Below are 72,089 nucleotides of genomic sequence, written 5' to 3'. Positions count from 1 at the left end.
TGAGCGCTTAAATGAATTTATAAGCCATAAAAATGGCATTGGCATGGCATAAATTTGAAGATGTGCCTGAACCTATCTACTACCCAATCATGGTGCACATGGTATATTGCTCGGGCCAAGGATACCTGTATGTGGTGTAGCGCCTAAGATGTGCTAATGGTGTTTAAGTGAACTACCCAATAAAAGGGCTAGCAGCATCTGCCATTAGTGGTTAAAACTTGTGTCAATACCAAGGGCATGTGAATGTGTCATGGTCCGTAAGCTAGTCTTGGCTCGAGGGTTCTTTTGGAGTTAAAGAATAGCTCCAGTTCTAATAGGACAGGTCCGATAGCCAAGGGGACCAATTCTTAAAGCCTACTAGAGGCCCAGGTTATGAAAAACTTGCCAGAATAATGGTCTAGGTAGTGATCAAGACTCAATAGGCTCAAGCACAATGTTTATGTTCAACAACATTGAGCCAAGCCCAGGTGCAGGCACTAGTAACTGCTTATATGAATTTATATGCCATAAAAATGGCACCAGCATGGTAAAAATATAAAAATGTGTTTAAACCCACCTACTACCTAATCGTGGTATATGGCTCAAGGCTAGGATACTCATATGGGGTGTACGGATCAGCATGTGCCAATGGTGGTTGAAACATGTGTCAGACCAAGGGTTAACATATCCCAAAGGTGGTCAGGGCATATACATGTGTTATAGTTCGTAAGCTAGTCTAGGCCCAAGTGTTCTCTTCGAGTTGAGGAGCATTTCCAGTTCTAGTGAGAGCAGAATTGAGCCAAGCTTAGGTGCAGGCATTGTTGAGTGCTTATATGAATTTACAAGCCATAAAAATGGCATTGGAATAGCAGAAATATGAAGGTGTATATGAGCCCCCTATTGCCTAGTCATGGTGTGCATGGTGTATAGCCCGAGCCTAGGAAACCAGTGCACAGTGTGCAACCTAGCATGTGCTGATGGTGTTAGAGGAAACTAACCACAGAAAAGGCTAGCATGGCTAATGATGGTTGAAGCATGTGCAGAGACCAAGGGCCAACATGTCTCAATGGTGGTTGAGGCATGTGCTTATGTCATGGTCCACACATTGGCCCTGGCCCAATTGTTCTCTTTGAGTCAAGGTGTAGGTCTAGTTCTAGCAAAACATGGTTCGATAGCTAGGGGAATAAGGCCTTGAGGCCTATTAAGGGCCTAGATCATGGGTAACTAGCATAAAATAGTGGTATGGGCAGTGATCAAGACTCTAGAGGCTTAAGCACGATGTTCAGTTTGGAAGAATTGAGCTAGGCCTAGGTGTAGGTGATGGTGAGTGATGTGAGGGCACATAATTAGTCCTAGGCAAGGGCATTGATGATCATGGTACAAACACATTGTCAAACTTAGGTGCAGGCACACCTAAACACAACCTTGGAAGGAATAGATTTAAGGGCTACTAGAAGGCTAAGTGCTGTAATGTAATTTTGAGAAGTTGGTATTATGCTGAACATTCAAGTTTTGTAGGTTAACTTAGGCATATGGAGTCAATTTTCTATTTAAGGTTGCATAGAGTTTGGCTTAAAACCAGTGCTCGTGACATATGTTTGAGCATCATTTGGTGCTCATGGCACTTGATGGGTAAATAAGTGCCTTAGGAGGGACAGTAGAGTGGTGGAAGGGTCACAGTAGACATGCCACACCAAGTGCCAGCATCTGGTTATGGTGTATAAGGCGACAACCCACACCTAGGGCCAACATGTGCCAATGATGGTTAAGGCATGTACTTGCACTGAGGGTCATTAGGTCTAGATGGTAGTCAATGCATGTGCATGTGTCTTGGTCTACAAGCTGGTCCAGACTTGAGGTTCTCTTTGAGTTAAAGAGTAGTTCGAGTTCTAATAAGATAGGGTCTGATAGCCGTAAGAACCTAGCCTTAAGGCATTTTGGAGGCCAAATTTGTGGGGAACTACCTAGAATAGTGGTTTGGGCAGTGATCAAGACTCCAAAGGCTTAAGCATAGTGTTCAAGTTTAGTAGAATTGAGTTGGGCCTAGGTGCGAGCGTTGGTGAGTGCTTATATAAATTTATAAGCCATAAAAGTGGCATTGGCATAGCAAAAATCTAAAGATATGTTTGAACCCACCTAATGCCCAGTCATGGTGTACATGGTGCATGGCCCGAGCCTGGCATACCCATGTGGAGTGCATGCCTAACATGTGACGGTGGTGGTCAAAGCATGTGCCAAGACCAATGGCCAACAAGTTGGTCCAAGCCCAGGGGTACTCTTTGCATTAAGGAGCAGTTCTAGTTTTATCAGGATAGAGTCCCATAGCTAAAGGGACCAGGCCTTAAGACCTACTAAAGGTTGAGTTCATGGGGAACTAGCCCAAAACAATGGTTTAGACAGTGATCAAGACTCTAAAGGCTCAGGCATAGTGTTCATATTTAGCAAACTTGAGCTTGGCCTAAGTGTGAGCACTGATGAATGCTTATACGAATTTATAAGTCACAAATATGGCATTGGCATGGCAAAAATATGAAGATGTGCCTAAACCCACCTACTGCCCGATAGTGGTGTGCATGGTGCTTGACCCAAGCCCAAAATACCCATACAGGGTATGTGGCCTAGATGTGCCCTATAGTGTTTGAGGGAACTACTCACCCAAACGGTCAGTAAGTGCCAACACTAAGTGCCAACATGTCCTAATGGTGGTCGAGGCATATACAGGTGTCATAGTCTGCAAGTTGGTCCTAGCCTAAAGATACTTATCGAGTTAAGGAGCAATTCTAGTTCTAACAGGACAGGGTTCAACAACCAGGTGGACTAGGCCTTAAGGCCAACTAGAGGCCCAAGTTACAGGAAGTAGCCCAAAATAGTGGTATAGGTAGCGATCAAGACTCTAGAAGCTCAAGCATAGTATTTAGGTTTGACAGAATTGAGTCAAGCCTAGGTCTAAGCACTGGTGAGTGATGCATGGGCATACAGTCAGACAAAAGTGTGGGCACTGATGATCGAGGTGTGGGCACACAATCAAACTTAAGTGTGGGCATGTTTGAACACAATCTTGGGAGGATCAAATTTATAGGCTTCTAGAAGGCCCAGTATTGAAAAAGATGATGGGTCGATAGTTTGATGCATCGAGCATGGAGCTTATCGACACGCATAATCATAGCACCACTTTTATGCCCATTGCATAGAAGTAGTAACATCCATGCACATTGGTCCACAACCCATCCAATTAATTACTCAACAAACAAGCCAAGCCCTTATGCCATGCCACAATTGCTTGGCATGGGAAAAACATAAGCAAAGGCCATGCAGCTAACTTTGCCATCCAATAGGTAACAATGGCATGACACCACCAATGCTTTGTCTAGCTAGGGTCACAAATGAAAACTCCACCATCACTACCCTACTGGGACATTGCCTAATTCTAAGACTTATTCTTAGGGTTTTAGGTAAGCAAAGGCATTTTTATGGTCGATGAGAAAGGACCATAAGACTGCCAATACCTAATAGGCTTGGCTTAACAAAGCGCACAATTCTAGCATTTACTTGCCCCACCTTAGGGAGCTATTACCCAATTTAGGGACTTGATTTGGGGTATAGGGCAATATCAACCATAGGCATGAGCTCGAGCCCCTTTCTTACATCATGCCAACCAGTGAAGGCCATGGGTGCTTATGTCATGGTCTATGCACAAGTCTAAAGCTAAAAGGGTCAAGAGACATAGCTTGTTCGAGTTGGTATAGATGAAAGACTAGGAAAAATTGAGACCAAGGTCCTAAAGGCATAAAAGAGGCCCAAGTGTGTAGACCAGGGCTTAGACTAAGGTGCGAGAGCATGGTGAGGTGAGCAACCAAGTGCCGAGAATAGAGACTACTTATTGGAAGGACTTAGAATACTCTAAAAGAGTGGCACAAGCAAATAGGCATAAAAGGCTCTAGATTAGCCTAGAGATAGGCCAAGTGTGCGGGCATAAAAGAGTCTAGAGAAGCTCAGAGGCCAGCTAGGTGCATGACACCAAAGGTTCCAAAAGGGTTTGGCACAAGAATAGTAGCAAGTACTATAATTTTTAGACAAGGCTTTGGACGGCCCTAGCTACTGGTAGAGTAATAACCAAATGAGGAAGCTTTTAGAACTCACTAGGCAAAGGCACTTAGTAGGAGTGCCTGGACTATTCCAAACTCAAGGCTTACCAGAGTGCCTTTAATAAGCTAGATTCTACAAAGGCCTTAGCCAACCTAGGAAGTGTCTAAGAGCAATGGAAGGGTCTAGAAGGCCTATAAAGGCCACACACTTGGATCTGTAAGGGCTATATGTGTTAGAGAGGCTCAGGTATAAATAAAGGCCCTCCCTTTCATTTATAGTTAACAAGAGAAGCAATAAGAGAAAAGTAAGAGGAACTAAGTCATAGACTTAGTGTTATTAGAGACTTAGTGATAGACATAAGAGTAATTAGAAGGTTATTAAGCAATTGTACATAGCATCAAGTAATTATAAATACAATTGCTTTAACTCTCCTTCTTAGCTTTCTCTCAAGCTCCTAAGGAGTCAATAGAATGCAAGACATAATTATTTAGCATAGAGTCAGAAAAAAAGCTGACTTAGGCATATGGATAGTAGTTTCTAGCTTAAGGCCGCATGGGTGCTAGGTTTAAGCCTTAGGCTCGAGACATTTGTGGGTCAACCGGTCACCAAACAACACGACCAGAAAGCATGCATGGCTTGGATTTTGTTCCAGGGATGTTGCCATAGATGTAGCAATGATAAGTCCATCACACACATCCACTTCCCCCATAGGAGGGAAAAGGGGCCTAAAAACCACCCCTAAAAAGGCATAAGAGATTTTATAGATATACTAGTAGTAGACATTAAAGTGTCTGAAATGGGGACATTTTTTCAAGTAGGCATATCCTGCACCAAGGGTCTATAAGTGTCGATGGTGGTCGAGGCATGTGCCCACACTGAGGCTCAGTGTCATGGTTAGACCCTGATGTGTCTCAATCATGCCATGACTGGCTTTGAGATAAGCAGTGGATGAGGCCTTGTTATTAAGATAGTGGTCCTAGAGCTGTGCATGGGTAATGTGAGCCCGAGAACATATTGTTGGTAGTGTATGTCGATGGTGTGAGATCTATGCCCTAAGATGCATAAGCAAGTGCAAGCCAATAAGCAAGCATCATAGACTAAAGTAGTCAGTCAGGTGCTATTAGTCGAAGTCATGCACAAGCATGCTTAAATGGCTTAGTGGAGTAATGATTGGAAGGCCAGAATTATGGTGGCTAAGAGATAGGTTATTAGGCAATGAGTTGGTTTAAGAAAGACCTTAGGGTGACTAGGGAGAAAAGTATCACCTTCTTAGACATTCTTAGGGTTCTTGGTAGGATGGCTAGGAAAGCTCTTACATTCTTTATAGGGGGACGACTGGTGTTAGCTCTCCACCACTCTCTTAGCTAGTGGGTAAATGGGAGCTTGACTAGTATGAAATGAGCTACTCTGAGGCACATGTAGTGTCTAGAAGGGTAGGATCATTAGGTCATGAGTGTGGCATGGCATTTGCTCGTATCATGCCATTGTATTAAATTATAGGGTTAGACACTAGCATTTACAAAAGAGGGGCACCATCAAACTTGAGGGATGAACAGGCTAGCAGGTAGGTATCTACTAGACCCTTGTGTCCAATCGATAGAGGTATGCTGTGGCTGGGGTAACACACCTGAGTCTCTTAAGGTGGGATCGAAATGATGTAAGGTGTACATCATGCGTGCGTGTAACCTAGAATGAGGCTAAGAATGACACCTTGAGATATGAGTTTCATGGGAAGAGATGAGCCTAGTACAGCTTTAGACTAGTTATTGACTAGCATCTATGTTATGCCTTCAAGTTTTATGCACGAGAGCTTACGGATGACCCAAGTGGGCATGGTGTTGGGTTCTCACCATGCTAGAATGAAATAATAGTATGAGAACTAAGGGTGTGTGCCCTTATAAACAAGGTGGGTCTGTGCTTGGGACCTTAATGCCTATGGGCAAAGATAGGTGCTCAGGGTCACCTTGAGAATCATAGGCTATTAAGTTGATGGGAGTTGGGTTCTTCACTATTGAGTTTGGGAATGTACAACCCTACAAGGTTAGAACCAAGAAAGGCTTATGAGTATGTGGCTTGAAGGATTGATATCGAGCTATCTATGGGAAAATAAACTTGCAAAAGTCTAACCATGACTATGGTAGTCTTGGTGCCACATAGATGCATGGTTTTAGTTTAAGAAAGATGTAGCATGTGACAACGTGGTATCAGAGCCATGTTTGGCTCCGTAGTGGGACTAAAGTAGCCCTATGTGTAGGCATGAGATTGATAAATTAAAGCGACGCTATGCTTTGAGAAAGCTATCAAGGCTAGATAGTGATATATTGGCTTTGTGTGTTTGAAAATGAGCCATCAATGCATGTTGTGGGAAAAATTGGTCGAGTTGGAAAGCCTTCGAGAAAGCTCTTGGATGCCAAGTGAAAGGGCATAGGAGTCTAGCCTACCTTGTGAATGGTGTTGGCATGTGTAGACTTGTGATGCCCTTCGTATGGAAAAATCCATGTTATTAACACGTGTTCACTTGTTGAGTGGTGTAGATGCCTTAGCGGGGGTACAAGCCGAGTATTCGGGATCCAAACATAGAGACATTTTATAAAGGTAAATGAGTTTGAGTTGGCTAAGGATTGAAGTCATGAGTTTGTGATGGTCAGTGGACCATGAGTTCTTGCAGTTAGAGGTTCACGAGATTTTGCCAATTAGTGGACCATACTTGTGTTGCCTAAGAGAGAAGGCCTTAAGAGATGTGGTGGTCAACAAACCATGATAGTGTGCAATTAAGTGAAATGAGTAAGCAAGAATTGGCCAGTTGACAAGGCCTTGAGTTGTGTAGGTCAAAAGATTGATTCAATTAAGCAAAGCCAATGGTATTGACATTCAAGTTTGCATCTAGTTAGCAAACTAGATGAGTTTGAGTAAGGTAGAGAAAAGTCGATCAAGTTGAGCCAAATATGGAGTCTTTTAGTAGATGTGGCCATTGTAATGGCCATGAATTCAAGTAGGTTAATTGACCTTGAGTACCAAATAGGTTGGTGAACCCTGAGATTGAGCTAGTCAGGAGACCTTGTGTTTAAAGTTAGATCAATGGATCCTTAAGCATTGAGTGAGCTTTGAGATGCCTTATGAGCTATGCTAGAGTGAAGTCTGATGAGTTTGTGGAACCATCATGGAGAAATGGTTGCAAGCAAAGCTAAGTTCAGTTCAAGTAAAAATAAAAGAGACTTGTGATTTTTGGCAGTACTTAGCCAAGGTTGTGTAGCCTATAAGTTATCTAAGCATTGAGTTTAAGTCCGAGATAGTGAGCATTAAGGTGCTACCATGAAAAGTGATTAGCCAGAGGGCCACACCTATAGAGGTTACCTCGAAGGGGCGGAGAGGACCTAAGTTGTAAGATGACAAAAATGTTTGAATGCCATTATGTTAAGGTCTATTGTGGGTGGTGTTGTATGAGTGTGGTTAACCTAAACACCATGTCCAGAGGGGGGTATCGAAGAGTAGGAGCTACAAGCATGCAATTGGTGTGATGGTCATGTCCAGAAGGGTGCATCGAAGAGTAGGAGCTATAAACGTGCAGTTGATGTGATGGTTATGTCTAGTAGGGGCATACAAATGTATGGCAAAGTAGGTGGTCATTCATTCGACTAAGGGTCATGATCAATAAGGGTGCCTTGAGGTCACAACATTATGAGATCATAAAGAAAGCCACGTAATGGCACATATTAAGTAACCTAGATAGAGTTTGATGGTTCAAAACGAAAACTGCATAGAGGTGTAGTAGAGCTAGGATAATATCCCTCTATTTCGCCGATGAATGAATACTACGTACAGTGCCTCATCTGATGGGATCTTAACCCAATCCTTAAGAGCACAAGTGTGAAACATATAAGAAAATGTCAAATATGGGCAACAAGAGAGTTGGGTGTGGTCTTGGCCTCGATGAGGGCATCAACATAGTAAGTGAGGGAAAGTGTCATAGCTAGGCCTTAGTATGCCTCGATCCTACCATGACAAACCTTGAGTTGAGTAGTGGACGAGGCCTTGTTGTCAGGGTAGTGGTCTTGGAGCTATGTACGGGTGGTGTGAGCTCAGGAACATGTTGCTAATAATTTATGCAAGTAGTGTGAGCCTAAGGCCCTAAAATGCATGGGCAAGTGCAAGTGAGTGAACAAGTAACCTGGAGCTGGGTAGCCAATCAAGTTGTTCATCGAAGCCATGTGCGAGCACTTTCAAGTGGGTTGGTGGAGCAATAAGTGGAATGCCAAAATTATGGTGGCCAAGAGATAGGTCACTTGGCCTTGAGTTGGTTGAAGAAAAGCCTTGAGGTGGCTAGGGAGAAAAGTGTCCCCATTTCAGTCATTCTTATGGTTCCTGGTAGGATGGCTAGGAAAGCTCTTACACTCTTTATTGGGGGAATACTAGTGTTAGCTCTACACCACCCCATTGGTTAGTGAGCAAGTAGGGGCCTAACTAGTTTGAAGTGAGCTACTCCTAGGCAAATGTGGTGTTTAGGTAGGTGGGCATCGTTGTGTCATGAGTGTGGCATGGTGTCTCCTTGGGTCATGGTAAACTCAGGGACGGTCAGAGTTAGTGGGCCTTGTATCCTATCGTTGCATTAAACCATAGGGTTAGATGTTAGCATTCACTGTGCCCTTTAGTTTCCCCTTCTTCAAATGGATCAATGAGTATCCAAGGATCATAAGATGGTGTTTGCATAGGAAGGGCACCATCGAGCCTGAAGAATGAGTGGACTAGTAGGCAAGCATGCTGCAAGACCTTTATGGCCAATCAGTAGAGGTTTATTGCTACTAGGGTAACACACCTGAGTCCCTTTAGATGGGATTGGCATGATATAAGGTGACCCATCATGCATGTGGGTAGCTTAGAATGAGGTTAAGGGATGAAGCCCTGAGATATGAGCTTTATAGGATGAGATAAGCCTAGTGTGGCCTTGGGCTAGCTTTTGAGTAGCATATGTGTTATGCCTTTGCATTCTAGGCACAAGAGCTTGCAAATGATTTAAGCAGGCATGGTGTTGGGTTCCCACCATGCTAGAATGAGATAATAGTATGAGAACCGAGGTTGTCTACCTTTATGAGCAAGGTAGGTCGGTGCTTGGGACCTTAATGCCTATGGACAGAGATGGGTGCTCGAGGCCACCCTAAGAATCATGGGCTTATGATTTGATAATAGTTGTATTCCTCCATATTGAGCTTGGGAATGTGTAGCCTTATGGCTTGAAGGATCAATATCGAGCTATCCATTGGAAAATGGACTTGCAAAAGGCTGAGCTAGACTATGAGTAGTCTTAGTGCCATATGGACATGTGGTTTTAGTTTAATGAATACATGACCCATAACACTCAACATATTCCGATGGTGTTTGAGGCAAGTGCCATAGTAAGGGCCAGGATGTGCCAATGGTGTTCAAGGAAACTGCCCACTCTAAGGGCCATCTTGTGCCTATGTTGATCAAGGCATGTGTCTACACCAAGTCTAGATTATGCCAATACTAATCAAGGCATGTGCCTATACCAATGGCCAGCTTGTGCCAATGATGGTTGAGGCATGTGCCGACCCCACCGCCAGCATATGCCATTGATGCTCGAGGCCTTGGCTGAAGTTTTATTTTAGGCCATGGTGCACATGATAGGCTTTGACATGTGCTGGTGCTACATTTTTTTTTTGCCAAGGACACCATCATCGAAGCATCACTGAAGAACTTGACTGGTAGCATTGGGGGTTCTGGTGATTGGGGATTAGAGTTAGGGTGTGTGCACACATGATGTGCAATGAGTGATGGTTTTGCCCCTTATTTTGGCCCCCTATTCCCTAAGGAACCTTGACAACTCACACCCCCTTAAAGAGTACAAGAGTTTTACAGGTTCACAGCCAGTAGCCATTAAAGTGTCTAAAATAAGGATGCTTTTTCGAATGGCCCCAAAATCTTTTACAGTTTGATTTTTTAGTTGAATATTTTTTTGGATGCCAAGGATAATTCAAGGATCACGTATACCAAATTTAGGGTCAAAACTCCTAAAAAAATTTTTGCAAATCCCAAACAACGAAAAATTTTGAAAATTTTGAAAAATAGAAAATGAGTCATCTTGCCATGAACTTCACATCAAGGCTTAAGGGACCATTATATGAATTTAGAAGCTATAAAAATGGCTTTGGCATGGCAGAAATATGAAGATGTATTGGATCTAACCTACTACTCGATCATCATACGGATGGTGTGTGACCTGGGCTTAGGATACCCATACATGGTGTGTGGCCCACCATATACCAAGACCAAGGGCCAACATGTCCCGATGGTAGTTGAGGCATTTGCATGTGTCATATTTTGTAAGCTAGTCCAAGCCTAGGGGTTCTCTTCAAGTCAAGGAATAGTTCCAATGCTAGTGGGATAGGTCAACAACTAGGGGGATAAGACTTTGAGGCCTACTGAAGGCCAAGGTTATAGGGAACTAACCCAGAATAGTGGTATGGGTAGCCATCAAGACTCTAGAGGCTTATGCATGATGTTCATTTTTGGCAGAATTGAGCTAGGCATGGTACAAGCATTGGTGAGTGCTTATATGAATTTGCAAGCCATAATAATGATAGTGGCAAGGCAAAAATATAAAGATGTGCCTGAGCCCACCTACTGCCTAATCTTGGTGCAAATGGTGCATGACCAAAGACCAAGATACCCATGCATAGTGCATAGCCCAATATCTACCACTAGAGTTCAAGGAACTGCCTAAACAAAGGGCCAGTATGTGCCAATGGTGGTCAAAGCATATGTCAAGACCAAGGGCCAACATGTCTCGATAGTGGTCGAAGCATGTTTATGTGTCATGGTCCATAAGTTGGTCATGGCCCAGAGGTTCTCTCTTAGTCATGAAGCAATTCTAGTTCTAGTAGGATAGGGTCTGATAGATAGGGGGACCAAGCCTTGAGGCCTACTGAAGACCCAGGTCATGGGGAACTAGCCTAGAACAGTGGTATGGGCAATGCTCAAGACTCAAGCGGCTTAGGCATAGCATTTAGGTTTGGCAAAATTAAGCTAGGCCTAGGTGTAAGTGCTAGTGAATGATGCACAAGCAGATAGTCAGACCCAAGTGAAAGCACTGATGGTCAAGGTGTGGGCATATAGTTAGACCCAGGTGCAGGCATGCCTAAACATAGTCCTCAAATGATCAAATTTATAGGCTTATAGAACGCCAATACTGTAGCATAATCTTTGACAAGTTAGAATTATGCTAAGCACTTGTGTTTGTAGGTTGACTTAGGTAGATGGAGTCAATTCTTTATCCAAAACCACACGTAGTTTGGCTTACTGGAGCTTGTGACCCATGCACCGAGTATCATTTGGTGTCGATGGCGATTAAGGGGTAGACAAATACCTTGGGTGGGAGGTTTATGTTGCACATGATGCACCATGTGCCAACATCTAGGGCCTGTTTGCACCAATGATGGTCAAGGCAAGTGCCTACACCAAGTTCCAGTGTCACAATTCACAAGCTGGTTCTTTTTTAGTTGGGTAAAAGTTCAAGTTCTAGCAAGATAGAGTCTAACAGCTAAGGGGACCAAGCCTTGAGGAGCACTAGAGAGCCAGGTCAAGCCTTGAGGAGCACTAGAGAGCCAGGTCATAGGGAACTAGCCCAAAACAATGGGGTAAGTAGTGATCAAGACTATAGAGGCTCAGGGAAGCTAGTCAGGTTCAACAAGTTTGAGCTAAGGCCAGGGGTAGGTGTGATGTGCGATACACAAGAACCTAGTCAGACCCAGGCAAGAGCACAAATGATTGAGGTGTAGGTGCATGGTCAGGCCTAGGTTTGGGCATGCCTGGACATAGTCCTAAGAGGATCAAATTTGGAGGCTTCTAGAAGGCCTAGTGCTCAGCATGATTTCAGCATATCAAAGATTATGCAGCAACACCAAATCCCCTAGAGTCAAGAATTGTAACTTAGCTCCTAGAATCAAGGGATTCAAACCAATGTAATCCTTAGAGTTTAGGCATGTATCTTAACATTGATTGTAAGAGGACTTAGCTATAAATAGAAAGTCCCCCACCCTCATTGTACACACATTGGAACCATTGAGTAATAACATCCTCACTCTTGCCTTAAACTTTTTTATATTCTTTTAGCCTTTCTTCTAGCACTTGTTGTGCCTTTTCATTTTGCAATGTATTAGGCACCAAGCCCTGTAGTCTAGAGTGTTTATGCATGGTTTCCTATGTTAGGTTGATTTGGGATACAGAAGACTCCATTCTCATGTCCTAAAGCTATGCAAACCTAGAGTTTATGTCTTAGCCAATGACACTAGCTTCTGCTGAAGGTGTCTAAGGCAACAATGGGCTAGCATCTGCTGGTGGTGTCTGAGGCAACAATAAGCTAGCATTTTTTGATGGTGTGGATGTGATTGCCAACACCAATAAAGGGCCAAATGTTGTCAATGGTGTTCAAGGCATCAGTCTACACTAGGGGCCAGTGTGTGCTGATGGAGCTCAAGGCAAGTGCCTACACCAAGGGCAAGCCTATTGTTGTAACAAATACCAATGGCATTCAATTCTTATTTACTTGGATGCTTGAGGGATGGATGTCATCACTTGGCTAAATCGGTTGCAAACCCCAACCTCAGAGGGGTGTAGTGTAAAAAAATAAAGTAAGAGGACTTTAGTGGGTGAGGTGGGAGGGAGGGATGAATCGAAGTGACAAAGGGCTAAATCTTGGTGGATCATGGTAGCAAGGCCACCCTACTATTTACAATACACTGCCACATATTTAAGTTCTCTAAAAAGAATTTTACCCATTACTCAATGGGAATTGAGCTCTAAGCAAGCTCGCGTGGCTTGTCTACGACAAGGGCTACACTTATTACACGTGCCTTTAGGGGACATGGCCACTATTCTAGGTCAGCAATCAAGCGATGGGTGCATTCATCACTTTTAGCCCAGATTCTGACTTATTGGCATTCAATCATAATCCAGCACACGATAGCTTCATGCCACTAGCTTTTCAGCCAAGCATAATTGTCATGCCTTAGGTGGGCACACTAGGCTCTTAGTCTTTCAAGCTCGAGCACTAGGGACCGAGGTTCGAGCACCAGGATAGTTGTGGGGGTTGGTGCAATAAGCATGGGAGATAAGTCTAGACCACTTGCACAGCATGCAGGCCTACTCGAATAGCCAGGACTAGACTTGAAACATGCTCGTACCACACTTAGATGGACCTAAAGGAGCTTGGATGATCTAGAATCTTCCAAAGGCCTCTAGGATCGATAGCATTTAGCAAGAGGATCTGGTTAACTTTGAAAATTAGGAAGAGCCTTATAACCTATGCAATAATTTGTAATCCCTAATTTTAAAGAATCTTGTAAATCCCCTTATTTTAGGAGTTAGCCATAGGTAGAGCTAGGGGCTTCAACTATAAAAAGAAGGTTGCCCCACCCTTAGTTGTACATCATTACATCTTTCAACACATTCTGTCTTTAGTAATATATAGCATATTTCAGCATTCTTTATTATGTTTTTTAACTTATGTATTCCACCCTTTCTTATTCTTGTTTGTCTACATGCTAGTTGTATAGGCTGAACTTGGGCATAAGAAGTTAATTCTAATCCCAAATGTTGCACAGATTCAAGCTTAAGTTAAGAGCTTGTGATAGTTAGCATCAAAGTAGGTTCCAACCTAATTTGGTATCTGAGCAGGTGTTGTTTGCATGTTTTGTGTGTCGATTGCTAGATTATAGTCGAGGAGATGGCATCCCAAAGTGATGTTGCTAGCCAACAACCAAAGGCCCAAGTGCAAGGCCATGGAAGAGGGAAGAAAGCTAGTTTGAGAGACATCTGGTCTACCATGGATGGGAGGTTGGCCAAGGTGGAGGTGATAGTGGCCAATGTGAGAGACAAGTTTGATGAGGTGGAGGCTTGCTTTGAGGATATAGACTCCAAGGAAGAGAAGCTCGAAGATGAGATGTAGGCTACCTTAAGATAATCAACATCCTTACCCAGAAGAATAAAGCCTTATAGGCCATGATGGAGACCAAGCTTAAGGAGTTTGAGTAGCTCAAAGGGGAGCTCACTGCTTGTAAGACAACCATTGGGAATGGCATGATTGCTGGTGTGCCAAAGTCTCATATGGAGATTTCCAAGCACAAAGGAGTTCAAGGGAACTAGGGCTACAAAGAAAGTGGACAACTTTCTATGGGGGATGGAATAGTACTTTCAAGCTACAGGCATGTAGGATAATGCCAGTAAAGTAAGTAGTATTTCCACGTATCTTAATAATGTCAGCTTATTATAGTCAAGGTACACATGTAAAGATGTGAGGCATGGGGGCACCATGATTAGAACCTAGGATGCATTCCAAAAGTAGTTCAGAGAGCAGTTTTACCTATAGTGTGCCAATAATGAGGCACGAGCAAAGTTACATCGACTTACTTAGTAAGGGGACATAAGGGAGCATGTCCAAAAGTTTTCTGAATTGATGCTTTAGATTTTAGATCTGAGTGAGGTTGAAGGTCATTTTGCCTTCACGGATGAGCTCAAGCCATGGGTGAAGCATGAGCTACAAAGGCCAAGAGTTTGTGATCTAGCCAAAACCATGACTACAATTGAGTCCTTGGTAGAGTTTAGGCCATAGAACAAGTATGAGTCTTCCAAGCCTAAGGGGAAGGGTAGGGATAAAGGGATTGGAAGAAGCAGTCGAAGAGAAAGGACTATGATCGACATCTCAAAGATAGAGACTAAGATCATTTGGAGAAGGTGGCCAAAAGAAGCCACCAATAGGGAAGTAGAAGGCTAAAAGGGACCGAGAGTCAATCTCATGCTACCTATGTGGAAAGGCCACATAGCGTGACACTACCCATAGAGGTGCAAGCTGGCTATCATAGACAAGGTGTCAAATGAGGAGCTAGAAAAACAAGTAGCAAAGCTTGGCCCGATAGTGCTCAATGCTATCTAAAGCAAGGGTAGCCATGAGCCAAAGGGCTTGATAGATACAGATCTATTGGTTGTGGGATAAAAAGTGAATGCTCTAGTGGACACAAAAGCATCACATTTGTTCATTTTAGGTGATAGAGCCTACAAGCTCAGACTGAAGGTGCAAAAGGGGATTGGTACCATCAAGATGGTGAATTCCAAAGAGGTGCCAACCATTGGAGTAGCTCATAAGGTAAAGCTACAACTTGAAAACTGAAAGGGCAAAGAAACCATCGAGGTAATACCCTTGGATAACTATGAGTTTGTGATTGGTTTAGATTTCCTTGTTCAGATTTACACCCTTCTTGTGCCTTTTACCGATTGTATTTGTATTATGGATGAGTGGTGCCAATTATTTGTACTATTAAGGTGAGGGTTTGATATTGGAACCAAGGTGCTATCAGCTATACAGTTTGCTTCTTGGCTAACCTAAAGTATGATAGGCTGAAGAAGAAAGAGATTGACACCCTTTTGAAGGTGCTAAAGGTACCAAAAACCTTTAGCGATGTGATACCCACATAGCTACCTAACAGGCTACCACCAAAAAGAGAGGTGGACTATAGGATTAAACTGGTGCTTGAGGCAAAGCCATCAGCTAAGGCTTCTTACAGAATATCATCCTTAAAGTTGGAGGAGCTAAAGAAGTAGCTCAAGGAGTTGATTAAGATGGCTATATTAGGCCATCAAAGAGCCTATACGGTGCTTCAGTTTTGTTCCATCACAAGCATGATGGATCCTTACGGATGTGTGTGGATTATAAGGCACTGAACAAGTTGACCATGAAGAACAAGTATCTTATCTCACTCATTACGGACTTGTTAGACCAACTTAAAGGTGAAAGGTGGTTCACCATGCTAGATTTGAGGTCAAGTTATTACCGGGTTAGGATCGCATAAGAAGATGAGCCCATGATAATGTGTATCACCTGTTATGGTTTTTATGAGTTCTTAATTATGCCATTCAGACTCACTAATGCTCTGGCCACATTTTGCACTTTTATGAACAAGGTACTTCAATCGTTCCTTCATGGCATGTGCCTTTAGGACCTTAGTCTATCTTTCCTAATGATTTACCTACACCAACTCTAACAACCTACATCTCTCAACCTATTTGATTAGGACTTGTGCATGAACTATGACACTAACATCTACCAAATAGGTGTTTGAGGCAATAACCCCCACCAAAGGCCTACTTGCACTGATGGTGGTCTAGGCAAGTGTCCTCACCAAATGCCAACATCAAGCAATGGCATCCAAGGCAATATCTTATACCAAAGGGCCAGCATTTGCTAATGATGTCTGAGGCAACAATGGGCCAACATTTGTAAATGGTGTTGGATGCAATTGCTTGCACCAACCAAGGCCTAGATGCTATTGGTGGTGTTCGATGCAACAACCTATACTAGGGGCCAGTGTGTGCTAATGGAGTTTAATGCAAGTGCCCACACCAAGGGTCCCATCTTTATAACAAATACTAAAGGTATTCGATTGTTATTTATTTGGACGCTTGAGGGAGGGATGTCATCAACCTACTGATCAATTGAATAGAGAAAACTATTTATCCTTAACCCTAAAAGGGTGTAAGGTAAAAAAATGAAGTGAAGAGACTTTGGTGGCTATGGGGGGAGGGATGAATTGAAGTGACAAAGGGCTGAATCTCAGTAGATCATGGTAGCAAGGCCACTCTACCATTTACAATACCCCATCAAATATTTAAGTCATCTATAAAGGATCTACCCACCATTTGGTGGGAATTGAGCTCCAAGGATGCCTACGTAGCTTGTCCACCATGAGGGCTACACCTATGACACATGCCTTTAGGGGCTATAAGCCTCTACTATGGGTTGACAACAAGGTGATAGATGCGTGCATCACTTCTAGCTCAGATTATGACTTAGAGGTGTTCAGTCATAATCTAGCACATAGTAGCTTCATGCCACTGGCTTTTCAACCAAGCATGATAACCAATTGTACAAATCAATGATTCTTCTTGTACTAGGTTGAATTACTATTACGATGCTACCATCAATAGTGTAAGACTAACCTATCTCATGATGGTCTAAAACCAATTCATAATCTCTATTGGTGGGTGAACAATCCAACACTTGGTGAATTATGCTTCACAATGATAGGAATAGCCAACATTAAAGAATCAAAAAGCAACATTGCTATGAATGCTTGGTTTCCACAAGCCAGTTATTCTTGTGGTAACTTTTCTGACATCTCTAGCTTTAAATTTTGAAGGTCTAAAGGATTCATATGCCATGCTTTCATGGTTTGTATTCATACTACAACTCAAAATCAAACAAGTTTTTACCTTTTTATTTGACATGAGATTTTTGTTCTCATTGAGATTATTTTAGGACACCTGTGTTATCTTTTAACAAATGCGCTACCATAGCCAAACTCCACATTTGACAATGTTTTCCACCCAGATTGATCGACTGAGGTTGGCCTTGGGCCAAAAGAAGGGATCATGCCCTACGTTTAATTCATGGAATAAGTAAAATAACATTAAAAGTAATGGTATTTCAATTTTGCCCGAGGGTTCCTATCATCGTACACCTCTAAAGTCATTTCACAAAGTCAAACTAGAGTCAAGCTAATCTGGGTCTTCTCTCCTTGCTAATTTTGTTGAACCCATTCCCTTGGCTATGGCTTTGCTGGATAGTAGATAGGGATAGTGGGAATCTCGTTAATCCAGTCATGCATGTTACCCATGCATCTAGCCTATGTCTATGCTTATCTAGAGCCTTTGCACCTATAGTGCCTACATCATCTTTTTAGAGCTTTCTAGAAGCTTCTCCCAATTGGTCCTTAGGCTCAGCAACAAGTAACTCACATAGGGACCATTCTTATAAACTAGTGCTTTATTGATGGTCTAGCCTTTAAACATTGGTGCTCAAGCCTTGGTTCTAATAATGCTGATACAGGGTGTGACATTCTCCCCTATCTGTTCTATTGATGGCCTCATCATGTCTTCTTTATGGAACTTGTCAATCTGATCTTGGAACTATCATAATGCCTCAATTGGCTCTTAGTTTATCTCACTATCCGACTAGCCTTTCCATTATACTAAGTACTCATGCTTAGGCATGTGTTACCTCATGGTTGGCTAAGTTATGCTCAACCTTTCAATCATAAGAGGCCTTAATCCCTATTGGTGCTCTCTTTGATTGGCTTGAAGAGGGATCATCCAAGTCATTGTGGTAGGGCTTGAGCATACTTATGCCAAACCCTAGATATACCATGAGCCTTGGAGGAAGCTCAAGCTTGTATGCATCCTCGTCTATTCACTTTAGAACTTTGAAAAAACCTTTGTACCTATAAGTAAGCCTCTTCTACATCCTTGGATACCATAGCACTAAATGCAGCTTGACTAGTTCCAAGTCCTCTACTTGATATTGCATGTCCCGTCACTTTCAATCATCCCACTACTTTAATCACTTTGCTACCTTATCTAGACATATTTAGGCTAGATCGACTTGTTCTCGCCATGCCTTGCCAGATTTGTAAGTGGTTGGGTTCGATCTTGTGTACCCTGAGGTAATAGCACTAGATATACATGGCTACTATTTGATCACAGTCTCAAAAAGACTTTGATTCATAGCCTCGCTTCACTGAAGATTGTATGAGAACTGAGCTACATCTAACAGGTTAGGCCAATCTCGTTGGGAGGCACTAACATAGTGTTTTAGGTAAACTTCTAATAAGGCATTAACTTTCTTGATTTTCTGATCCATTTGAGGGTGTATAATGGTGGAGAACCTCAAGTCTGACCCTAGGAGCCTGACCAATTCACTTTAGAACTTACACATAAATTGACCATCTTGATCACTAATGATGGATTGAGGAACACCCCAATACTTGACCAGGTTCTTAAGGAATAATAGGGTTACTTCCTCCACTGGGCATTCTTTAGTTGTTGGAATGAAGGTTCCATTCTTGGAGAACTAGTCCACCACTACAAAGATGTTACCACACTAATCCAGCTTAGGTAGTCCAATAATGAAGTCTACGAAAACACTTTCCCATGGGTGCTTAAGAACCAACAATGGTTCTAGAAGGTCAGTGGGGGACTTTTGTTGTATCTTGTCTTCTTGGCACATAAGACAAGTTCTGACATAGGCCTCCACATCGTCCCTTATCCTAGGCCAATAGTATTGATCCTTAACAAGGGCTAAAGTGTAGTGCATACCTAGATGGCTTGTTCATCATGAGTCATGACACTCTTTCATGACTTCCTTTTGTAGCTTGTCGAATGGTAGGACAAAGAGTTAGTTTCCCATGGTGTAGAGTAGATCACCTTTAAGCTAGAACTATCTAGTCTTCACTTGCTTCATGTACTTGATCAAGGTTTAGGCTGTGGGGTCTTTGGTTAGCCCCTCTTTGATATATGCCACTAAAGAACCATCTAGCCTATTGATTGCTACTAGTTTGACCTTGCAACTGAGTGCATTAGCCATGACATTGGCCTTTCCTAGCTTGTTCTCTATAGTAAAAACAAACTTAGCTAAGAAGTCTTGCAAATGTGCTTATTTATGAGTAAGCTTCTTTTGACTTTAAAAGCAGTTGGTCATCATATTGTAGGTTATCACCATGAACCTACTTCCTAACAAGTAATGCCTCTATGTGCACAAGCAATGCACCATGACAATCATCTCTTTCTTTTAGATCATATATTGATGCTTGGTCTCATTGAGCATTCTACTCTCGAAGGCAATTGGGTGTCGGTCTTGCATTAACACACTTCCAATAGCAAAGGTGGATGCATTAGTGTGTACCTTATATGGCTTGGTGTGATAGCTTACTTTAGGCGATCGAAGGCCTCTTAGCTCTCGAGGCTCCATTTCTAAACTTGTCCTTTCTTATGTATGTTGGTCAAGGGAGCTGTAATGGATTAGTACCCTTTTATGAAGTGTTGATAGCAACTTGTTAGACCAAGGAATGACTGCAACTTTATGACCTTGGTTGGCAACTTCCACATTAGATTGCATGGACCTTGTCAATATTCATCCAAATTTGACCATTTTCCATAATATGGCCTAAGAATGAGACCTCTTACTAGGCGAATGTACATTTCTCCTTCTTTACATATAGTTCATTCTCCCTTTATACTTGGAACACCTACCACAAGTGATCCACATGCTCCTCGAGTGTTCGATTATAAATAACAATATAATCAAGGTATATAACAATAAATTGGTCAAGGAAAGGTTTAGTACCTTGTTCATCAGCATACAGAATGTCATGGGTGCATTCATCAAACTAAAAGGCATGACTAGGAACTCATACACCCCACAGCAAGGCACACTTGTGTCTTTTTTCATTAACTTTGACTATCCTTACTTAATAGTATCCCAATTTTAGATTCAACTTGATGAACCATCATGCTTCTCCTAGCTAGTCAAACAAGTCATCAATGAAGGGAATGACATACTTGTTTTTCATCGTAAGCTTGTTAAGCACCTGGTAGTTGTTGCACATTCATAAAGACCCATATGTTTCTACTAAAATAAGACTAGTACACCACATAGAGCTTTAAAAGGCTTGATGAACCTTACATCTAGAAGCTCTTTGAGTTGTCTCTTTAGCTTTTTTAGCTATGGAGGTGACATCCTATATGGGGCTTAGATTGGTAGCTTAGCATCAAGAAGTATCTTGATCTTATGGTCTACCTTTCACTTAGGTGGTAGTCTCTTGGCAATTCTGTAGGCATTACATCCTTGAATGACTCAAACACCTCTAGCACCTTCAAGGCGATGTTGTCCTTTCACATGCCATTGGCAAGCTGGATGTGTGATAGTACCTTAGTTCTAGTCCCTTACTCTCATTTCACTCAGACAATGCATTGGCATCAATGGTCAAAGATGCAAATGTAGTTGGTGAAGGGCACAAGGAGTGCATTGATCTTGTTAAGGAAATCTAAACCGATAATAAAGTCATAGTCATCAAAAAGGTTTACCTTGATGGATTCCTTACTTTTCCATACACCAAGTTGTAACTCGACTCCTTACGCCATGCCCATGATTAAAACCTCTTTGGAGTTAATGGTCTTGATCCATCTAGCTCCTTTCTTAACTTTGAGCCCTAGTCTCTTTGCCACTCTTTTAAACATGAAGAGAACAGATGCACTTGTGTCTACCAGGGTATTTAAGCGCTTGCCCATAACTAAAATTTTGGTGAACATGAGTCCCTTTCTATTGTGCCCTTTATTTGCTAAGATAGAACTTAGCATGATCAAACCAAGCTTTAGTCCCTCCTTTTCGGGTTGCTCCTCATACCCTTTGAAAATGGCCACAAGTTTGGCTCTATTAGGATATCCTTAGCTCGGTATTGACCATCACAAAGAAAATCGGTCATGTGTCCATCCTTGATCATTGGTCATTTATCTTTTTTCTTGTCTCCCTCACCTTTGCCTTTGCCCTTGGGCATGGAAAACTTAGACTTGTCCTCTTTTTTGAATTTCACTAAGGATTCAATGGCTGTCATAGCTTAGGTGAAGTCTTGGACACCCATCTTCCTTAGCTCTTTCTTAGCCCATGGCTTAAGCCCATCCATAAATATGAAAAGGGCTTTATCCTCTCCATGGTTGAGAAATTGGGGCATGAGTTTTAAGAACTCTCAAACATAGTGCCAGACCTTTCCACATTGGGTAAGCCATTACAGCTTAGTGTGTGCCTCCTCCAAAGCCTATTGTGGGTAAAACTATTGCCTAAACTCCCTTTAGTGCTCCTCCTATGTTTCAATGGCAGTAATCTTATGCTTGGCCTTCTTAGACCAATGACACCACCATATAAATGTAATATCTACAAGATACATAGAGGCAGTGGTTACCTTAATAGCATCTTCCTTGATGCCCATTGCATGCAAATGCTACTCCATGCCCTATAAGAAGTTGTCTACATCTTTTGCAGACTGTGTGCCCTTAAATTTGTTTGGCTTGGGAACTTTCACACTAGTCCTAAGAGCTATTGTGAGTATGCCTCCCTTATAGCTACCCACATGTGGAGAGCCTCTTCTTAAGCTACTCCATCTCCTTTCTCATGGCCTCGACCAGAGCCTTTAGGGTAGAGTTCTTATGGGTGAGGCTTTTGATCTCTTTGGAAAGAGTTTGCCTTAACTCTTCCATGTTCTTTTTTCTAGCTAAAACTAAATCCTCCATTTGGTCTTTGTACTTGTTTTGTATTTCAACCACGACCAAGTCCATCTTGGCTAACTGAGCATTAGAGGCTAAGATCATGTTCGTACTAGTACCTTTCTTGCCCTTTCTAATAGTGTGTGTCTTGTGAGCCTTTTGCCCCTCAGCATGTTGGTGGCTTATCTTGGAAGTAGATATTGTCTTAGATCATGGTCACACACCAAATTGTGCTCTAATACCAATTGTCACAAGCTTTGATCTTAAGCCTTGTAACCATGTGGCCTTAGGCAAAAAACTATTATCGATGTATGCCTAAGTTAACCTTTAATTGGGTTGAGTGAGTATGCCATTCACCAAGGACTAGTTGGACCCTAAAGATAATCAAACACTATAGTACACTAAGAAGGCACTAGTGAAAGAACCTAAGAACCTTTTTATTGCTATAACAATGTGGCTTATGTACAAATGTGCTTGAAAAGCTTTGTTGGTTCACAAGTTCACTAGCTTATGAGTTGGTCCTATGGGGAAAGGGCCACCTCTATTTCTACTTGATCCCCAATGGCTTATGTGGTTACTAAGGAGCCAAGTGTGTGAATCTTATATACATTCTAAAGGGTTCCAAGGCCTTTAGACACATACAAGGTCAGTTAGGGAATTTTTAGAAAGGAGCTAGTTCCAAACACTTTGTGGCATGCTAGGTCCAAAAGGTTTCAGGCTCTCTCATAGAGTGCCTATGCCTCAGGCCTTCCAAAAGCTTCCCTACTTGGTGCTATAGTAACCATACCAAATTTTGTATCTAGCTCTTCTAAATTGTTTTGTACCTATGTACCTGGCCTGTGGCCAAGCTTATCTAAAGCCTTTGCACCTATAGTGCCCGCATCATCTTTTCAAGGCTTTCTAGAAGCTTCTCTCAAATGATCCTCAAGCTCAGCATCAGGTAACTCTCATAGGAACTTGTTCTCATGGACTGGTGCTTGAGCAATGGTCTGGCCTCCATGCATTGGTGCTGGGGCCTTGGTCCTAACAATGCTTATGTAGGGTGTAACACATGCACTAATGGTGGTCGAGGCATATTCTTGTGTCACAATCTGCTAGCTGTCCAAGCCAAGGGTTCTCTCTGAGTTAAAAGGCAATTCTAGTTCTAGTGCAACAAGGTCTGATAGCTAGGGGGACCCAACCTTAAGGTATACTGGAGGCTTAGGTCATGGGAAACTAGCATAGAATAGTGGTATGGGCAGTGATCAAGGCTCTAGACGTTGAGGCATGGTATTCAAGTTTGGCAAAATAGAGTCAAACCCAAGTGCGAGTATTGGTAAATGATGCATGGGCACACAGTTAGACCCAGGCAAAGGCACTAATGATCATGGTATCGGTGCAAGTTAGACCTAGGTGCAAGCACGCCTAACATAGTCCTAGGGAAATCAAATTTAGGGGCTTTTAGAAGGCCCAATACTGTAGCACAATCTTTGATAAGCTAGAATTATGCTAAGCACTTGAGTTTCATAAGCTAACTTAGGCACACAGAATCAATTTCCTGTCGAAGGCCACATGAAGTTTAGCTTAAGATCAAGCCTGCCACACATGCACCAAGCATCATTTTGTGTCTATGGCACTCAAGGGTAAACAAGTGCCTTAGGAGGGATAGAAGAGTGGTACGAGGGTTAGTTACCTATGTAGCAACGCCAACATTTCACGATAGTGTCAAGGCAACAACCCTTATTAAGGGCCAACATGGCCAATGGTGGTTGACACATGGGTCAAGACCAAAGGCCAACATGTCTTGATGGTGGTTGAGGCATGTGCATGTACTGAGGGTCATTGGGTGCCAATGGTGGTCGAGGAATGTGCATGTGTCATGGTTTGCAAGCTGGTCTAGGCCTAAGGGTTCTCTCTAGGTTAAGAAGTAGTTTCAGTTCTAGTGGGATAGGGTTTGATAGCCAGGGGGACTAAGCCTTGTGGCACGAGGATTGATCAAGACTTTAGAGGCTTAGGGATGATATTTAGGTATAAGAAAATTTAGCCAGGCCCAAGTACAAACACTGGTGAGTGCTTGTATAAATTTACAAGACAAAAAATGGCATTGGCTTGGTAGAAATATGAAGATGTACTTGAACCCACCTACCAATCGATCATGGTGCACATGGTGTGCTACTTGAGCTGAGGATACCTGCGTGTACTGTGCAACCTAGATATGCTGATGGTGTTTAAGGGAACTGCTCACACAAAGGGCCAACATGTGCCAATAGTGGTTGAAGCATATGCCAAGACTAAAAGCCAACATGTCCCGATTGTGGTCAAGGCATATGCATGTGTCACGATCTACAAACTGGTCTAGGCTTAGAGATTCTCTTTGAGTTGAGAAGTAGTTCCAATTCTAGTGGGATAGGGTCTGATAGCCGAGAAGACTAGGCCTTGAAGCCTACTGAAGGCCTAGGTCATGAGGAATTAACCCAGAATAAGGGTATGGGTTGTGATCAAGACTTCAAAGGCTCAAGCACAGTATTCATGTTTGATAGAATTAAGCCAAGCCCAGGTGTGGGTACCGGTGAGTGCTTATATGAGTTTACAAGCAATAAAAATAGCACTGGCGTGGCAAAAATATGAAGATGTGCCTAAACCACTTGTTGCACAACCATGGTGTGTATGGTGCACAGCCTAGGCCCATGATACCCATGCGTGGTGCATAGTCCAGCATGTGCTGATGGTGTTCGAAGGGACTACCAGCACAAAGGGTCAGCATTTATCAATGGTGATCGAAGCATATGCTAAGACCAAAGGCTAACATATATTGATGGTTATCAAGGCATGTGCATGTGTCATAGTCCATAAACTGGTCCAAGCCCAAGGGTTCCTTTTAAGCTGAAGAGCAGTTTCAATTCTAGTGGGATAAGGTCCAATAGCAGAGACAAGGCCTTGAGGCCTAGGTCACGAGGAGCTAGCCCTAAAATAGTGGTATAGGCAATGATCAAGACTCTAGAGGCTTAAGCATAGTGTTCATGTTTGGTTGAATTAAACCAATCCTAGATACAGGCATCAGTAAGTGCTTATATGAATTTACAAGCCATAAAAATTGCATTAGCATGGTAGAAATATGAAGATGTGCATGAACCCACCTATTGCTCAGTTGTGGTGTCCATGGTGCATGGCTTAGGCCTAGGATACCTGCCTGTGGTGTATAGCCTTGCATGTGCTGATGGTGGTCAAAGCATGTGCCAAGACCAAGGGTGAACATGTCCTAATAGTGGTCGAGGCATGCACATGTGTCATAGTCCACAAGCTGGTCTAGCCCAAAGGTTCTCTCCAAGTTGAACAGTTCTAATTTTAGTGGGACAAGGTCCGATAGCTAGAAGACCAAGTCTTGAGGCCTACAAGAGGTGCAGGTTGCGGGGAACTAGCCCAAAATAGTGGTATGGGTAGTGATTAAGACTTTAAAGGCTCATACACAACGTTCTTATTTGGCAAAATTAAGCCAAGCCTAGGTATGGGCACTGGTGAGTGCTAATATGAATTTATAAGCCATAAAAATGGCATTGGCACGGTAAAAATATAAAGATGTGCCTGAATGCACCTACCACCTAGTCATGGTGCACATAGTGCATGGTTTAGGCCTAAGACACCAGCACATGGTGCACATGATCCAAACATATGCTGAGACCAATGGCCAACATGTCCTAATAGTGGTTAAGGCATGTGCTTGTGTCACAGTTCGCAAGCTAGTCCAGGTCCAAAAGTTTTCTCCAAGTCAAGGAGTACTTCTAGTTATAGCAACATAAGGTCCAATAGCCAGAGGGACCAGGCTTTGAGGCCTACTAGAGGCCCAAGTCATAGGGAAATAACTTAGAACAATGGTATAGGTAGTGATCAAGACTCCAGAAGCTCAAGCATGGTGTTCATGTTTAGCATAATTGAGCCAAGCCCAAGTGTAAGTGTTGGTGAGAGCTTATATGAATTTACAAGCAATAAAAATGACATTGGCATGACAAAATATAGAGATGCTCCAAAACCCACCTATTACCTGATCATGGTGCACTTGCTGCCTGGCCCGAGCCCAAGATACCTACATATGGTGTATGATGCAGCATGTGTTATTGGTGCTTAAGAAAATTTTCCACACAAAAGGCTAGCATGTGCCAATGGTGGTCAAAGTATATATCGAAACCAAGGGCCAACTTGTTCAATGGTGGCTGAGTCATGTGCATGTGTCATGGTCTACAAGGTAGTCTAGGTCCAAAGGTTCTCTTTGAGTAGAGGAGCAGTCCCTATTCTTATGGGACAAGGTCTAATAGCCATGGGGACCAGGCCTTGAGGCTTAATGAGGCCAAAGTCACAAGGAACTAGCACAGAACAATGTTATGGGTATTGTTGAAGACTCTAGAGGCTTAGACACAATGTTCAGGTTTGGCAAAATTAAGCCAGGCCTAAGTGTGGTTGCGAATGAGTGCTTATATGAATTTACAAGCCATAACAATGGCATTGGCACAGTAGAAATATGAAGATGTGCTAGAACCCACCGACTACTTGATCGTGTTATGAAAGGTGCATGGCTTAGGTCCAGGATACTCGCGCGTGGTGCACAACTCAACATGTGCTAATGGTGGTCAAAACATGTGTCGAGACCAATGGCCAACATGTCCCAATGGTGGTCGAGGCATGTGCATATGTCATGGTCTGCAAGCTGGTCTAGGCCTAGGGATTTTTCTAAGTCACGGAGCAGTTCTAGTTCTAGCAAGATAGGTTTTGACAATTAGGGGGACCAAGGCATAAGTCATAGGGAACCAACCCAGAACAGTGGTATGGGTAGTGATCAAGACTCTGAAGGCTCAGGCATGGTGTTCATGTTCGGCAAAATTGAGCTTGGCTTTAGTGTGGGCATTGGTGAGTGCTTATATGAATTTACAAGCCATAAAAATGCCATTAGGATAGTAAAAATTTGAAGATGTGCTTGACCACCCTACTTACTGCCCGATAGTGGTGAGCATGGTGCATGGCCTGGGCATAGGATACCCTTGCATAGTGCATGGCCCAGCATGTTGCAATGGTGTTTGAGGAAACTACTTGCATAAAGGGCTAACATTTGTCGATGATGGTTAAAGTATGTACTAAGACTAAGGGCCTACTTGTCTCGGTGGTGGTTGAGTTATATACATGTGTCATAATCTATAAGCTAGTCCTAGCCCAAGGGTTCTGTCCAAGTCAAAGAGCAGTTCGTGTCCTAGCAAGACAACATGCAACAATCAGGGGGACCAAGCCTTAAGGCCTATAGGAGGCCTAGGTCATGAGGAACTAGTATAGAACAGTTGTATGGGCAATGATCAAGACTCCAAAGGCTCATACATAGTGTTTAAATTGGCAAAATTAAGCCATGCCCAGGTGTGAGCATTGATGAGTGATGCATAGGCACTTAGTCAGAACCAGGTGTGGGCATTGATGACCGAGGTGTGAGTGCATGGTCAGGCCTAGGTGAGGGTGCATGGTCATACCTAGGTGTAGGCCCACTTGTACACAATCCTAGGAGGATCATATTTAAGGGTTTCTAAAAGGCTTAACACAGCAACACAATCTTTAACAAGCTAGAATTATGCTGAGTACTTGAGTTTTGTAAGCTGACTTAGGCAGATGGGGTCAATCTAGATGGAGTTTGGCTTGAGATTAGAGCCTATAACCCATGCACCGAGCATCATTTAGTGTCAATGGTAATCGAGGGATAAACAAGTGCCTTGGGTGGGAAGTTCATGGTACATATGTTGCACCAAGTGTCAGCATTTACCAAAGAGGTGTTTGAGGCAACAACCCACAACAAAGGCCCACTTATATCAATGATGGTCGAGGTAAGTGCCAGCATCTAGCTTTGGTGTCTAAGGTAACATCTCACACCAAGGGGCTAGCATCTGTAGATGGTGTTGGATGTGATTGCCTACACCAACCAAGGGCCAAATGCTATTGATGGTGCTCGAGGCAATAACCTGCATTAGGGCTAGCATGTGCCGATGGAGTTTGAGGTAAATGCCTACACCAAAAGCGAGCCCATCACTATAACAAATACCAAGAGCATTCAATTTTTGTTTACTTGTATGCTCAAGGAAGGGACATCATCAACCAACTAAATCAATTGCAATGGAGAACATCATTCATCCCCAACCCTAGTGAGGTATGGTGAAGAAAAAATAAAGTGAGAGGACTTTAGTGGCTATGGGGGGGGAGGGGTGAATCAAAGCAACAAAAAGGTTGAATCTTAGTGGATCATGGCAATAAGGCCACTCTACCACTTATAATACCCTATCGTGTATTTAAGTCATCTGCAAAGTATTTTTCCCACCATTTGATGGGAATTGAGCTCCAAGAAAGGCTCATATGGCTTGTTTGCTACGGGTGCTACACCTATGACATGTACCCTTCAAGGCATAGGCCACTACTACTGGTCTATAGTTGGGCAATAGATACATGTGTCCCTTCTAACCTAGATTCTAATGTTAAGGCATTAAGTCATAATCAAGCGCATGGTAGCTTCATGCCACTCACTTTTCAACCAAGTGGGATAACCAAATGCGCGAATCAATGATTCCTCTCATACTAGGTTGAATTATTATTGTGACGCTACCATTAGTATGGTAAAACTAACTATCTCATAACGATGTAAACCTGGCCCTCAAAGCCAATCTTTTACTTGAGGTTATGGATCTATTTTTCTGACTTCCCTTGCCTACATTGTTCCATTGACTAGAGGCTATTCACTTTAGAGAGTGATGCAATTATGAATATGACCAAGCATAGAGAGCACTTGGTCCTCCAGATTTTCAAGGGTCGCTAAGGGCGCACCAAACACCACGCGACTTGTAATGCTCTTTCGATTGCTAGACCTTACCTCTAGCTGAGCCATTTCTAGGGTGGGCAGGCCATAAATAGAAAAGATAACTCTTTCCAAGGCCCCCTCTAACACCTCTAGACTACCTAATATTGTTGTCAGCTATGCATCCTGGTTCAAGAATTTTAACTTGATTCCCTTTTAAAGCTCACATTGGGCACACTATCGGATGGGCTTCCCCCATCTTTTAGGATCGACTAACCTATGTGCAAGTGCATTTCACATGGAACCTTTCCCTTTTTTAGCATTTAATGTTCTCATTTGAATACTTGCTTCTACCACCAAGATTTGCACCAAGGCTACTCCACAGGGCTCATGCCCCAAGTTTTGTAGTGACCACCATGCTCTTCTACTCATTGGGGCCTAGCCTTTGCCATTGCCTTGATAGTTGTGTATAGGTCGCACATTTAAATGCCATCCATTTTTTAGGCTAGTTGATTCGATAGGTAAGCTGTTACACACTCAGTAGATTTCAACTTCCATTACCCTCATCCTACTATCTTAATCGACCAACACCCTTTATAGGTTCTAGGTTAGCATGCAGTTGGGCACCATAATTCAGCTTCCAATTCATCCCCTATTAGCAGTTTTGCTTACCAAAAATGGCCCACTTAGAGCTCTCGATTCTGTGGTATGGCTCAATGAAGTAGCTGCACCATCCTACCTATTTAAAGTTTAAGAGTAGGTTGAGGGCATTGCACCCTTGATGCCTTTAATCATTGGCTTTACCCGATAGAACTTGCTAAGGGCTCCTGTTATCTTAAGGGAAACTTCAGAGGGAACTAGTTACTAGATGGTTCAATTAGTTTTTCACCCCTAAACCCAAGTCAAATGAATGATTTGCACATTAATACCACTATAGGCCTTTATTAGAGTTTCCTCTAACTTTACCCTACTCAAGCATAGTTCACCATCTTTTTGGTCCCAACAGGCATGCTTACGCTTAAACCTTTCTCTAAAGATCTAAGTCGGTGCACCTATGAGGGATCTCACCAATTAGCTTCCTTACACCTTATGGGTTTCCTAGCTTGTTGCCTTGAACACATGTCAGACTCTTTGGTTCATTTTCAAGATAGGACAGATGGGGAGCCTACAAGCCAATGTTGAGAGCATGCAAGTGCCAAGGCACATTGAGATGACTTGTGTTGCATTCCACAATTACAAAAATGACATCTCCATAAGCATATCGAAAGCCCAGGCTTAGGCCGTCACCATGACCCGCATCGGTCTATGCTTCGAGCCAATCTACAAACTGGCTCTCGCTATTCCATGTCTGACCAAGTTACATACCAACCCCCATTTACTTCCCTCATAACAATTTCAAGCACTATTTGAATCTCTTTTCAAAGACCTTTTCATCTTTCCTTTACGGTACTTTTTTGCTATCGATCACTCACCTGTATTTAACCTTGGATAGAATTTACTGCTTGATTTGGGTTGCATTCCCAAACAACCTAACTGACATACTGCACCTCATTGTGGGACAATGTCTAGGCAAAATAGGGCTCTTACATTTTTTGGTGCCCCTTTCCAAAGTTCTTAGGCTTGGTCTGCCACTAAAGATACTTCTCTATACTACAATTCGGATGTTAGGGGTGCCCGATTCTCAAGCTAGGCTCTTCCTAGTTTGCTTGCCATTACTAGGGGAATCCTGGTAAGTTTCTTTTCCACCACTTATTGATATGCTTAAACTTAATGGGTAATCTTACATGACATAGGGTTGTGATGCAAGCATTGATCGAGTGATGCAAGGGGCCTGATGGGGTCCAGATCGACAATGAGTGCATGTCATAAGAGATGAGGTACATCGAGAGCTTTACCACTGATGGGTGGTGCTATCATTGCCAAGGATTCACTTTTAGGCCAACCATGATCGATGAGATCATGGGAGGCCATCTTGTACCACTTCACCAAAAGCCCAATAGGCAAGGGGTGGATGGGCAACAATGCATGGCACCTAGGTAGACGTGCCCTTGGCCTAATGGAATAGGAAGCAACTTGCATTCAAAGATTCAATTATTCATGGGATTCTGTAATTCATGCCAAGTATCATATTTTGCTACATTCTTCATTGATGAGAGAGCCAAGATATCTATCGCAAATAGTCATTTTGGTTTTTCATGATAGAAAGAGTCATGGTGTCACCCTCACACACATCATAAATGGGATGGCAATGGCACACATGCTCCTTTTCATTAAGGTTCCTTAGTGTGATTCATGTCAGGGGTTCATTATTCAGCCATAGGCAATGATACCAATCATGTTGCCCATTTAGAAGCAAAACGAATCAACTACTGCACATGCATAAGGCTGAAAGGGGCTTAGGGCATAAAGGCACCCTCATCACTAGGTGTTTCATTAATGCATTTGTGGGTCATTCGTTTAGTAGGTAACCTTGCTATGACTTCTCCTTTCTCTGAATGATAAGGTTCAATGGACTTCTTACAACATCTCTGGAAACAAACCTTCCACATCACCATGATCCAAACACTTCACCGAACCATTCAATCTGTAAAAGTGATAGGTAGTGTGTACAAAGGGCAAGAACATAGTCAACATAAGCTGAAGAATCATGTTTACTAGGAATTCCTTGTTGAAGACTAACAATTGCAATGATCTATCCCTATCATGATGAAATTTCAAAGATCACTCAGGCCTATTAGTCGAGGCTATAGACTTGTTCAATACACTAGTGTAGTGTTTGAGTAGCCCAAAACATCTACGGGTGTCATAGACCTGTTATTCCCTCAAACGTCCTTGGCCTAAATGGCCATAGTCCCTCTAAGAAGCTAGCCATGATGAATCACCTTCACGTAGCTAGTTAGTAGGTTGAGATCTTGTTCATTAATAGAATTAACCAGACAAATCACTCAACCAACTAAGAACGGCCATGCACCACCACCCATAGAATTAAGAAAAAGCTCTCAATCTATCAATCTATCAATCTTTACTACATGTATAGCGGGTAAGTTTCCCCGTGTTGAGTGAAATTAAGCTATAGGCTCCACTCCTGGTGGTGCCCTTCTATCAATTCCTTTAAGTTTTAGCCCTACGACCATATTCCCCCTGAAACCCCAATGACTTTGATTTCTCATAAGGTACCAACAGAGTCCTAAAAGTAACATTTGTTGATCCTTGGTCAGCATCATTTATGGTAGAGACTAGGATGGTATCTGATTATGTTCTAGCCCCAACTTTCATTCTTGATTAATAAAAATATCCTTGGTAAATGCTTTTGTAGTTGTTCATCTCTTATAAATCCAAAAATTTCACTTTTAACTACGAAAAACAAATGCCCCTGATTGTCTCTGTTAATCATTACTCTAATCTTGAAGGCCAACACAATAGGACCAAAATCCTATGATGTTATCCGTTTATAATGGGTACAAGAAAGGGCATACTTTAAGCACTCTAATTTCTTCAAAGTAGCAGTGTCGGAGGAATGACCCAGCCAGTTAAGGCCAAGGGCACATCACCAATAGTAGGGACAAGTAAACTGATGCTTATTGTGAGGTTGACCAGATGACTTAACCCTAACTCTAACTATGAACTTTTTAACTGCAACAACTTAAATTTCTACTATTGGAGCTAGAATTACTATGGCTACTGGCACCAGACTTGCCCTCCAATGGATCCTCCCTAAGGGATTTAGATTGTATTCATTCTAATTGCTAGACTCATAAAGCTCAATATTGTTATTTATTATCACTAACTCTCTATGTCAAGATTGGGTAATTTCTGCTCCTATTGCCTTCCTTGGATGTGGTAGCTATTTCTTAGGCTCCCTCTCCCTAACTCTCCATCACCCATCACCACCATAGTAGGCCATTATCCTAGCATCAAAACTTCATAGGGAAAAAATTTGAATGATGCATTGCTAGCACAACATAAAGGCCATGCAATCGATCAAGTTATCATGAATCATTAAAACAATGGGCAAAGCTCACATTGACCTTTTATCTAATAAATGCATCCCTTTTAGAAGTTGGGGTTTCTACACGTATTAGCTGTAGTATTACTATGGTTATCCGACTAGTAGATACCATCAAATAAACTATAACTAATTTAATAAGCCATTCATAGTTTCACAATCTGAATTAGTTTATAACACCACTTAGGCTTCAACGCACCAACTAAGCAATAAAGAAAGCCAATATGGAGCACAAACATCATGCATGTCAAGCACATAAAATGCATAGCATTAGATGAATAAGGTCGAGAGTCCACACCCATAAAATGTTCCACATCTAAGAGCACTATCGAACACTAGTGCACCAATTAGCCATGGAGGTTTGGGTGGCATAATTAGGTCATGAGGCATGATTAGGTTCTGACTCATAGCCCCTAAGGACATAAGATTGAGGAGAAATGGCAAGACATCTGGTTTCCATTGATTTTGGTATGTGGCATAGGATCCTAATTGCACCCCCAAGGTATGATGACCATATAGGGGTAGATTGAAATGGATGATGGGTCAATAGTTTGATGCATCAAGCTTGGAGCCTGCCAAATTCACAACCATAGCACCACTCCTATGCCTATTACTACAAGTGGTAGCATCCACACATACTGATCTATAACCCACCCAATCGATTATTCGATGAGCAAGCAGATGAAACAATGTATGAGGCCATACCATAACTGCTTAGCATGGGAAAAACACAAGCAAGGTCCACGAGACTACCCTTAACATCCAATAGGCAACAATGGCATAATTGGGTCATGAGGCATGATTGAAGTTTGACTTGTAGCCTCTAAGGACATAGGATTGATGAGAGATGGCAAGACATCCGATTTCCATTGATTTTGGCATACGGCATAGGATCCTAATTACACCACCAAGGTATGATGACTACATAGGGGTAGATTGAAATGGATGATGGGTCAACAGTTTAATGCATCAAGCTTAGAGCTTGCCAACATGTACAATCATAGCACCGCTCCTATGCCTATTACTACAAGTGGTAGCATCCATGCACACTGGTATATAACCCACCTAATCAATTATTTGATGAGCGACTAGCTAAAACAACATACGAGGCCATGCTATGACTGCTTGGCATGGGAGAAACACAAGCAATGTCTATGAAACTGCTCCTGCCATCCAATAGGCAACAATGGCATACACCCTAAATGCTTAGTCTGACCAGAACTATACACACAAACTCTATTGTGACCATCCGAAGAAGACATTAGCCAATTCAGAACTTGTTCCTAAAGCCTTGGGTAGCATCAGCTGCATACACGGGCTTGATTAGGCCTAGGCATTTTTATGATCAATGAGAAAGGACCATGATATTGCCAAATACTAGATAGACTAGGGTAGACCAAGCCTATAACCTAGCTTCTGCTTACACCAATCCAAATAGCCATTTTCTGATTCAAAGACTTGGTTTAGGGTTTGGGGTAGCATCAACTACAGGCATGGGCTTGAGCTTGGCATAGCTAAGCCTTTTTTACATATGCATGCCAATCGGTCAAGGCCATAGGTGCCTATGAGTCACCAAAGCAATCGGTCATCGAACAACATGGCCAAAAGGCATGAATGGCCTAGATTTTAATCTAAGGATGTTGCCGTAAATGTACATAATGATAGGCCCATCATGAAAACCTAAGGAGCATGAGAGATTTTATAGATGTACTAGTAGTAAACATTAAGGGGTCTAAAATGGGGGCACTTTTTTCAAACAAGCATATCCCACACCAAAGGTTTGTATGTGCCAATGGTGGTTAAGGCATGTGCCCTCACCAAGGCCTAGCATGTACTGATGGTGTTTGAGGTAAGTGCCAATAGCAAAGGCCAATATATGTCGATGGTGTTCGAGGCAACTGTTTACACTAAGGGCCATTTTCTGTCGATGCTAATTAAGGCATGTGCTCACACTAGGTCCAGATTGTGCCAATGCTAATTGAGGCATATGCTTGCACCAAGGGTTGGCATGTGCTCACACCAAGGGCTAGCATGTGCTAATAGTGATTGAGGCAAGTGCCCATACCAAAGGCCAGCTTGTGTCAATGGTGGTTGATGTAAGTGCTTATACCAAAGGTTAGCTTGTGTCGATGATAGTCAAGGCATATGCCCACACCATGTGCCAACATGTGCTGTTGATGGTCAAAGCCTTGGCTAAAGTTTGATTCTAGGCCACGATACACATGCTAGCCTCGAGCATGTGTTTTTGCCTAAGGCACAATCTTTGAAGCATCATCAAAAAACCTGATTGGTGGCATTAAGGGTTTTGATGATTGGGGGTGGAGGGCCAGGGGTGTGTGCATAAGATGTGTGATGGGTACTAGTCCTTTGCCCTTATATTGGTCCCCTATCCCTCAAGGAACCTCAATAACTCATACCTCCTTAAAGAGTATAAGAGCTTTTACAAGTTTATAGGCAGTAGCCATTCAAGTGTTTGGAATGGGGATGTTTTTTCCAAATGACCACAAAATCTTCTACATTTTAATTTTTTAGCTAAATTTTTTGTGACTGCCAACAAAAATATAACCATCACGTACCAAATTTAGGGTCGAAACTCCTTCTAAAAAAATTTCAAAAAATCTTAAATCGTGAAAAATTCCAAAAATCATGAAAAATAGAAAACAAGTCATATTGCCATGAAACTTAACATGAAGGCTTAAGGGACCATTATATGAATTTACAAGCCATAAAAATGGCATTGGCATGGCATAAATAAAAAAAATGTGCCTAAACCCACCTACTGCTCAATTATGGTATGCATGGTGTGTGGCCTAGGCCTAGGATACTCATATGTAGTGCATGGCCTAGCATATGCTAATGGTGTTTGAGGGAACTACCTGCATAAGGGCCAGCTTATGCCAATGCTAATCGAAACATGTGTCAAGACAAAGGGTTAACAAGTCTCGATAATGGTCGAGGCATATGCATGCACTGAAGGTCATTTTATGTTAATGGTGGTCGAGGCATGTGCATGTGTCATGATCCACAAGCTAGTCTAGGCCCAAGGTTTCTTTTCGAGTCAAGGAGCAGTTCCAGTTCTAGTGGTACTAGGTCTAACAACTAGAGAGACTAGGCCTCAAGGCCTGCTAGAGGCCTAGGTCATGAGGAACTAGCATAAAACAGTGGTATGGGTAGTGATCAAGACTCTAAAGGCTCGGGGATAGTGTTTAGGTCTAGCAAAATTGAGCCAGTCCTAGGTGTAGGTGCTGGTCCCTTTAACCCAAGCTATCAACACTTTCGGTGCTTTTTTTGAGTTACCTATGTCACCCTCTCTTGTGAAAAATTTGGTTGTATCATAGAACTCATGCTATGGCACTCTATTGCCATTGGTTTCCCTTTATCCGCTTTTTGAGAGGTCACAATCCCTTAGCAATCTTGACTAGCACCTGGTTACTCCTCGTTAGGCTTTTTCTAGGGTTGTTTACCATTACCACTTTGCCTTTGGACAACCTCTCTTCCTATTTGATGGTTGAAAGCTTTGGGCACTCCCTAACCCAATGTGGACTGGCATAAAAATAACAACTCATGGGCCCTATGCGTTTGCTGATAGTTTATCGATCTTGCTAAATCTAGGCTTCCCTATAGCCTTTTCCTCTCTTAAGGAATTACCATCAGTGTCTCCCTCACTCTCTCTTTTTTTTTTGGCCTTGGAAACTTGGTGCACTCAACCTGAGTCAATGATTCTATAGCAACTCTAGCCCAACTCAACTCTTGAATACCTTTTCATTGTAGCTTGACCTTGACCCATGGCATTAGTCTATTAATGAAATGCTTAGGCATCTCCACTCTCGATTATAAGCTTACATCAACAACCACAGTAACTCGTAATGTAGCATGGTCAACCTTGAGACTAGCTAGCTCTTCTCACAAGATTGTCACCATGGACTCCAATGCCTTATTACATTGTATAAGCTTCTCTAGTGCCCTATTCAAAGGTCCCTCAACATCTCTAAACCAATCTATTATTTGCAAAATAACCTCCCACACTTCACTAATTGAGTGCTTGTTGGCAAATATCTTTCTAAAGCTTTCCCCCACTTGTCAGTAAGAGGGCGCTCGTCAAGCACCTCTTTTTAGTCTCTTTTTTGGTTTTCCCTAAACATGCTATAGCCCAAAACATGCTTGCATAACTTACCACAGTGCTTGCACACCACATTACGATGCCTACATGCAAGTCCCCCAACTTGCACCAATGCCAACTCTGGCTCTTCACACCAACTTTAGCTCTTACCATAACTTTTGCTCCTTATGTCATGAGTATAGATCTGTTGCACACTCTGAACCAAGGCTCTGGTCACCACCTTTGGTTTGATCCAAGCCTTGATACCCCATAGTATTTGGTTCTACTGCCTACTCCTAGCTCTCTAAAAATTAGACTTTGATACAACTTGTCATAGGTTAAGACTTAAGCTCCAGAATTGCATAGCTCCATAATAAGGGAATGAACTCTTCTACATCTCAGATCAATCTAACATAAGAAATAATGCATGATCACTCTAGACTGCGAGGTTAGCTGCCCAGTACATTGCAAAATAAAAGGGCATAATAAGTGTTTAAAGAAAGGCTAAAAGAATAACAAAAAGTTTAAGGCAAGAGTAAGGATGCTATTACTTAATGGTTCTAATGTGTGCATAATTTATAGCTGAGTCCCCCTTATAATCAGAGCCTAAAATAGATTTTTAAACTCTAGAGATTACAATCCTTGATTTTGGGGGATTTGGTGCTATTGCATGATCTTTGACTTGCTAAAATCATGCTAAGCACCAGGCCTTCTAGAAGGCCCTCAATATAATCCTTTTAGGACTGTGTTCATACATGCCTAGACTTGGGCCTAACCATGCACCCATACCTCTATCATTAGTGCTCCTGCTTAGGTCTAATTGGGTGCCCACCCATTGTTCACTAGTGCCCGTCCTTGGGCCTGGCTCAATCCTGCCTAACCTTATCCCCTTTTATAAGCCTCTAGAGTCTCAATCAGTACTCGCCCCATTGTTCTAGACTAGTTCCATGTGACTTGAACCTTCAAATCACCTTATGGCCTGATCCCTTAAGTTATCAGACTCTATCCCATTAGAACTTGTACTGCTACACAACTTAGAAAGAACCCCTATGCTTGGACCAACTTGCATACCATGACATATGCACTAAAGGTCATTGGGAGATGATGGTGGTTGAAGCATGCACATATGTCACGATCTACAAGCTAGCCCAAGCCCAAGGGTTCTTTTTAAGTCAATAAGCAGTTTTAGTTTTAGCGGGATAGGGTCTAACAACTAAAATGACCAAGCTTTTAGGTGTACTAAAGGGCTAGGTCATGGGGAACTAGCCTAGAATTATGGTATAAATAGTGATCAAGACTTTAGAGGCTTAGGCATGGTTTTTAAGTTTGGCAAAATTGAGCTAGGACCAAGTACGAGTGTTAGTGAGCACTTATATGAATTTACAAGCCATAAAAATGGCATTGGCTTAGCAAAAATGTACAAATTGCTTGAACCCACCTACCATTCAATTATAGTTCCCATGGTTCATGGCTCGAGCCCAAGATAGCATGACCCAACATGTGTTGATGGTGTTCAAAGAACTACCCACACAAAAGGGCCAGTATATGTTGATGATGGTTGAAGCATGTGCTAAAACCAAGGCCTAACATGTATCGATGGTGGTCAAGGCATGTGCATGTGTAATGGTCCACAAGTTGGTCTAAGCCTAAGGGTTCTCTCTGAGTTAAGGGATAATTCTAGTTCCAACAAGATAGGGTCCAACAGCCATGAGGACTTGTTCTTGAGGCCTACTAGAGGCCCAAGTCATGGGGAACTAGCCTAGAATAATGGTATGGGTAATGATCAAGACTCTAGAGGCTAGGACATGGTGTTCATGTTTGGCAAAATTGAGACAATCCTAGGTACAGGCATTGAAAAGCACGTATACGATTTTACAAGCCATAAAAATGGCATTGGCTCTGCAAAAATAAGATGTGCTTAAATCCACCTACTACTCAGTCATGGTGCACATTGTGCATGGCCCAGGCCTAGGATACGTATGCATGGTACATGGCCTAGCATGTGCTGATGGTGGTTGAAGCATGTGCCAAAACCAAGGGCTAACATGTCCCAATGGGGTTTAAGGCATGTGCATGTGTCTATTCCATAAGCTTGTGATGCATAGGGGTTCTTTTCAAGATGAAAAGCAGTTATAGTTCTAGTAGGATAGGGTCTGACAACTAGGGGGATCGAGCCTTAAGGCCTATTGGAGGTTCAGGTCATAGGGAACTAGCCCAAAATAGTGGTATTGGCAATGATCAAGACTCTAAGGCTTAAACACAGTGTTTATGTTTGGCAAAATTGAGCTAGGCCTATGTGCAGGCACTATTGAGCACTTATATGAATTTGCAAGCGATTAAAATGGCAATGGCATGGTAGAAATATAAAGATGTGCCTAAGCCCACCTATTACGTGGTCATGGTGCGCATGGTACATGGCCAATGCCGGATACCCACACATGATGCACGGCCCAACATGTGCCAATGGTATTTGAAGGAACTACCCATATAAAAGGCCAACATGTGTTGATAGTGGTCAAAGCATGTGTTGAGTCCAAAGGCCAACATGTCTTAATGGTGGTCGAGGCACGTGCATGTGTCACAATCCACAAGCTGGTACTAGCCAAGGGGTTCTCTCTAAGTCGAGGAGCAATTCTAACTCTAGTGAGACAAGGTCTGACAACCAGAGGGACCAGGCCTTAAAGCCTACTAGAGGCCTAGATCATGGGGAACTAGCCCAGAATAGTGGTATGGATAGTGATCAAGACTCTAGAAGCTTAAGCATGATGTCCAGGTTTAGTAGGATTGAGCCAGGCCTAGGTGCGGGCATTGGTGAGTGATGCACTAACACATAGTTAGACCCAGGTGCAAGAACTGATGACCGACACGTGAGCACATGGCCAAACCTAGGTGTAAGCATGCCTAAATACAGTCATAGGACAGGCAATATATATGGGCTTCTAGAAGGCCCAATACTATAACACAATTTTTTATGAGCTAGAATTATGCTAAGCATTTTAATTTTGTATGCTGACTTAGGCAAATAGAGTCAATTCCTTGTCCAAGGTAGCATAGAGTTTCGCTTAAGATAAGAGCTCATGACACATGCACCGAGCATCATTTAGTGCCAATAGTGATCGAGAGGTCAACAAGTGCCTTGGATGGGAGGGTTATGGTACATATGCCACACTAAGTGCCAACATCTACCAAAGAGGTGTTCAAGGTAACAACCTACACCAAGGGCCCACTTACATAGATGGTGGCAGAGGTAAGCACCTATACCAAGTGCTAACATCTGGTAATGGTGTCCTAGGCAACATCTCATACCAGAGGGCCAACATCTGTTAATGGTGTCTGAGGCAACAATTGGCTTGCATCTATCGATGGTGTTGGATGCGATAGCCCACACCAACCAAGGGCTGGATGCTATCGATGGTGTTTAAGGTAAGAACCTACACCAAGGGACAGTGTGTGCTAATAAAGTTTGAGGCAAGTGCCCTCACCAAGGGCAAGCCCATCCCTATAATAAATACTAAGGGCATTCGGTCCTCATTTACTTGGAAGCTTGAAAAAAAGATTTCATCACCCGACTAAATCAGTTGCAATGGAGAACATCATTCATCTCCAACCTCAAAGGGATGTAGTGTAAAGAAATGAAGTGAGAGGACTTTGGTGGGTGTGTAGGGGGAGGGATGAATCAAAGCGACAAAGGATTGAATCTCAATGGATCATGGCAGTAAGGCTACTCTGCCACTTACAATACCTCATTGCATATTTAAGTCATCTGCGAAGGATTCTACTCATCGTTTAGGAGGAATTGTAACTTGTCTATAGCAAGGGCTACACATATGACACATGCCCTTGATGGCCATGCATCCATGCTGTAGGTCGATAATTGGATGATGGGCACATGCATCACTTCTAGCCTAGATTTTGACTTAGAGGCATTCAATCATAATTTAGCGTATGATAGCTTTTTGCCCATAGCTTTTTAACCAAGCACGATGACCAATTGTTTGAATCAACAGTTCTTCTCATTCTAAGTTGAATTACTATTGCAACAGGGCTATTAGTAGGGTAAAACAAACCTATCTCACAATGGTCTAAACCTAGCTCACATTTCATATTGGTGGGTGAACAATCCAGCACTTAGAGAATTCTGCTTCACAATGATGGGAAGAGCTGACATCGAAAGATCAAAAAGTAATGTTGCTAATGAATACTTCATTGCCACAAGCTAATTATCCCTATGGTAACTTTTCTAATGGCTCTAGCTTCAAATTTTGAAAATCTAAAAGATCGATAGGCCATGCTTTCATGGTTCATATTTGTATTGGAAATCAAAATGAAATGAGCCTTTTCCCCTTTGTTCTACATGAGATTCTTGTTCTCATTGAGATTATCATAGGACACCTACGTTATCTTTTAATAGATGTGCTGCCCTAGCAAACTCCCCACTTGGTAATGTTTTCTACCTAGATTGACCGATCGAGGCTAGCCTTATGTCCAAAAAAAAAGGTTATGCCCCACCTCTGATTCATGAAATAAGTAAAATAACATTAAAAGAAATGGTATTTCAATTTCATTAGAAGGCTCCCACTTATCCTACACCTCTTAAGTCATTTCATAAAGTTAGACTAGAGTCAAGCTTAATTAGGTCTTTTTGCTTACTAGTTATACTAAGCCTATTCCCTTGGTTGTGCTTTTGCTGGATAGTTGATAGAGACAATAGGAATCTTGTTAATCCATTCATGTGTGTTACTGGTTAGATGTCGAGGCATTTGGCTACCTTAAAAAAGTCATATTACTCCCACCATTTACCCATGATTAGTTGAAATTCTTCACTTTGACATTTAGAGCACTGGGCAAAAATCACATTGAGTGTGTATCCCTAGGGACCATCATAATGCTTTGTTTTAATTAAACAGTTAGATTCCCTTAGTCTAGACTAGTTTTGAGTTGACTATTATCACATAAGGAAGGCCCCTAAAAGAGCCATTCCTAGTCCATCCCCCAGCCTACATGTATCGAATTGCTCTCGCCATAAGGGCAGCTTGAGTAGTGCATTGGTAGCCAAAAGCTTCAAGAGTGGGACCCACATGCATTGGTAGCCAAAAGCTTCAGAGCCAATCCTTTTCCCAAGGATAGAGATCCATTTTGCTAACTTTTCTTACCTACATTATTCCATCAACTATAGCTTGTTCAATTTGGAAACCCCTGCAATTATGAGTACAACTAGGCATAAATAGCACTCACTCCTCTATATTTTCAAGGGCTACTAGGGCAAATAGGACATAATGTGACATGCATTACTCTTTTGGCCAATGGAACCTACCTCCAATTGAGTTATTTCTAGGGTGGGTAGGTCATTAAATAGAAAAGATAACTCTTCCTAAGGCCCCCATCAATGTCTTTGGAATCCCTAATGTTGTTGTTAGCCATTGTGTCCCAATTTAGGAATTTTAACTCAATTTTCTTTCAAAGCTCATGTTGGACCCATCTCTAAGGATCAACTGACCTATGTGCAAGTGTTGTTCACATGGAACCTTTCCCTTCTTTAGCCTTCAAAGTTCTCATTTGAATATTTGCTAGTACCACTAAGATCTGCATCGATAGTGTCTTTGCACAAACTTGCACACTGAGTTTTGCAGCAACCATCATACCCTCCCACTCATCGGGGCTTGGCCCTTGCCTCGATGATCTAGTATAGGTCACGTGCTTAAGTGCCATTTATTTTTTAGGCTAGTTGATTTTACAGGTGGGTTGTTACACACTCCTTAGAGGATTTTGACTTCCATGATCACCGTCTTATTTTCTTAATCGACCAACACCTTTGAGGGTTCTAGGTTAGCACACAATTAGGCACCATAACCCAACTTTAGTTCATCCTATGTCACCAGTTCTACTTACCAAAAATGGCCCATTTAGAGGTCCTAATTCCATGGAGCATTTCAATGAAGTAGTTGCATCATCCTACTTATATAAAGTTTAAGAATAGGTTGGAGGCATTGTGCCTCTAACCATGGCTTTACCCAATAGAACTCACCAAAGGCTCCATCTATCCTAAAGGAAACTTTAGAGAGAACTAGCTACTAGATGGTTCAATTAGTCTTTCACCCTTATATCCAAGTTAGATGAATGATTTACACATCAATATCATTGTGGGCTTCCACTTCCCTTGGCTTAGCCCCACTCAGGCATAGTTCACCTTAACAGATAAGCTCACACTTGAACCTTTCTCAGAAGATCAAGGTCAGTTAGTGGTGCACCTATGAGGGATCCCACCAATCAGCTTCCTTGCACATTATAGGATATCTAGCACATTAACTTGCACACATGTCACACTCCGTGGTCTACGTTTCAAGACAAGCTAGATAGGGAGCTCACAGGTTAATGCTATGAGCACATAAGCGTTGAGGCATGTTGAGACAATTTTTGTTACATTCCACGATCATAGCGACAATGTCTCCATAGGCATATTGAAAGCCCAGGGTTGGGTAGCCACTATGACACATGTTAGTCCATGCCTTAAGCTAATCAATGGACTAGCTCTCACCATTCCACATCTAACTAGGGCACATCATCGTCCCCCATCCGTTTCCCTTTCGGTAATTTCAAGCACTCTTTGACTCTCTTTTCAAAGTCTTTTTCATCTTTCCCTCTTAGTATTTCTTCGCTATTGGTCTCTCACTTGTATTCAGCTTTGGATGAAATTTACCACCCGATTAGGGCTGCAGTCCCAAACAACCTGATTCATAGATAGAGTCCCATGGTGCGATAAGATCCAACCACAATAGGCCTCTCACGCACTCAAACACCCCTTTCTATAGGACTTAGGCCTAGTCCATCACTGAGGACACTTCACCAGGACACAATTTGGACTTCAAAGGTTCTTAATTCTCAAGCTAGGCTTTTCTTGGTTCGCTCGTTGTTACTAGGAGAATCCTAGTAAGTTTCTTTTCCTTTACTTATTCATATGCTTAAACCTAACAGGTAATCCTACTTGACCTAGGGTCACGATGTGAGCATCAACTGAGTAATGTGAAGGGTCTAATAGGTTCAGTTGGATGAGTGCATGTCACCAGAGATGATTCACACTAAGCTTTAGCACTGATGGTCATAGGGCTTTGATTGCCAATGACTTATTTTTGTGCCAACCATAATAGATGAGATCACTGAAGGCCCATCTTTTGCCCTCTTACTAGGAGCCCGATGGCTGAAAGGTTAGAAAGAGTGATGATGCATGATAGCCAGGCAGGCATGCCCTTGGCATAATGGCTAAAGGTGCAACTTGCATTCAAAGAATTAATGGTTCATCAGATTCTGCAATTCACACAAAGTATTGTATTTCATTACATTCTTCATCGATGTGAGAGTTGAGATATCCATTGTCGAGACTCATTTTGGTTTTTCATGACAAAAGGAGTCATGGTGCCACTCATGCATACACTACAAATGGGATGGTGACAGCACACACACTCTTTTCCATTCTGGTTTCTTAGTGGGATTTATGTTGGGGTTTTGTTATTTAACCCTGGGTGATGATACCAATCATTGCACTTGCCTGGAGCTAGAATGAAGTGATTGTCATGCCTATCTAAGGCCAGAAGAGGCATGAGGCTCAAGGCATAGAGGCATCCTTACCCTATCAGTGTTTCGTTAAAACATTTGCAAGCCCTTTGTTAAGCGGGTTTCAATAATGATCCTTTCGTAGGTTCACCTATGAAAACTTTTTTATGACTTTTCCTTCCTCTAAATGATAAAGTTTAATGGACTTCTTGTGACATTGTAGGCCGAGCTCTCATTCATTAATGAAATTAACCATACAAATCACTCCACCAACTAAGATTAGCCATGCACCATCACCCATAGATCAAGAATGAGCTCTAAGTCTATGAATCCTTACTATGTCTAGACTTAGTAAGTTTCCTCGTGTTAAGTCAAATCAAGCCACAAGCTCCAATCGTGGTGGTGCCCTTCTATCAATTCTTTTAAGTTTTAGCCTTGAGACCATACTCACCCAAAACCCAAAGACTTTGATTTCTCATAAGGTGTTGATAGAGTCCTAATAGTAACATCCATTGATCCCTGGTTGGCATCATTAATGGTTGAGACTAGGTTGGTATCTGATTGTCTTTGAGCCCCTAACTTTCATTCTTGATTAATGAAAACATCCTTGGCAAATGCTTTTGCAATTGTTCATCTTTCATAAATCCATCAATTTCGCCTCTAACTATGAAATATGAATGCCCCTAATCGTCCCTGTAGGTACCAATTTTGTTCCTTTTTTTATTATTAATATATAATTTTGTTATTTTTTTTACTATTATATAATTCTGTTTATTATTAATATTATTATTATTATTAATCTTTAAAACAAATGGAAAAGAAGTTAAAAAAAAAACAATTTTTGATTTCAACTCTAGCAACCGAAATCAAGTTGGCAGAGTGGTCCAAATTTCTTCCTAACACTGCCTAACATGGAAGCATGAAATTTGGTTACCAAAAGTCATCGGATAAATAGCCAAATTTTCCACAAAAGATCTGGGATCTTGAATCTCAAAAGCTCTATAAGTAGAAATAATCTCTGCAAGGAACGAACAAAAAAAAAGAAGAACAATAAGAGGGAACACAATAAAAAAAACAACAGCAAACACAAAAAAGAAAATTCGAGAATGAAATTATCAATCCAGGAAGTTGTAGATTTTTTTGAAAAATCCGGGCTTGGAAATTTGTTTAGAAAGCAAAAAAGGAACTTTTGGGAATTTGTAAAAAAATTTTTGGTTCATCAAAAACTAGAAAAGTTTGAATTTTTTGATGACCGTTGAATTTTTTGACCACGAACTTTGGGGATCTTTGAATTTTTTCACACCGTTGATGTTTTCGGCCACTGGTGCATGACGGTAACCGATCGAAAATTAGGCTCCACGGTTGTCGGTATAAGGGCTAGGTTTTCTAAAGAAATGAGCTCTAGGTAGAGAGAGAAAAGGGAAAGGAAAAAATAAAGAAAAAAAAATAGAAACATGCCTGTTATAGGCCCTTCAAAATAACGTCCTTTTGGACGTCTAGACCGAACTTGACCCGCGTAGGGTCCGCATGCCAACCCGACCTGTTTCGTAAGTTTTTCCTTTTCTTTTTCTTTTTATTTTCCATTTTGATTTTGATTTTGATTTTGATTTTTGATTTTTATGTTGATTTTTTTGTTTTTTTTTTATTATTGTTATTTTATATTATTACTGGTAATAATTTTTTAAAAAATAAATAAATAAATAGAATAAAAAATGAAACTGATATAAAATAAAGACTTAAAAAATATAAATAAAAAATTTAGTAATAATAACTACTTAGAGGAAATTTATTACAAGCAAAAATATTATTTAAATTTCACCAAAGTGTTGGGATAATTTTAAAAAATAATTTTTGCTAAAAAATAAATAAAAATTGATAAATAAAAAAATAAATTGTTTAAATGAATCTTTTAAAAGTAGTTTTTAGAGAAAGCTAATAGAGTTTAGTTTTCTTTAACTATTGCAAGTAAAAATAAATTTTTAAATTTCATCATAGAGTTGGGATAATCCAAAATTATTTTCACTAAAATAAAGATTGATTAAAACAATGTAAAACAATAATAAAAAATAATAATAATGAAAATAATAATAATTGATATTTGAATATTTAAAAATATAGAAAATTGAAAGAGTTTGATTTTCTTCAATACAAACAGGAGGTTAATATTTAACTTTCACCGATTAGTCAAGATAATCTAAATTTCTTCTTATAAAAAATAATTAAAGAATAAATAATACAAAATTTTAAAATAACCATAATATTTAGATTTCACTGAAGAGTCGGGATAATCTTAAAATTTGTTCAAAATTTTGTGAACCCACTAAAGAGTTGGAATGTTCTTAAAATCCTTTTTAAATAAATAATTAAAATATCTTATGACGAAGTTTCGAGAATTTTGTGAATGGTCAATTTTCTCGAAATATTTTCTAAATAGTGATTTTCTATAAATTCCACCAAAGCGTTAGAGAATTTATAGAATACAAAATAATAATAATAATGTTAATTTTGAAATAGAGAAAAATGTTTTAAAATAAATTTTAGGAAATTAAACATAAATAAAAAGACTCCATTATCAAAATTATAGGATTACGCATGTTTAAATGGTACCGTTCTTCGAACGGGCGACATGAGGGTGCTAATACCTTCGTTACTCATAACCATACTCTCAGAACTAGTCTTGATTTCACAGACCTAAATTTCTTTTAGTAGGTTTTAATTAATTTTAAAATTTTTTTACTAAAAGATGATATTTTGGGTGGTCAATCACACCCTATAAAAAGATTGGTGGTGGCTCCAAAAATTTTCACCAAGTCTAGTGATTGAGTCCCCCCGAACAAAAATCGTTATAACAGCTTGGCGACTCCACTTAGGACAAATTAAACATGCGTCATCCAAAATTTGATTTTGTAGTCTTTTCGATATTTAATTTTAATTTCTTATCTTCGAATATTAAATTTTGTTTTTTGTTTCATTTCATTTTGATATGTTAGTATTTTATATTATTGCTAATTATATTGTTAATTTTATTTGTTACATTCCCTCACACACATGCACATTTGCATTCATGCATGAGCTCTATACCCGGGCTCCCAAATCTATCCCTTTTTAGGAGGGAACAGAGTACCTACGCTTTCATCCGGTTATAATGCTTCCGCTCGGGCTAGTGAAATCCTTCCACTCAAGTTGAACCCTTTCTGTTAGCAACCCATTATGGGTGAGGATCGGGGGCCTTACTAGTCCAAAGTGGACGATAGTGAGGATCAATTTGGAAACCTTTTTAGCCTATGTTAATTATCAAACCATGCATATAGTGAACCTTAAGAAACCAACCTTAGATAAGGCCATACCTTTTTTAACTATACTGTAAATTAGGACACATGAGGGAATATTTATTTTAATGTGATTACTAACCCTATTTTGTTTTGATCTCCTTTTGTTTCATGGTCATGCATCATCATAAAACACTTGCATATGGGATGTGCTTATTAATATACCAATATCAGTAAAAAGATTTTCAGTCTTGCTTCGAAAACACCATCATGAGGTTCTTAGCTTTGAAGCTCACCATGTGTGAAGAGACCAATTTGGTGATAACTTTATCATTAGAAGCCCAAAGTAGAATGGGAATTGTTTGAAAAAATCTAAACAAGAAATTTTGCCTAAAGAAATCAAGTTGGGACTTAAACAAAATGACATTTCAGAGTTGGTCAAGATCTGGCACTGTGTAACAACTTCTAGAAAGATGGCTTTCGAGGAAAAATATGGTCATATTGCTTTACTACTTGAAGTGTCTATGAAAAATCAATTGATAAGTGCTTTAGTTCAGTTTTGGGATCATGCATATAAATGTTTCATATTCAATGAAATAGATATAACCCTGACGATCGAAAAGTATACTACATTGTTATGGTTGCATCTTCCCAATCTAAAGAAAATCTATTGGTGAGGTCAAAAACTTGGATCTCAAAAGAAACTCGCCTATATGATGGAGGTCCCCACTCAAAATGTGAACTCATATACCCAAACAAAAGGCAAAAGTGATTACATCCTGTGGGAAATCTTACGTGATTACATCATCAAATACTTAGAGGATGAACGAGGCATGAGAATGATAGCTTTGGCAGTTTATGGCTTGATCATTTTTCTAAAAGTCCTGGGGCACATTGAGGTATCAGTGATTGACTTTCTCAAGCAGGTGGACAATAAAATCAATCATGTTCCTTTTATACTGGTAGAAACCTTTGATCATTGAATCATTGCTAAAGAAGAGTATAATGCTTCATGGGGTGTGTACAGTTACTCTACATTTGATCAAAAAGTCATCTTCAACATCCTATGGGTAAATTTCATCCTACTTATCGTAATAAAAATAGGCCAATTGAAGAATGCTATAATGTTGAGTGGCTAGAATCAAAGACCAAGGAAGAGTGGGTATTGATTTTGCAAGATTTCACTAGTGTTCAGGTTATATGGAGAGCTTCATGGATGCCATGAGAAGCCATGTTATATAGGTGTCGTGACAAGCCATGGGTTCCACTCTTAGGACCGTAGGGAGGTATAAGCTATGCTCCGGCACTAGTTCGTCGACAATTAAAGTCTGAGCAATTTCACCCAATGACTCATGGGCTCTAAGAATTGGAATTCTTTTTTGAGGAATCAAGATTTCTAGGAAAGATAAAAGAGATTATCAAAGAGTGGAAACAATCTCGGAGAGTAGATCGCAGGGGATATACAAACAAACCCATATCTAAATATTTGATATGGAGAAGTCAACAGGTCACAAGTAAAGTTGGTCCTAAAAAAAATAGACCATGCCACCAAAAAGACACCCATTGTGAAAAGATTCATAAGGATATGAAGATTATGAAGCACAAATTTGAAGAAGAAAAAGAAATATGGGAGCTTGAAAATAAGAGGCTTTAGCATAAGATTAATTAGTGGAAAGACAAGACTGATAAGAGTGAAGCAAAATTTCAAAGGCTTGAAAGAGAACAAGAAAAGATCTCATAAAGCTGGCATAAGTCCATAGCCACAATGACTACAGAGCTTGAAAGATCTCGGAAAAATACAGAACAGCTTCAGTCCATTTTATTATCTAAGGAAGAAGAGCTTAGTCAATCTATGGAAGGAAAAAAAGGTACTATAAGGTCTCGTAGATGACTTGAAATAGTAAATGCATTATCGACGTGAAGCCATTCAGGTTTTGAGAGAGGAACGAGATTAATTTGAACATAGAGCACAGTATTGGAAGGAAGAATATCAGTTGAAAGAATTTCAAACCACTCATCTAGTAGAACAGATAAGAGAAGTTAGCTTAAAGTAAGAGACATGGCCCAAAAAGCTAAACAAATGAAAGAAAAGGTTTACCCAGGACAGTATAGCTAATGCTTGACCAATTTTCTAAAAAATGCTTATGAATAGTATAAGCATGTAGGGTGCTTCTTTTGAAAATTTTAATATTGTAATGAAAAAGGTATTTAGTACGGATAATGTGAAGTTATGATATGGTGGTTCAAGTTTAAACTTAAAATATTTTGCAAATATTTGATATATAATAAGCACATCCTTTGCATTCATGCATTCATGCATCATATGTATGTTTCATTTTTAAAAAAAATGCATCATGACTAAAAGAAAGAAACCTCAAAATAACAATCTCAAAGAGTTTCTTTTAACTTAATTAGGTGCAAAGATAGTTAGGCTATCAAGAAAACATAGATCAAACCACTCGTCATCGTTACAACATTCGCTCATAAGTCAGAATCATGAAAAATGAGCAAGCATCTAGAATAGAAGGATAAAAAAACTCAATTTGATATAAAGGAGCAAATGATTAGGTCTCAACAAGAATTGATAGAACAAATAACTTGGACTTAAGAAAAGACTCAGAAAGAAATGGCTACAATGATGGACATGATGAGGAAAATGACCAAAGGAAAAAAGGTTGCTGAAGAAGTAACTACTGAGAAAAAGCTCTAAGCCCAAGAAAATACTAGTGATAGGGAAGATCCATTGTATCCACTAGGGTTTACTCTACCTTATGCTCAAAGCTTTCATCAAATGCATCCATAAATGACACAGCCTGAAAGGCAGCCACATGCTCAGTTTAATTTACCTCCTTTCACGGTTTAACCACGTAGTCAAGGACATGTTGGTTTAAATATTAGGGCAAGTCATGTTGAACCCATTATGGTCCCAGATTTAGATGACCCAAAAAAATAGGAGAAACTGAAGAAAGGCATGCTCGAACAATCTAAGAATACAAAGGCACAACAAAAGTTAGATCTCTTAGAAGAAAGGCTATGAGCTATTGAAAGTGTAAATATTTTTGGTACAATTGATGCCAGTGAACTCAGTTTGATTCCAGATTTGGTAATCCCACCAAAGTTTAAAGTACCAAAATTTTAAAAATATGATGGAACCAAATGCCTTCAAGTACATATCACTATGTTTTGTCAAAAAATGACTAGGTATACAAACAATGACAAGTTGATTATCTATTATTTTCAGGATAGTCTTACTGGATTTGCTGCCATATGGTATATTCAATTAGACAAGAGTTGTATTCATTCATGGAAAGATTTGGCCAAAGAATTTATTACTCAAAACAAGCATGTCATAGACTTGGCTCCAGATAGATTGTCCTTGCAAAACATGAAAAGGAAAGTTAATGAAAATTTTAAAGAATATGCCTAGAAAAGGTGAGATATTGCTGCTCAGGTTCAACCTCCTTTCATCAAGAAAGAAAAAACTATTCTGTTCATCAATACTCTTCGACCATCATACTATGACATGCTCATTGGTCATGCCATGAAAAACTTTGTTAATATGGTGATTATGGGAAAGATAATAGAAAATGCCATTAAAAATGGAAAGATTGATGAAGGTGATGTTTTTGGATCAAAGAAAGGAGGACCATTCAAGAAAAAAAAAGTAGAAGTGCAAGCTGTCACCACCAAAAAACCAAAACTAAGACCTTTTATCCCATACCATTCATATCCTGTATACCAACCTTCTTACCCAGTCATTCCTAATATTTTCCAAAACCCATACCATTACCAACCAATGCAAACCTAAACACCTACTTTCCAAGCCAATGTTCACCCTCGAGCACCTTTACCATGACCTTCCCCTTAGGTAAATACCATAGATTTTAATTGAAGAGAACCTCAAAATAACCAAGAGCAACAATGATTTGATCTGATTCCTATGACATACACGAAATTGTTCCTTCAGTTATTCCAAAAATACTTCGGGGCTCAACAGCTCATAAAACCTTTGAAACCTCCATATCTGAAGTGGTATGATCTTAAAGCTTCCTGCGACTATCATTATGGAATTCAAGGTCATTCCCTAGAAAATTGTACGGCTTTCAAACGTAGGGTGCAAAGCTTGATTGATAACGGAATTTTAAATTTTATAACTAAGGTCAAACCAAGTGTGGAGGCCAATCTGTCACCTAATCAAGGTAAAGGATCAATAAATGCTTTAAATAGTGAGACAACTCAAAATATTAAAAAAGAAGTAAGTGAGATAGAACCCCTGTGGATGAAATATTTGCTACCCTTGTGAAAGCAAATATGATTCATGCAATACCTGAAAACTCCGATGATGGAAATTTCTCATATAATTTAGATCACACTTGTGAATTCCATATGGGGATGGTTGGTCATTCGCTTCAAGATTGTAAAGCATTTTGATAGGAGTTGTAGAGAATGATGGATTCTTTCTTGGTTGAATTTTATGAAGAACATGAAGAAAGTTCAGTGAATGTTATGACGAAAGACTCATCCAAAAATACACCTTACTAAATGAATTTTGAGCCTGTTACCATCTTCTATGAAGAGAAACCAAGTGTTAAGATTAATAAGCCAGTTCATATGAATTTTGAGCCTATCATGATCTTTTATAATGAAAAATTGAGTACTAAAATTAATGAACTAGTTTGTACAACTATGTCAAAGGTGACAATTGAGGTCCTTAGCCCATTCTCATACAAATTAGATAAGGTAGTCCCTTGGAAATATGATTGTAATATCATATCACAAGGTTTGGATAATGGTTCTCTTCAATATGGCTCATGTGATGCAAGTACAACAAACATAACTGGCATTAGAGGCATAATTCGAAGTGGGCGGTGCTATACCCAAAAGCACTTGAGAGAGCACGAAAAGAAAAAGTAAAAAAAAGGGAAACAAGCTTAAAAAAAGAAGATAAATCACCCAATGATCAAGAGATTCACCCAACCTTAGTCTTAGATCGAAAATGTAAAAAATTGGTTACAAAAAAAGAGGCTTGTGAGTTTTTGAAGCTTATTAAGCATAGTGAATATAGTATAGTGAAGCAATTAAATCGCTTACTAGGTTGAATTTCTATGCTCTTGTTATTATTAAATTCTAAGCCTTATAGAAATGCTTTGCTCAAAGTACTCAACGAGGCTTATGTAGCTCATAACATACCTGTGAAGAAACTTGATCGCATAGTGGGAAATATCATAGTGGAAAATTATATATCATTTAGTGATGATGAAATTCCACCTGGTGGTACAGGTGATGCTAAGGCCTTACATATCTCCACAAGATACAAGGATCATACATTGGCAAAGGTGCTCATTGATAATGGATCTTCTTTGAATGTCATGCCTATGACTACACTATCTAGATTGCCAATTGACATGTCTTACATGAAAATGAGTCATATGATAATAAGGGTTTTTGATGGGACTCATCGTGAAGTGATAGGCGGTATTGAGCTATAAGGGTTTTTGATGTACTTTGGATATAAGGGTTTTTGAGTCCTATAGTTGTCTTTTGGGAAGACCATGGATTCACATGGCAGGAGCTGTTCCTTCCATTCTGCATTAGAAAGTAAAATTCATAATTGATGAAAAGGTGGTCATTGTTGCTAGTGAAGAAGACCTATTGGTGACTAAATCCTTTACCATATTTTATATTGAAGTAGCTAAGAAAGCTCTAAAATGTTCTTTTAGATCCTTTAAATTCGTTAACGCAACCTATGTGGGTGAAGGATCAAAAGTGCCTATTCCATGTTTATTCAAAACTTCTAAAATGGCACTTAAAGAAATGGTAGGGAAAGGACAACAAGTGTGAGCTGACTTGTAGGGAATACAATGACCATGGATGATGCCTAAGAAAGACGATCAGTTTGGGCTAAGGTATAAGCCAACTCGAAAAAGAAGAATGAAGTTCATAGAAGAAAAAAGAGAAAAAAGGTTGGCTCATTTTTTGGGGTAAGAAGTAGAGACTAAAGACCTATATTTTCCTCCCTTTTATGAAACTTTCATCTCAGCTAGCTATATCTATCCAGATGTAGCAAGAAACATAGAGAAAGAGTTTACACCATTATTGAAAAATATCTTCACTGAATTTTCAATACAAATGGTGGGTAAAAAAAAGAAAAGCAAAGATCCAGGCTGTCCATGGGTTTATCTTACTCCTCATGATGCAGAATTAAAAATTGGCATGTTGAAGAGCTACATGTTGTTTTTAAATTTCTTCCAAAGTAAAGTGTTGAGCCAAATCTAAATAAATGTCTTATGTGTGTTTGTTTCCTCATTTTCAATTAAATAAATGACAAGTGTAGCCCATTTGTCCATTTCTTTTGCCTCTTTCATTTCAATTCCTTACATTACTATAGATCATTCTACATTTCGTCCATTTCACTTATTTTCAGGTATTTGAATAATGAATATGAAAATCATCATGACAATATTCCAGGATTTGATTTTGAAAATTCTGTTTATATTGGTGAACTCGATGATCAAGAGAATGTGGAAGACCATACAATATCCCTAGAATTATTAAGATTAGTGGAACAAGAAAAGAAGCAAATTATGCCTCATCAATAAGCCACTAAAGTTGTTAATTTAGGGGATGAAGAAACTAAAAAGAAAGTTAAGATTGGTACTTCGATGTCAACACTAATAAAGTAGGAGTTGATAACGTTACTACATGAATATGTAGATGTATTTGCTTGGTCATATCAAGATATGCCAGGCCTGGATACTAAAATTGTAATGCATAAGCTACCATTGAAGCCTGAGTGCAAACTAATTAAATAGAAGCTGAGAAGAATGAAACTTGAAATGTTGTTGAAAATAATGGAAGAATTAAAAAAAATTTTGATGCAGGATTCTTAGAAGTGGCCAAATATCTCGAATGGGTGGCGAATATAGTCCTAATGCCCAAGAAAGATGGCAAAGTGAGAATATGTGTTGATTATTAGGATTTGAATAGAGCAAGTGCAAAGGATAATTTTTCGTTGCCTCATATTGACACTCTAGTGAACAATAGCACTAGGCATTCTCTATTTTTATTCATGGATGGATTTTCAAGCTATAATCAAATTAAGATGGCATAAGAAGATAAGGAAAAGATTACTTTTGTAATAGTATGGGGAATATTTTGCTATAAAGTCATGCCTTTCGGTTTGAAAATACTTGGGTAACTTATCAAAGTGCCATGGTAACTCTATTCCATGATATGATGCATAAAGAAATATAGGTGTATGTGGATGACATGATTGCCAAATCCTGTGAAGAAAAAAATCATGTGACTAATCTTAGAAAGTTATATAAAAGATTAAGAAAGTTTTAGCTCAACCTCAATAATGCACTTTTGGTGCAACCTCAGGAAAATTACTGGGATTTATTGTTAGTAAAAGAGGAATAGACATGGATCTAGCTAAGATACGTGCCATCCAAAAGCTACCACCTCCATGTACACAAAAAGAAGTAAGGGGGTTTTTAGGGAGATTGAATTATATTGCTCATTTTATTTCCCAACTTACAGCTAAATGTGATCCCATATTTAAGATTCTTTGAAAACACGGGTTAGGAGAATGGGATGAAGATTGTTAAATGGCATTTGAAAAAGTTAAAGAATACTTATCAAACCCACTAGTATTAATGTCGCTTGTCCCTAGAAGACCTCTTATCTTGTAGTTAAAGGTGCACAAAAAATCAATAGGATGTGTTTTAGGGTAACATGATGAAACAGGAAGGAAAGAACAAGCCATTTATTACCTGAGCAAAAAGTTTACTGATTATGAGTCAAAGTATTTACCATTGGAAAAGATGTGTTGTGCATTAGCTTGGATAACTCATCGGCTCAGACAATACATGTTGTATCATACTACTTGGCTCATTGTGAAATTACACCCAATCAAGTACATCTTTGAAAAACCTTAATTGTCAGGAAGAATAGCAAATGGAAAGTGTTACTTTTTAAATATGACATTGTATATGTGTGCCAAAAGGCAATCAAAGGAAGTGCTATTACTGAACTTCTTGTAGAATGCACTCATGAAGATTATGTGCCTGTGACATTTGATTTTCCAAATGAAGACTTAATGCCTGTACTGCACATAGATAAAGAAGAGCATAATGAAGATATATGGAAGATGTATTTTGATGGTGCATCAAATGCTTTAAGGCATGGTATTAGAGTAGTTTTGACATCTCCAGAAAGGGATTACTACCCAATTCACTACGAAACTAAATTTTGATTGCACCAATAATGTGGTAGAATATGAAGCATGTGTTCTGGGTCTTTAAGCTGCTCTTAAAAGAAAAAACCATGCTTTAAAAGTTTATAGAGACTCTGCCTTAGTCATATACCAATTTCGAGGAGAATGGGAAACCAAAGACTCAAAATCAATTTTATACCAAAAGTAAATATCAGAATTGATCAAAAAATTTGAGAATATTTGGTTTCGTAATTTACCTTGAAAAGAGAATTAAATGGCTGATGCATTGGCTACATTGGCAGCAATCTTCAAATTAAATGAAAATACTGAAATCCAACCGATCAAATTGAGCTTACGGGAGAAACCAGTTCATTGTTCAAATGATGAGGAAGGAGTTGATGGAAAACCATGGCATTTTGACATATTACAATATGTTAAATATCAACAGTACCCAGAGCACATATCAGAGAATGATAAGAAAACATTGAGAAGGTTGGCAATGAGTTTCTTTTTAGATGGAGAAATTTTATATAAAAGAAGTTGAGACCAAACACTATTGAGATGTGTGAATGCTACTAAAGCCAAAAAGTTACTAGAAAAAATTCATGGAGGTGTTAGTGGAACTCATGCAAATGGTCATATGATGACTAAACAAATAAAAAGAGTAGGATACTATTGGTTGACAATGAAAAAAGATTGCATTGAGTATGCTAGAAAATGCCACAAATGTCAAATTTATGCAAACAAGATTCAAGTTCCTCCAACATCCTTATATGTTATGTCAACACCTTAGCCTTTCTCTATATGGGGAAAGGATGTGATAGGGCCTATTACACCAAAAGCCTCAAATGGACATCGATTCATTTTAGTGGTAATTGATTACTTCACAAAGTGGGTAGAGGCGGCTTCATATGTCAATATGACAAGAATGGTGGTTTGTAAGTTCATCAAGAAAGAGATCATATGTCGATATGGCCTTTCAGAAATGATCATTTTGGATAATGCTCTTAATTTGAATAATAAAATAATGATTGAGGTATGTGCTCAGTTTAAAATCAAACATCATAAATCAGCACCTTATCATCCAAAGATGAATGGGGCAGTTGAAGCGACCAATAAAAACATAAAGAGAATTATTGAAAAGATGATAGATGTGTATAAAGATTGGCATGAAAAGCTACCATTTGCATTACATGCTTATCGAACTTTGATACACACATCTATGGGAGCTACACCATTTTCATTGGTACATGGGATGGAGGTAGTGTTACCCACCGAAGTTAAATTTCCTTCATTGTGCATTCTTATAGAGGTTGAGTTAGAAGAATCTGAGTGGGTTCACACTCAATATGAACAATTGAATCTCATTGAAGAAAAGAGATTAGTTACACTTTGCCATGGCCAACTGTATCAAAGAAGAATGATACGAGCTCATGACAAGAAAGTTCAACCACGACAATTTTGAGAGGGAGAAGTAGTATTGAAAAAGATTCTTCCTAACCAATAGGATCCTCGAGAAAAATGAACTCCTAATTAGAAAGGCCCATATATGGTGAAAAAAGCTTTTTCTGATGAGGCACTGATCTTTGCAAGAATGGATAGAGATGATCTGTTAAATCCAATCAAAGCCATAAAAAAGTATTATGCTTAAAAAAAAAGTAAAATGAATTTAAAAGATATCTGAGTTGAAAACCTGAAAGGGCAGCTTAGATAAAAATAAAAGGGGATAGTGAATGGAGTGGCTCAATTCTCAATATGTGCTAGAAGATCTCAATGGTTTTGGGCTAGTTTGGTTTGCTACATTTTCAAAATGTCAAGGGCACCAATTAAGAGTCTTCAGAAAATAATCCATGATGAATTAGTTCATGATGATCTGAATATTTGTTATGTGATTACTTGTTGTCCTTGTTTTATCTTTTTTATAACATAGGAAACCCTTCTCCTTTTTACCAAAATAAAATACCATTTTATTTATCCTTCCTTTTGTCCCTCTCATTAAAAAGAGGAATGTGCAATGTGTTATAATTGTTTGAAATTCAAAAGATAATGAAGGAATAACAATGACCATAAAAGACACACACATTATTTTGAAGGAGATTTAAAATGATAAGCAAAATAGTAGGGAACAAAAGTTTATGAGAAAAGTGTCTTATAGGTCTTAAAGTGGTTGACATGGAATATGGGATATGAAGAGAAATCTTTTTTTATCTGAGCTTAATCAAGTGTTGGAATGCTTAGGATTCAAGAGAAGAAGAAAAGAAACAAACTTTGAGAAATTTTGAGGATTAAAGGAAAATGACAACAAAAAAAAAGAGAAAGAAAATGGTCATTTCATTTGCATAATAAGTGTATTTGCATGATGATCATCATTTATTGCATGGCATTGCAAAAACATGAAAATGTCATTCACGCATTCATATGACATGATAGATGTATGGGTCTACGGCAATCCAAGACTAAGAAAAGAAAAAGTCAAAAGTAGGAACGATGTGAACCCTTTGTTTAGAGAAATCTTTCAAATACCATTGCCTCTCAAATCTTTAATTTAAAGTTTGTTGCCTTTGGTTAAAGGAGCTTTTGAATTTAAAGTTTGTTACCTCTGGTGAGAGGAGCCTTTTAACATTGAAAGTTTGTTGCCTTTGGTTAAAGGAGTTTTTTGAATTTAAAGTTCATTACCTTTGGTTAAAGGAGCTTTTGGATTTAAAGTTTGTTGCCTCTAGTGAGAGGAGCCTTTTGAATTTAAAGTTTGTTGGCTATAATGAGAGGAGCCTTTTGAATTTAAAATTCATTGCCTATGGTTAAAGGAGCTTTTGAATTTAAAGTTCGTTGCCTCTGGTGATAGGAGCTTTTTGAATTTAAAGTTGTATAGCCTTTGTTTAGAGGAGCCTTTCAAATTTTCTTTAAAAAAAAAAAACTTTATGTTAAATGTTTCATTCTTTGTACGTGTTTATTTGAACAAAATTGGTGTTTTTGTCTTTGCTTTATTCTTAATTCTCATAAATAAGCAAAAAGGGGCAGCTGTAGGCACCTATTTTGTTCTTTTATTATTATTATGATTATATAATTTTGTTCTTTATTATTATTATTATTATTATTATTATTATTAATCTTTAAAACAAAAGGAAAAAAAAAGTAAAAAGAAAGTCTTTGATTTCAACTCTGGCAACCAAAATCAAGCTGCCAGAGTGGTCCAAATTTCTTCCTGACACTGCTTAACACAACAACATGCAATCCGATCACCAACAATCACCGGATAGACACCCAAAATTTCCACAAAAGGATCCCAGAAGATCTGGGATCTTGAATCTCAAAAGCTCTATAAATAGAGCTAATCTTTGTAAGGAACAAACAAAAAAAATAATAAAAAGGAACGCATACAATAAAAAAAATAAAAAACCCATAAAAAAAAATTTTCGAGAATGAAATTCTCGATCCAGGAAGTTATAGATTTTTTTAAAAAAATTTGGGCTTAAAAAGGTGTTTAGAAAGCAAAAAGGATCATTAGTGAAATTTTTGAAAAATTTTTTGGGTCACCAGAAACTGGAAAGTTTGAATTTTTCGACGACCGTTGAATTTTTTGGCATTGGAATCTACAAATGTTTGAATTTTTTGGTGACTGTTGAATTTTTTGGCCACTGGAATTTAGGGATCTTTGAATTTTTCAGCACTGTTGAAGTTTCGGACCAACGGTGTACGGTGGCAACTGTCAGGAAACTTGGCTCCATGACGGCTGGCATAGGGGCTAGGTTTTTTAGAGATAGGAGCTTTGGGTTGAGAGAGAAAGGGGAAAGGAGAAAATAAAAAAAAAAACCAAAAACAGGCCTTTTATAGGCCCTTGAAAATGACATCGTTTTGGACGTTTGGACCGAGCCCGACCCCCATAGGATCCGCGCGCCAATCTGACGCTTTTTGCAAGTTTTTCCTTTTCTTTTTATTTTTCGTTTTGATTTTAATTTTGATTTTTTATGTTTTTTTTATTATTGTTATTTTATATTGTTACTGATAATAATTTTTTTAAAAATAAATAAATAAATAGAATAAAAACTAAAACTGAAATAAAATAAAGACCTGAAAAAATATAAAAAAAAATTAATAATAATAACTACTTAAAGGAAATAAATTTTATTATAAGCAAAAATATTATTTAAATTTCACCAAAGTGTTGGGATAATTTTAAAAGATAAGTTTTGCTAAAAAATAAATGAAAATTGATAAATAAAAAAATAAATTGTTTAAATGTATCTGTTAAATATAATTTTTAGAAAAAGCTAAAATGTATCTTTAATTATTGCAAGTAAAAATAATTTTTTGAATTTCACCATAGAGTTCGGATAATCCAAAATTATTTTTACTAAAATAAAGATTGATTTAAATAATGTAAAACAATAATAAAAAATGAAATTAATAATAATTGATGTTTTTAATATTTAAAAATATAGAAAATTGAAAGAGTTCAATTTTCTTCAATACAAATAAGAGATTAATATTTAGATTTTATCGGTGAGTCGGGATAATCTAAATTTTTTCTTATAAAAAATAAATAGAGAATAAATAATACAAAATTTTAAAATAACCATAATATTTAGATTTCACCGAAGGGTCGGGATAATCTTAAAATTTGTTCAGAATTTTAGGAACTCACCAAAGAGTCAGGATGTTCTAAAAATCCTTTTTAAATAAATAATTAAAATATCTTATGATGAAGTTTCAAGAATTTTGCGAATGGTCAATTTTCTCAAAATACTTTGTAAATAGTGATTTTCTATAAATTCCACCAAAGCATTGGAGAATTTATAGAATACGAAATAATAATAATGTTAATTTTGAAACAAAGAAAAATGTTTTAAAATAAATTTTAGGAAATTAAACTTAAATAAAAAGGACCTTGTTATCAAAATTATAGTATTACGCATGTTTAAATGATACTGTTCTTCGAACAGGCAACGTGAGGGTGCTAATGCCTTCCTCACTAATAACCCTACTCCTGGACCTAATCTTGATTTAACAGACCTAAATTTCTTTCAGTAAGTTTTAATTAATTTTAAAATCATTATGACTGTCCCTATTAATCTTTACTTCAATCCAAAAGGCCAACAAAATAGGATCGAAATCCTATGATGTTATCCCATGCTAATGTATACAAGCATAGGCCTATTTTAAGCTCTCTAATTTCTTCAAAGTTATAGTGTCAGAGGAATGACCTAGCCAGTTAAAGCTAGGAGTGCATTGCTGGTTGTAAGAACTAGCAAATCGATGCTCACCATAAGCAGATTGGACAACCCAAACCTAGTTCCAACTATGAGCTTTTTAACTGTAATAACTTAAATAAATGCTATTAGATCTAGAATTACTATAACTATTGGCACCAAACTTGCCTTCCAATGGATTCTTGTTAAGGGATTTAGATTGTACTCATTCCAATTACCAAACTTATAGAGCTTGTTATTGTTATTTATTGTTACTACCTCCTTGTGTTAGGATTAGGTAATTTGTATGCCTACTACCTTTCTTGGATGCGGTAGCTATTTCTCTAGCTTCTTCTTCAAAATTGAACCTTAATTCTCTATCACCCATCACCACTATAGTAGGCAACTATCCTACCATCAAAAGTTGATAGGGCAAAAATTCAAATTATGCATCATAAGCACAAAGGTTATGCAATCCGTCAAGTTATCATGAATCATCAAAGTAATGGGCAAAGCCTACATCGACCTTTTATCTAACAAAAGCATCCCTTCCAAAAATCAAGGTTTGTTGCATCTATTAGCTTTAGAATTACTATGATTATTCAAGTAGTAAATACCATTAAACAAACAATAGCTGATTTAATGAGCCATTGGCAATTTCATAGTCTAAATTAGTTCATACTTACACATGCATGGCATAATCTTTGAGACAAGCATATAACTACTAGCAAGGCAAACTAAGTAGCATTCCTTTAAGACCTTGGCATTGCATGGGCCTTAATGCACTAATTGAGCAACAAAGAGAGCCAACTTGGAGCACAAACATCATGCATATCAAGCATGTAAAATGCATAGCATCAGATGAATAAGGGCCGAAAGCCTATGCCTACAAAACATTTCACATCCAAGAGCATGATAGAACACTAGTGCACCAATGTGGCCATAAAGGTTTGGGTGGCACACTTGGGACACAGGGCACGATTGAGGTTCAACCCATAGCCCTTAAGGGCACAAGATAGATGAGGGATGGCAAAACATCTAATTTTCATCAATTTAGGTATACAACATAAGATCTCAATTGTGCCCCCAGGGTACCATGACCATATGAGGGTGATTGAAGAGGATGATAGGACAATAGTAGGACATTGATCCAACATGTATGTGCGAGCATTGCTAGAACAAGTGGGGAGAATGTCATGGACTATGCATGAGTCCTAGGGCAAAAGGGTCGTATGATGAGACTTACTTAAGATAGTGCAAGTGAAGCACTAGGAAGGATTGAAACCAAGGTCTTAAAGGAACATACTTTACCCAAGTATGGGGGCAAAGGCCAAGGCTAGAGTGCAGGAATACACTTAAAGTGAGCTACATAGTGCCAAGGATAAGGACTACTCATTGGAATGCTCTAGAAAGCCCTGGAATATGGCATGGGTAGTCAAGCATAAAAAGGCCTAGAACTGCCTAGACACAAGCTAAACACATTGGCATGGAAGCTTCTAGATTCGCCTAAAGATAGGTTAGATGAGCAGGCATAAAAGGGTATAGAGGTGCCTAGAGGTAAGCCAGGTATGCAAGCACCAAAGGTTCTAGAAGGGTCAAGTGCAGATGTCACGCCCTGGGCGGGTGCACCAGGTGCATAGGCCTAAGCACCAAGGAGCAAGACTCGAGCACCAAGGATAGTTGTAGGGGTTGGTGTAGTAAGCATGGGAAAAGTGTCCAGACCACCTGCACAGCATACAGGCCTGCCCACATAGCCAAGACCAAGCCCACAACATGCTCGCATTGCATCCAGGTGGACCTAGAGGAGCTAGGCCAATCTAGAATCTTCTAGAGGCATCCAAGATCGGTAACATTCAGTAAGAAGATCTAGTTGACCTCAAAAATCAAGAGAAGCCTCATGTAATCTATGTAATCTATGAAATATCTGATTTTCACTTGTAAATCCCATTATTTTAAGAGATAGCCAAAAGTAGAGCTGACGGCCTCAACTATAAATAGAAGGTTACCCTACCTTTAGTCGTACACACATCTTCACATTCTATTTCAGTAATACATAAAGCATATTCTAGCATTCTGTTATGTTCACTAGCTTATGAATTCCACCCTTTCTTGTTCTTATTTACCCGTATGCTAGTTGCAAAGGCTGAACTTAGGCATACAAAGTTAATTCCAAGCCATAAAATCGCACAAATTCAAACTTAAGTCTGGAGCCCGTGATAGTTGGTATTAGGCAAGTTTTGCTTGCGTGTTTAGTGTATAGGTTGCCATATCATAGTCGAGGAGATGGCATCCCAAAGCAATGTTGCTAACCAACAACTAGAGGCCTAGGAGCAAGGTCATGGAAGAGGGAAGAAGGCTAGTTCGAGAGACATTTAGTCTACCCTGGATGGGAGACTAGCCAAGGTGAAGGTGACAGTAGCTAATGTGAGGGACAAGCTTAAAGTGATAGAGGCTCACTTTGAGGATATGGACTCCAAGGAGGAAGAGCTCAAAGGCAAGATACAAGCTACCCTAAATGAGACAATTAACATGCTCACCTAAAGGAATGAAGCCTTGAAGGCCATGATAGAGACAATGCACAAAGAGTTTAAAGAATACCTCACTACTTATAAGACTGCCATTAGGAATGGCATGTTCACTAGAATGTCTAAGTCTCATATGAAGATCCCCAAGCCTAAAGAGTTTAAAGGGACTAGAGCTATAAAAGAAGTGGACAACTTTCTATGAGGGAGGCTTACAAGATAATGCTTATAAGGTAAGCACTACTTCCATATATCTTACTGGTGTCGCCTTATTGTGGTAGAGACACAGTTGTGATGATGTGAGGCATCATGGCACCATGATTGGAACCTAGGATCCAAAAAAAGTTCAAATAGCATTTTTACCTAGAGTGCCCAAATGATGAGACATGAGTGAAGTTAAGCCAACTTACTTAGCAAAGGGACATAAAGGAGTATGTCTAGAAGTTCTCCGAATTGATGCTTCAGATTTCAAATCTAAGTGAGACCAAAGGTTTATTTGCCTTCATGGATAAGCTCAAGCCATGGGTGAAGCATGAGTTATAAAGGAAGGGAGTTCATGAGCTTACCAAGGCCATGACCATCGTTGAGTTCTTAGTGGATTTCAAGCTGTAGAGCAAGTCAAAGTCTACCAAGACCAATAGGAAAGGTAGGGATAAGAGGGACCAAGAAAGATAATCCAAAGGAAAGGACCATGACAAGTAGTCCAAGGATAGAGATTGAGAACATTCAAAAAAGGGTATCCAAAGCAAACCACTAATAAGGAAATAGAAGGTTAAGGGTGATCGAAAGCTGATCTCATGCTATCTATATGGAGGAGGCCATATAGTGTGAAACTACCCCTAGAAAGACAAGCTGGCTGCCATAGACAAGGAGTCAAATGAGGAGCTAAAGGTTGGGATAGCATAGCTTAGGTCACTATTGCTTAATGCTATCCATATTAAAGGGAACCACAAGCTAAAGGGCTTAATGTTTGTGGATCTAATGGTTGTGGGCAAGAAAGTGAGCACACTAGTGGACATAAGTGCCTCACATTTTTTTATTTTAGGTGATGGAGCCCAGAAACTCAACCTGAAGGTGCGAAAGGGGACTGGTACCATCAAGATAGTGAACTTTAAGAAGGTTCCAGCCTTTGAAGTACGTAAGGAGTAAAGATACAACTTAGAGCTTAGAAGGGCAAGGAAACCATCGAGGTAATACCCTTGGATGATTATGAGTTTATGATTAGGTTAGATTTTCATGTTTAAATTAATGCCCTCATTATGCCATTTGCCAATTATATATGCATTTTCGATGCATGGTGCCAATGCTTTGTACCATTGAGCAAGGGTCCAAGTTAGGTCCAAGGTGTTGTCAGCCATTTAATTTGCCAAGGCAGTGAACAAGAATGAAGACACCTTTTTGGCTACTCTAAAGTATAAGGAATTAAGGGGGAAGGAGACCAACACCACCTTAGAAGTGCTAAAGGTGCTAGAGACCTTTAACGATGTGATGCCTACACAGCTACCAAGTAGGCTGACACTAAAGAGAGAGGTGGACCATAAGATCAAGCTAGTGCCCAAGGCTAAACCACCAACCAAGGCCCTTTACGAGATGTCATTCATAAAGTTAAAGGAACTAAGGAAGCCGCTCAGAGAGTTAAGTGATACAAGCTATATTAGGCCTTCGAACAGCTCGTATGGTGCCCCAATATTGTTCCAACACAAGCATGATGGGTCCTTATAGTTGTGTAAGGATTACAGGGCACTGAACAAGTTGACTATCAAGAACAAGTATCCTATCCCACTCATTGCAGACTTGTTCAACCAACTTGGAAGCACAAGGTGGTTCACCAAGTTTGATTTTAGGTTAGGTTACTACTAGGTCAAGATCATAGAGGTAGATGAGCCCAAGATAGCTTGTATCACTTGGTATAGTTCGTATGAGTTCTTGGTCAGACTCACCAATGCCCCAACAACATTCTATACACTTATGAACAAGGTACTTCAATTGTTCCTTGATCGTTTTGTTGTGGTTTATTTTAATGATACTGTGACCTATTGCCAAATATTGGAAGAGCATGTAAACCACTTGAGATAGGTGTTCGAGTTGTTACGAGTGCATCAACTATATGTTAAAAAGAAGAAGTGTTTATTTGCCTAGTGAGAGGTATACATGGATATAGCGAGAGGTGGCAAGATACACATGGATACAGGCAAGGCCTATGCCATTTTAAGGTGGGAGCCTCCAACCAAGGTTACTGAGTTGTAGTCATTCCTTGGGTTGGTTAACTACTATCGATGCTTCATTAAAGGCCAATCAACCATAGCCACATCATTGACATATTTGTTTAAGAAAGAAAGAGCGTAGGAGTAGAGCACCGAGTGCCAGGATGCCTTTGATAGGTTGAAATGGGCAGTGGCCAAGAAGCCAGTGTTGGCTTTGGTAGACCATGCCAAGCCATATAAGGTGTATACGAACACATCAAACTTTACAATAGGAGGAGTGTTGATGTAGGAGAATCATCCAATTATGTTTGAAAGCCAGAAGCTCAATAAGACTGAGCACAAGTACATGGTCTAAGAGAAGAAGCTGACAATAATGGTGCACTGCTTGCACACTTGGTGGCATTACCTATTAGGGTCAAGGTTTGTGGTCAGAATAGACAATGTGGCAACCAGTGACTTCTAGATGCAAAAAATGCTATCCCTCAAGTAAGCCTATTGGTAAGATTTTCTTATAAAATTTGATTTCAAGTTAGAGTACAAGCCAGGGTAGGTGAATACAATGGCTGATGACCTAAGCAAGAAAGTGAACCTTGCTGTCATTCACCAACTAGAGGGGTATTTGGTGTTACATATCAAAAAGGTTGTGCATGATCCTATAGCCAAGGTTATCATTAATTACGCCTAGCAAGGTAAGACTAGGAAGTTTTAGTTGCAAGATGATTTGTTGTACACCAAGGGTAATAGGTTGTTTGTATCACAACATGGGAAGCTTTACAGGGAAGTTTTGCAAGAGTGCCATGCTTCAAGATAGGCTGGTCATCTAGGAATGAGTCACACTTTGGCCTTGCTAGAGGGCTGATGCAACTGGCCACACATGAAGGATGATGTGGAGGCCTATGTGAAGACTTATCTTGTGTGCCAATATGACAAAGTCAAGCTCAAAAAGCTAGGTGATCTCTTATAGCCATTATCAATACCAAAGTGACCATAGGAGAGCATTACTATAGACTTCATAGTTAGTTTACCAAATGCAGAGGGGTTTCAAAGCATCATGGTAGTTGTGGATAGGTTTTCCAAGTATGGGACTTTCATTCTAGCAACCAATGAGTGCCCAACTTAGGAGGTAGCCCATTTGTTCCTGAAAAATATGGTGAAGTATTGAGGAATACCAAGGACCATTGTTAGTGATCGAGAATAGTATTTTACAGGGTAGTTCTAGACTAAGTTGTTCAAGCTCTTGGGGTTAAACTTGAACTTTTCCACCAGCATGCATCTGTAAACTGACGGGCAGATTAAGTAAGTGAATGGACTGTTGGAGGTCTACTTCATGCACTATATGAGTGCCATGTAAAGGGATTGGCCAAAGCTATTAGATGTCACCTAATTTTTTTACAACCTGTAGAGGAGTGAAGCAATGAACTAGATTCCAATTGAAATTGTCACAAGTCAGCAATTGCTAACACCTGGTTTAATTGTTGTAGGTTATGCCTAATCTAGCAACATACAAGTTTGCCAAGGCTTGGCAGAAGCAAGCCAACTTGGCCAGAGTCTATCTACATTAAGCCACAAAGAGGTTAAAAAGGTAGGCAAACCAGAATAGGTAGATTATGCAGTTCCAAGTAGGGGACTTGGTTTTGGTGTAGGTACACCCCATTATGCACCATAAAATGCTACACAAAGGCTTAGTCCGATGGTACAAAGGATTTTTTAGAGTTTTTAAAAGGGTATGTAAGGTTGTCTACAAATTGGATATGCCACGCAAGCTGAGGGTACACTTGGTGTTCCATGTTATCATGCTTAAGCCATTCCATGAAGAGGGAGATCTAAGACGAGCATAGTTGAAGCATATACCATTAAGAGCCAAGGCCTTATATAAAATGGAGGTCCACAACATCATTACTGACTGAGAGGTGAGACAAAAAAACTACCAGCCAAGATAGGAGTGCTTGGTATGCTAGAAAGGACTTTCAGATAGTAAGGTGAGTTGAGAGCCAGTAGAGGACTTATGGCAGTACTATGACCAGATCAGGCAGTTCCATAAATAAGATGTGACGAGGGCATTATGCAATCAAGTGGGGGAGAATGTTACGCCCTAAGCAGGTATACCAAACACACAAGCTCGAGCACTAGGGACCAAGGCTCAAGCACCAAGGATAGTTATGGAGCTTGGCACAATAAGCATGGGAGAGGTGTCTAGATTGCCTACACAATATGTAGGCCTACCTACACAGCTAGGACCAAGCTCACAACATGCCCACACCTCACCTAGGTGGACCTAGGAGAACTATGCTAATCCAAAATCTTCCAGAGGCATCCAAAATCAATAGTATTCAGTAGGAGGATCTAGTTGACCCTAAAAATTAGGATGAGCCTTATGTAATCTATGTAATCTATGTAATCCTTGATTTTTAAGAATCCTGTAAATCTTTTTATTTTAGAAGATAGTTGCAAGTAAAGTTAGGGGCCTCAATTATAAATAAAAAGGTTAACCCACCCTCAATTATTCATATAGCCTTCACTAATTGAATTGGTTTGGCAAACAAATTTACTTTTTAAATCTCTTAGTTATTAATTTTCATAATATTATTAGATTAGTATTATTTTATTCTGAATAAGTTTGTATGAACATAAATAATTGTTTTATGACAAAACAAAAGGTTATAACAATTTGAAATATATAATTGTTCAAATAGTCATAACTATTTGAACGAGTTCAATAAACAGATTTATTTTTAAATCTCCTACTCAATAATTTTTGAAATATTAATAATTAGTACTATTTTATTTCGAATAGGCTTTTATGATGAAAAATAATTTTTTTATGACAAAACAAATGTTCATAAGAATTTGAAATAGATAATTGTTCAAATTGCCATAATTAAACTAGTTCGATAAATTGATTTATTTTTTCAATCTCCAACATCTTAATTTTTGAAATTTTAATAAATTAATATTATTTCATTTTGGATAAGCTTTTATGAACTGAAATAATTATGTTATTATAAAACAAAATGTCACAACGATTTTAAATAGATAATTGTTCAAATAGTCTTAACTATTTGAATTTGTTCGGTAAACAAATTTATTTTTTAAACTTTTTTGCTTATTAATTTTTTGAATAAAATAGTATTATTTTATTTAGAATAAGCATGTATGAACTGAAACAATTGTTTTATGACTAAACAAAAGGTTAGAACGATTTGAAATAGATAATTGTTCTAATAGTCTTGACTATTTGAATTAGTTCAGCAAACATATTTATTTTTTAAAACTCTTATTAATTTTAGAATATTATTAGTTTAGCAATATTTTACTCCAAATATGCTTGTATGAATAGAAGCAATTGTTTTATGACAAAACAAAGATCAAAATGATTTGAGATAGATAATTGTTCAAATAGTCATAACTATTTGAACTAGTCTACTAAATAGATTTAGTTTTTAAATCTTTTGCTTATTAATTTTTGAAATATTAGTAAAGTAGTATTATTTTATTTTGGATAAGTTTTTATGAGCTAAAACAATTGTTTTATGATAAAACAATTGTTTTATGATAAAACAAAAAGTCATAACAACTTTAAATAGATAATTGTTCAAATACTCAAATCTATTTGTTCTTCAGTAAACAAATTTATTTTTTTAAATCTCTGGCTGATTAATTTTTTAAATGTTAATAAATTAGTATTACTTTATTTTAAATAAGCTCGTATGAACTAAAATAATTGTTTTATGCCTAAACAAAAGGTCAAAATGATTTGAAATTGATAATTGTTCTAATAGTCTTAATTATTTGAATTAGTTTGACAAACACATTTATTATTTTAAATCTTTTACTTATTAATTTTTGAAATATTATTAAATTAGTATTGTTTTAATCTAAATAAGCTTGTATGAAAGGAAACAATTGTTTTATGACAAAATAAAGATCATAACGATTTGAGATAGATAATTATTCAAATAGTTATAACTATTTGAAATGTTTTCTTGAACAGATTTAGTTTTTAAATCTCTTATTAATTTTCAAAATATTAATATATTAGTATTATTTTATTCTAAATAATTTTGAATGACTAGTTTGTTTTATGCAAAACAAAAGGTCATGACGATTTCAAATAGATAATTTTTCAAACATACATGACTATTTGAATTGGTTCAGTAAATAGATTTATTTTTTAAATCTCCTACCTATTAATTTTTAGAATATTAATAAATTAGTATTATTTTATTTTGAACAAAACTTATATGAACAAAAACATTTGTTTTATGACAAAACAGAAGGTCATAACAATTTTAAATAGATAATTATTCAAATAATCATAATTATTTGAACTGGTTAGGTAAATGAAATTATTTTTTAAATCTCTTAATTATTAATTTTTGAAATATTAATAAATTCATTTTATTTTATTCCAAATAAGCTAGTATAAATTGAAAAAAATTGTTTTATGTCAAAACAAAATGTCATAACGATTTGAAATAGATAATTGGTCATATAGTCTTAACTATTTAAACTGGTTCGGCAAAAGAAATTATTTTTTAAATCTCTTAGTTATTAGTTTTGGAATATTATTAGATTAATATTATTTTATTTTGAATAAACTAGTATGAACAAAAATAATTATTTTATGATAAAACAAAAAGTTATAACGATTTCAAGTATACAATTGTTTAAATAGTCAAAACTATTTAAATTGATTTGGTAAGCAAATTTATTTTTTAAAATCTCTTACTCATTAATTTTTAAAAGATTAATAAATTAGTATTATTTATTTTGATTAAACTTGTATGATAAAAAAAAATTGTTATATGACCAAACAAAAGCTAATAACGATTTGAAATAGATAATTACTGAAATGGCCATAATTATTTGAGCTGATTCGGTAAACATATTCACTTTTTAAGTCATTTACTTATTAATTTTCAAAATATTAATAAATTAGTATTATTTTATTTTGAATAAGCTTGTATGAATTGATACAAATGTTTTATGACCAAAGAAAAGGTCATAACAATTTTAAATAGATAATTGTTCAAATAGTCAAACTATTTAAATTTATTTGGTAAACAAATTTATTGTTTAAAACTCTTCCTTATTAATTTTTGAAATATTAAGAAATATGTATTATTTTATTTTGGATAAGATTTTATGAACCGAAACAATATAATTGTTCAAATAGTCATAACTATTTAACTTGCTTAATAAACATTTTTATTTTTTTTCAAATCTTTTGCTTATTAATTTTTTAAAGCTAATAAATTTGGATTATTTTATTCTAGATAAGCTTGTAAGATATGAAACAAATATTTTATGACCAAACAAAAGGTCAAAATGATTTGAAATAGATAATTATTCCAATAGTTTTAACTATTTGAACTAGTTCGACAAACATAGTTATGTTTTAAATCTCTTATTAATTTTTGAAATATTATTAAATTAGTATTATTTTTAAGCAAATAAGCTTCTAAGACCAAAAACAATTGTTTTATGACAAAACAAAGATCTTAAAAATTTAAGATTTATAATTGTTCAAATAGTCATAACTATTTGAACTGGTTTGGTAAATAGATTTATTTTTTAAATCTCTTATTAATTTTTTGAAATATTAATAAATTAGTACTATTTTACTTTGAATAAACTTGTATGATAAAAAATAATTGTTTTATGACAAAACAAAATGTCATAATGATTTGAAATCGATAATTGTTCAAATGGCAATAATTATTTTAACTGATTCGGTAAACATATTTATTTTTTAAAATTTTTTACTTATTAATTTAGGAAATATTAATAAATTAGTATTATTTTATTCCATCTAAGCTAGTATTAACTGAAACAATTATTTTATGACAAATCAAAAGGTTATAATGATTCTAAATAGACAATTATTCACATAGTAGTAACCATTTGAATTTGTTTGGTAAATAGACTTATTTCTTAAATCTCTTTCTTATTAATTTTTTGAATGTTAATAAATTAGTATTAATTTATTCTGAATAAGCATGTATTAACTAAAACAACTATTTTTTGACTAAACAAAAGGTCAAAATGATTTGAAATAGATAATTGTTCTAATAGTCTTAACC

The 72,089-nt window shown here is 38.7% G+C and overlaps 1 protein-coding gene, 1 non-coding gene and 5 pseudogenes across 2 annotated transcripts; 1 reads left to right on the top strand and 6 right to left on the bottom strand.

The window, feature by feature from the left end:
* Nucleotides 1–16,658: 16,658 nt before the first annotated feature.
* On the bottom strand, nt 16,659–17,660 carry LOC149517808 (25S ribosomal RNA; annotated as a pseudogene).
* Nucleotides 17,661–28,370: 10,710 nt separating this feature from the next.
* On the bottom strand, nt 28,371–30,752 carry LOC149517807 (25S ribosomal RNA; annotated as a pseudogene).
* Nucleotides 30,753–30,980: 228 nt separating this feature from the next.
* On the bottom strand, nt 30,981–31,136 carry LOC149517806 (5.8S ribosomal RNA; annotated as a pseudogene).
* A 261-nt stretch (nt 31,137–31,397) lies between these two features.
* Nucleotides 31,398–33,196, bottom strand: LOC149517805 (18S ribosomal RNA; annotated as a pseudogene).
* Nucleotides 33,197–40,730: 7,534 nt separating this feature from the next.
* LOC149517804 (25S ribosomal RNA) lies at nt 40,731–44,055 on the bottom strand (annotated as a pseudogene).
* Nucleotides 44,056–44,282: 227 nt separating this feature from the next.
* Nucleotides 44,283–44,438, bottom strand: LOC149517803 (5.8S ribosomal RNA). The gene has a single exon (XR_016344283.1). It is a non-coding gene; the product is annotated as a 5.8S ribosomal RNA (ribosomal RNA).
* Nucleotides 44,439–56,368: 11,930 nt separating this feature from the next.
* Nucleotides 56,369–57,559, top strand: LOC111286900 (uncharacterized). Its single transcript, XM_089765105.1, has 3 exons — nt 56,369–56,590; nt 56,888–57,130; nt 57,272–57,559. Exons 1-3 carry the CDS (start codon nt 56,369–56,371, stop codon nt 57,557–57,559), a joined length of 753 nt encoding a protein of 250 aa, XP_089621231.1.
* Nucleotides 57,560–72,089: the final 14,530 nt, after the last annotated feature.

This window comes from Durio zibethinus, chromosome 8, assembly GCF_047325235.1.
Source record: "Durio zibethinus cultivar Kanyao isolate XHJ-2024 chromosome 8, ASM4732523v1, whole genome shotgun sequence".
Lineage (NCBI taxonomy): Eukaryota > Viridiplantae > Streptophyta > Magnoliopsida > Malvales > Malvaceae > Durio > Durio zibethinus.
This window is presented reverse-complemented; position numbering and strand designations above follow the sequence as displayed.

Coding starts and splice junctions, on each gene's coding strand:
- LOC111286900 (XM_089765105.1), top strand. CDS start 56,369: ATGGCTGATGCATTGGCTACATTGGCAGCAATCTTCAAATTAAATGAA. Junction 56,591..56,887: donor AGAAAACATTGAGAAGGTTG/GCAATGAGTTTC, acceptor TCAACACCTTAG/CCTTTCTCTATATGGGGAAA. Junction 57,131..57,271: donor ATAATAAAATAATGATTGAG/GTATGTGCTCAG, acceptor TGGCATGAAAAG/CTACCATTTGCATTACATGC.